General features: G+C 39.5%; 1 protein-coding gene across 1 annotated transcript; it reads left to right on the forward strand.

The window, feature by feature from the left end:
- Positions 1–20,819: 20,819 nt before the first annotated feature.
- Positions 20,820–53,652, forward strand: MMP2 (matrix metallopeptidase 2). The gene is made up of 13 exons (XM_032701442.1): positions 20,820–21,153; positions 24,631–24,857; positions 26,232–26,380; positions 28,485–28,613; positions 30,219–30,392; positions 36,050–36,223; positions 38,037–38,210; positions 39,286–39,441; positions 41,200–41,353; positions 46,455–46,591; positions 48,375–48,534; positions 51,820–51,929; positions 52,639–53,652. Exons 1-13 carry the CDS (start codon positions 21,010–21,012, stop codon positions 52,740–52,742), a joined length of 1,992 nt encoding a protein of 663 aa, XP_032557333.1. The 5' UTR covers positions 20,820–21,009; the 3' UTR covers positions 52,743–53,652.
- The last annotated feature ends 10,353 nt before the right edge of the window (positions 53,653–64,005 follow it).

The raw sequence follows: 64,005 nt of genomic DNA on the forward strand, positions 1-64,005 counted from the left end.
GTTGGATGTGGATGCAGTACAACAACGCCCTCCCACCGTGTGCCTGAGGAAGCCACACAGACTGGAAATCTCAGAGGACCCTCTGTAAAGGCCAAACTTGTAAGCCAGCCTAAAGGGGCCTAGTTAGTGCAGAATGCTTTCATGCTCCAGTACAGTACAGGATACCTATCCTGTCAGGTCTGCTTCCAATTTACTGATTGGTACAACAGCAAATGCTCTTGGTCTGAAAAGACTTGTGTGGTGGGTTTCTGCTAAGTCTGAGAAACTGAATCCCTCTCCAAAGTGGTGTCACTCCCAATTACATTCTCTGTGACACACATAAAAAAAGTTCCGAAGTTCATGCCAAGAGGCATTTCCTGTTTCTCAACCCTAGTATTCATAATCCTTCTTGGACCAAAAGTTAAGATTAGTGGGTACCTTTAGCTTAAGAACATAAGAAAGGCCATAAGAGTTCAAAGAAAATGTCCCATCTAGCACTATTAGGGCTGTCCCTGGGGTCAAGAGTACATGTCAAGGGAAGAACATAAGAGACAATAAGCTCATAGCATGATTTTTCCTTGTATTAACTTTACCACCTTCTAAGAGTCAGTGGCTCCAGAGCTGGAGGATGCCTTTAGACCACTTTGACAGCAATGGATTTATCTCTGAACCTGGTAAGATTAGTATGAACTCGATAAGGTTAGTACTAGGATTAGGATCAGATCTGGCATTATTCAACATGACTGTATGTATATTAATTGACATTAACGTTTCCTACTTCATCTTTGGGTGTGAACATCAACTGCAAAGGTTGTATTTCACTGCTTAATTCAAGTGAACGATATATATTTATCCAGGTCACCTTGACATTGTTATTTTGAGGTAGTTCATAATCTTTCTTGCTCACAAGAGTTCACAGACCTGTGGCATAAGAGTTTTCATCACCAAATGTGCTCTTAATGAGCAACTCAAGCACCTGAGAAAACAGACCCTCCTTGGCAGTTATAAAGAGCCATCATTCTCAGACCTTCATCTGGTGGTTCAGTGATGAGGCATTTAGCACACTCACCATACACAGCCAGAGGAAGCACAGAGTTCAGGACAGCCCTAGCAGTGTGATGTACTCCCTTCACTTCTGTATGGACTCCCACAAGTACTTCTGCTGTCAGTTTAAGTGGAGCAAAGGTCTTGTTTGTCTGGATTAATTTTAAGCTTGGAACAAGGAGAAGAAATTGCAATTTCCTTCTTTCACCCTATTTCACTGTCACAATCCCATGGACATTTACTGGGTCTCACACTTGGCATGGTTCCTTTCTCCTGGCTCTTCAGCAAGGCGACTTCTCCAAAGAAAGCCTGGCACAGGTACCTCCAGAGTGGAAGCATTGATGCTATTCAGTTACACACAGTTCCAGGTGATGTGCTCTGCTCAGTGCCTGAAGGTCACTCACTGGCTGTAACAAACTTTGATAGATATTAGTATCCCTTCAGACAAATTTGATGCCTTCATTATCACTTGTTGCCTGCAGAGAGTGAACTGTCTGGCATGGGTTGACACAGAAGACCCAAAATAGATTATAATGCTAAATCTGTAAAATGTCACTTTTTCTGCCATTTTTAGATGATCTTTGAGTAAATACAAGCCTGGAAAATATATATTAACTGTAACTTCAGCAAATCCTGTTGTAAGATAAGAGAAATAACCTTTTTTACTTGCCAACAAACTTCAGCCATGTGCTGGAAATATTTAGATGAATTTAACATTCTTGAATTATTTGGGCCCCTTATTCTTAGAAATATTTATACTCAGTATGAATCCAAGACAGTATCTCCATCTAAAAATAGCATTCTGATTTGTAGCTTTGCAAACATGAGTTGAGAAGTCAGAGCATTACAAACTAAATACAGCAAGTGTGTGTAATTATCCTCATTAAAATACTTTGAGTGGAAAATTTTCATTACCCTGGGATATAAGAGAAAGCAGGACAGGCACCCCCTGGATCCTGGTTGCAAGCTTCTTTTATAAAAACCATGTAATCCTGCATTTCTAGTAATTTGCTCAGACTTTCAGGGACTTCCCTCCAGCCCTGAAGCTACAGCCTGTCCATGCAGAGCTGAGGCAGATCCATGGCCACTTCCTGAGTAAATCCCTGTAAAATTACTCCGTGGATTTCTGAAGGCAGGTGGTCTGGACTTCCAAGTGTCAGAGTTGGAATTTGAAAAATGTTATGGAAAGGCTCTAAGCAGGACATTTAGAGTTCTGGTCTTCCAAGATTTCCTTGTTTAAAAAGCAATCTGCTTGACTACAAGCTGAGTATTTGGTGTTGCCACTCAATGGATTCTGCCTACAAGTGGGATCCACAAGTTGAAGAATAAATGAAAACATCACCATCCCATAATTGCCAAGCTGTTTGATATTCTGCAGATGCCTTCATGAGAATGGACATTTTACTTTTACTCTCCTGCTTTCGTTTTAAAAGCATAAATCCTCAGCACACATTTTCTCTCCTGCACATTTAGGTTTTCTCCTTTTCCCCTCCAAACAACTTCATGTTGTTTCCCAAAGAACCCAGTATGTTTCTGCCCTACTGAATGAGGGGGACCACAATCCTTTTCTCTTCTCCTCTGAGTGAAATCACAGCAGGAAGAACTCCTCTGGTGATGTTTATTCAGCTGTGAAACCCTCTTCTAAGGGAAGTAGCAGAATTGCTAACACCTGAGTCATTTTAGCACCATACCCAAAATACTGCAGAATCCATGTTCTCTGCTAGCAGAGTAGTGCTTATCCTATTTTGTCAAAAATCTCCAAACTCCTCCTTTCTTGTCTGAAGAATGTAAAATAAAATACAAATCAATAAAAAAAAGTTGTGCATCATTCTTCTTGCAAGGTAGTAAATGCTTTGTTAAGCTTCTGATTCTTGTTCTTTCCCAATCCGTGTTCTATGGAAACATGCTCAGTTTGTCTTTCTTGTTGCTGAGGTGACTGTGCAGGAGATGGACACTCTGGAGAACACACATTTATGGAATGACTTAGAATAATTAAGTGACTCAAATTTAACAGGTTTAATCCCCCAACACACTTTCTCTCTAGGTACTTAGTTATAAACCTAATCTTCTTGGTAAACTACTCTCTCTTCCATTTTCAGGATGTCAGATTAGTTTTTAATATATTTACTCATTTCATTGGCACATATATTTATCCACAGGAAAAAAGGCATATGCAGGAGAAGCAATATAACAGTAGAAACAATCACAGTCCAGTACACGTTAACTACAGCACTTCTGCTGTATCAAAACCCTTTCCCCTGGAGCAGAAGCAGAGATAAAAGATGGCAGATAAGGAATCAAATTCAGATGGCTCCATAATGCCCCTTGCCTAACATTTCATCATGGTCTCACCATTCTCCACATGTGCAGGACAGCAATCCAGAGGAGGGTGCACTTACTGACAGGTCAACCTGTAAAAGAAGTGTTACTGCTCATGCTACTGGATTGCTGGCACTCCAGTGGAATACATTGCAATGACCTACATATTAAATCTTTTTAATTCATTTCACGTTGTTTTGAATGCAGAAAGTTTAGATGATCTCTAATTTTTTTCAATTTGAATCTTCAGAGTGAGAAACATCACCCCGTTCTGCACTTGCTCAACCAATTCAGGCTTCAAATGGTTAACCATCCTCCACAAAAAAAAAAAAAAAAAAAAAGAAAAGCCTTTTTCCTTCTGGGCTTCCTCACTACAGCTGAAACTGAAAACAGAAGGGCCAGAACACCACAATAAAGGCTGCTCTTACCGTATTTTTGAACTGACTAGAAGAGACAGGAAGATCAAGAAACCCTGCGAGAGATAATAAAAGACAAGCACTTGAAAACTGGATTGTGATGTGGCCACCAGAAATACCACTCTGAGAAGCAAAAATACTTGAAAAGTACATCCCTAGAGGATAGACTGCCAAGCCCTGGCTCAGCAGCTCTGCTCTTTTTTTTTTTTTTAAATAGATTATGCAAGAATCTTCTGTGAGCACATGGAAGGAAAAACCAGCAGTGGCTTTTGTCAAGTATCAAGCTATCATGAAAATCTAGGAATTACCATATTAGATTAGGCTATGCCTGCTATCAAATTCCTCTTAGCAGTCATTAGCCCCAGATGCTCCAGAGGAGGCTGAGACAGTTCTAGTATATTATATTCCCCAGGAGACCTTCCCCCCTCACCCCTGTTTCTCATAGTCAGTGTTTGGACAAAGCACTGGAGCACCAGGGCAGGACTCCTCTCTCTGTGCTCCACAGAGTTCCGAGGAAATGCATGTAACTTGGCCCTGAACTGGTAGGTCTCTGGATCTTTTCAGAGTAGTTCAGAGTTAGCTGCAGTCCAAAGGACATTTCATTCGTAAATGTTTTCAATAAAGCAATGGAAGCCACCCACATCCTGCTGGGACACTATGGATTTGTGTTTCTGAGCTCTTGAACCACTTCAGCAAAAAACTGATGCACACCAGAATCCTTTTAAATGTCATATCAGGCAGTAAGTGATATTTGGCATGGTGAACTAGTTAATTTCTTAATAAAAAGGAGTTATCCAACTAAATTTTTTTTTCTATAAACACACACAACAGTAGCCCCAGCTCAAATGTTTATGCAAGATGAGTACACAGACCAGTTTTTTCCCTACTACCTTTTGAGAGGCATCAGGGCAGCCTCAGGCAGGCCTCTGTCTCCTTGGGAACATCACTGGGGAGCTGTACCACTTCAGACTTCTTCAAAATAGGAAAGCATTTCAAAACCAACCACACACTTTAATTACTGGCAATTAGAAATTCCTGGGTTTGTGTGTTTACAGCTGAAAAATGTTAATGTGTGCCAGTTGTGTCAGAAAGTTTGATTAAGCTCTTTAAACTGAACTTGAAAAACTTAAAACACTCCAAAGACTCTGATCAGAGTATCTTGAGGGGCTTACCAAAGCGACATGTTGAAGGCAGAACTGCTTTAACAGTCTCCTCACTGTTCCCAGTGGACCACAGCTTGCTTTGCAAAGACACACACCCAACATAGTTGGCAGGAGAGATTTCTATCTGGCAGTTTTACAAAGACTAAGCAGCATCTTAATCATATCTAAGGTCACTATCTGAATGCCAAACTGGAGTTACAACTGAGGTTCCAGTGACTGTACCTGATGCGAGTGGGGTTTCATAGGAGCAGCTCTGAAGTCAGATAAAGGTGAGGCTATATGGGTCAGCTGCTTTTTCAGTACACAGTAGAGCTGTGTTAGTAGTTTTCTTAGAAAATTAAAGACTGCAAGAAAAAGCATCAATAAGAAAGTGATGTTAGACTAAGTTCATAAGGAAAATACAAAGAGAACAAAAGGTACTTTTTCCTGGTCTAACAGAGATGATATTTCCATAGACACGTAAGGCTGATGATGAATTCTTGCTACAGAGTTCTCCATCTGTCATAAAATATGAGCAATAAAATAAAGTCAAAGAATTGAAAAGACAAATGACAAGCCTCTGTGCATCATTAATGAATGATGAGGGTAGAAAAGCAGAAGATAACCCTCCATGCATATAATAATGATGTCTTTGACTGGTGGTGCTTCTCTATGCCTGCACGTTTAATAAGATGTGTTAGAATTAAAAATTTAAAAATCAAGTCCATGTGCTCCATAAAATATGAGGAAAGAAGCAACTCTAGCTTAAGTAAAGATCTTAGCATTGTACATCCTATTAAAGAAGGAGATGTGTTGATTTATGCAAATACTCATAAATGAAGCATGATGGTATTCTAATTCTGATAACAAACCAAGTCATACAGTCAGTAATCTCAGGTCCCATTAAAGGAAGAATTTTGATACTTAGCAAAGAGTTGAAAGTCCACAGGAAATCATCTGTTATTATATCAAGTGACCTTTCATCAACTGCTTCATACCTGAAGCTGCTACAGACACCAGGCTGACTAGCAGAGTTCTCTATTTTTTCCTGAATAACATGGATTAGTGAGAAGACACTTAAGAGTTCATGTTTTGCTGATAACACTGTCCACTGCAAAGGAAGTGAACACACTAATGAGCAAACCTACATGCTGCAGCCCTTCCAGTACCACTAGGTACTCCCTAGTGGGGAAATGAAAGCCTGGGATGTGGCTAAATCCTGAGATGGGAGGCCCGACTCACATTAACAACCATTTAGCAAGTGGTTTTGACTCAAATCATCAACAACCCAGAAGTTAAACCACAACAGCTTTGATTTCATTATTTCAGCTGGTTCAGACCAAATCTGCAGAAATAACTAATTATGCAGAAACAACTAATTAATATCTGAATTATTTTGTACTATGAACCTCATCAACAATAAAGAAATAGTTAATTTTTACAAAGTGCTAGTCGTAGAGTCCTCTTGAACCAGAAGTAGAGGCAGCATGACCATGCTGGTACTCAGAAATGCCATTGCAGGAAGTTTTATACGAGTGAGCTGTGCCCCTGGAGCGTGTGCTGGAGGGGCAGAAAGAGGAGCTTGTGTGTGCAGCCAGATGGTGGGATGAAGCTGAAGTCCTAGAGGAGAAACACATCATAAAACAGGCAACAGAGTAAGACCATGTCACACCTTTTAAAAAGAAAGACCCACAATCCATCATGATATCTCAATACTTTGACACATTTTTTTTCTACAAGCGCCATTAACAACGGTCTTTGCTCCCCCTCCAACTTTGTTTCAAATTAAGAATAAGGAAAATGTGCTTTAATGAACCATTAGTGTCTCTCAATATCTTCCAGGCTACATCTACTCCATTTATGAGGCAAAGGATTTTCTTTTCTCCCTCTTTCATTTTTTCCCCATGCTTCCATCTCTGCAAATGCAACCTGGACTGAGAAGTCTGATGGTAAGGGCTCAAATATCATCACCAGTAATAAAAATCTGGCAACTGAAATTTACCTGAGAGTTGTTGATGTTCCAGACAGCAGAAACCAGCTCACTTTCCCACAATTATAGTGTCTCTTAGTTGCTGGCAATAGCAAAAGCTCGATTCCATTAAGTGAGCAGATATGTCAGACATATGGGGAGCAGGTCTAGGGGGCAAGTGCCATTGTTTTAGAGTCATTTCCCTCCCTGTAATGGCATTTAAGAAAAAGTTATTTGCAGCATGTAAACTAGAAGACGTGCATGTGGGCATTGTGTGAGAGACAGATGAACTAAGAAAAGCATCTGGCTTCTATACAACAGAAATGTTAAACCTTAAAGCAATTAAAGGTCTTTAAAGTAAGAAACTCTGTCCTGTTCCCTAGGGAAGCATATGGCCAACGTTCCAAGGTCTATGAGAGGAAGAATCCACCATCAAAACTTCCAGGAGTAAAGCACAAGCTATTTGTTTTACTGCACTTGAAAAGTTCTTGGTCAAAACACGTAAGTTGTGAAGAACTCATAATGTTAAGTTTCTTAGGCAATTTTCCCTAGGATCTAGAAATTCCAGTTTGCTACATAATGAGAACAGAATTATTTTTAGCATTACATTTGACACAAAAAGGACTGTAAATGACCCATTTCCATGACTCACAACTGAGTGAGAGGAGAGGGAGTGACTTTAGCCCACAGGGGCTGGGAGAGAGAGAAGTATCACAGGGTTGTATGAGAAAAGGTTCTGCCCATGCTTCAGGAGAGCACATTACACATCTTCTAAATACACATTGCTGCATAGCTCTCCCAGTGAGAAGCAAGGAACAAACTCCACATCTAGTATGATATGCCAGTAAGAGCGAAATGACTTTTCCACACAGCCTTGCCTTTTCCCACTTTGATTATAGCAGTGTCCTAACACTGGGCAAGGTGACTTGGCCAGCCCAAACTTTTTGTTTGGTGGAAGTGAAAAGCAGAATGAATGTAGTAAACTTTAAATCCAAGGATTGGTGACATGGGAGAGTAAAAGGCAAACTTCTTATAAAAGGATCTTGGAGAATGGCAAATAAGAGCTGTACTGAAATCATATTTTTAAATTATTTTTATCCAGTTGAATGACAGAGCTTGTCACTTCTATGTAGTATAAATGACTGAATAGTTGGTATGAGCAATAATACCATGGCAGACTGAGGCAAGCCAAGATTTGATTCTTAGCTCTGCTACCAATTCATGCAGATAAATCATTCAAAGTCTTTGTGCTTTGACTTTCCCATCTGAGAAAAGAGATATTCAGCTTAGTTCACAGAGGTGTTGAAATGTTGATCATTTTTATGCACAGAGCAATGTGAACTCATTGGGTGAAAGGTGCTTTGGAAGTATTAAATATTCTTCTTGCTGTTATGCCTGCTTTCCTCTTCATACTGTGTAGGAGTAGTGCTATTCTTTGACTGAACTTCAGCCTATTAGAATTTGACAATATAGAATTCACATTCTCTGCAATGAAAAATGCATTTAATTTTCTTCAAGCAAATACATTCCAATCCAGCATTTAAGCGTAAGACTAATTTCTTTTGTTTCACATGACTATTGAGTAAAAACAAGTGCTCAGGTGCTCTGTCAAATTGAGGACATAAGAGTTTTTGCAAGAATAAGCAGCAATTGGCAGTTGAAGTCTTTAATTTGAAAAAAAGTTCTCTTCCAAATCTTGGAGAAACTATCAATACTTTGGTTGCTATTCCACCCAAATTTATGAGGTGTAGCATCTATACACACAGGTTAAAAAAACCCAAATAAGAAAAAAAAAATAATTTCCCATCATAGTTTTAATTGTTCCTCTAGAACTGCAATATTCCCCGTTACACCTTGTTCTAACTCTGGAGGGGAAAGGAACACTAATTATAGGTCTAGAAAATTTGAGGGAAGAGGAAGATTCTTGCCTTCATCATCCTCACAGGGACTGGGTTTGTTTTTGCGGATTTATCATGTGTGGTACCTTTCCTATAACTACAAGAATCTAAAATACCAACAATGTCTCTGACCATTTCTTCTGTCTTCCTGTTTTTCACTTCAATAGTAGTTATATTCCTTACACAATCAAAACATTGATCCAGGGTAAAAGGAGAGGTGAGCTATAACTCATGAATTCCTCTAGAGAACATGCAGTGTATCCATGCATATCTCATTGATTCCAATCTGTATATTCACATTAATAACAAATGACTGCTCTGAATCAGTTCTCATGCCTATCTGCAATAAACCAGAAAGTAATATAAACAGAGCTCACCTACACTGGTTTTCTTGAGATGTTGTATTAGGTCACAATCTCACTGTGACAATCAGTTTGTAATCTGCAACATTACAGATTATTAAGATTTCATCTGACTTCAGAAGCAGAAGATTATCTTCCCTTTTGCATACAGTATTGGGGAGATCCTTGGAATGATCTCATCAGCTTTATTGAGAAGACAGACTTGATGAACTTCAGTGAAATGAAAATGGAAGTTTCTGTTCATATGAGCTAACATACCTATGAAAGAGCCTGGCATATAGCAAGATTGAATTAATGAGCAACATACTGGCAAACAGTTCTTGAAATGGCAAATTCTGAGAGGCAAATCTAGGCAGAAAACTGGAAGAGCTAATGTGTAAAAATCTCCAATGGGCATGCAATGCAAAACCTAATAAAGCTGGGACACCCAAAGGGTCCTCCTTCCCTCAAACTTAGGTATTATTAAGGTAAGCAAAAGTTAAATTCTGTCATCAGGAAAGGTATTTGATCAGTTCTTGCAGAAATAGGGTTAAGATTGACTTAAAATTGGCAGCAGCAAATGCTGAGTGTCACTATGCTCAGAAAGGGATGCTGCAGAGATAGGACTTGGACCAAGAGTGTGGAAAAGCTTCTTGTCTTAATTTATGAGCTCTCAGTATACCAAAATAAATGGTAAATCACTTATTTCACTCCCCAAAGAAGCCTAAATGTCCTACCTCCCCCTTGGGAACTCAGAAAGTTGTTTTTTTTAAGCTTACAGATTTCTGCTCAGTGAATTACCTGAGGGATTTGTAGACTGCAGGTACAAGCACCAGAGAAGTGAACAAAGGCTCACTAAAGCAGCATCCAGAACGAAATCACTGTTCTGGGTAAAGTATCATGTCTCATCTCAGGTGACACGTGGACTGCCATTCCCAAAGCTACTCAGGAGATCAAACAGAAAAAAATAATCAGCTACAACTGTTGAGGTTGCAAAGACACTTAATATGAACAGCTGAAAGCAAGACAACTCAATACATTTTAAAGTATATCCCTTCCTGGAATAGGAAGATGGCTCCATCACAGATTGTAATGCTAAAAAGGAAAAAAAAAAGGGGGGGGGGAAAGGAGAAAACTTTGCACCATAGAAAATGGCATGTTTTCAGAAATGCCTATTAATTCATCACCATACACAGAAGTTCCCACTGCTTATTTTACTATCAACAGTAAACAGTTTATTGATTTGCTTATGATCATTATTTCCAATCCAAACCTATTACATTACAGCAGACTGGGGAGCTGAGGGAAGGCTAGGAAATACAGAAATGAAACCAAAGTAAATCTTCGTTTAAATTTCAGAGTAAAACCTTAAGCACTTTATTCTTTGAAACCAAGAGAAAACTACATGATACAGACTTTGTGTGCAGCAGTAGCCATATTACTTAATATCATCTTGAAATCAGGAATAAAACCCAGCATGAACTTGTGCAAATGCCCCTAGAATCAGTCTTCCTGACAGGAAAATGTAGCCACGCTGTACAGTCAATCAAGCTGTCTCTGGAAGCAGTTTAGCCATTTATTTGACCTGTATTAATAATGGTCAAGTATGAAAGAAATTAACAGCTCATAAAAAGCATAGGAAGAGCAATAAAAATGTTGAAAGACAAAAAGCTGGAATTTAATCCCTTTACAGAAACATTCCCTGTGCCCATTAAAATGCTGCCTTTATCCAGCCCTTCCCATTAAGAGCCAGCAGAGCCCTCTGAAGGACAGGCAGGGGGTGCTGCTCCTTCAGCTTTCCACACTAATGGAGGTTTCCCTTTGAACTCGATACCTCCCACTGAAGCACTGCGGGGCCGGCAGGCTTTCCTCACTTCTCCCCCTTGGGATTCCCATGGTCCCCTTCGATTTTTCCTCCTTTTTGGCATCTTTGAGGCTGTGATTCTGTTCCCGAGATCTCCGTGATGAAGCGATGCCTGGTACGACTCGTTAAAGGAAAGAAGCTGCCCTTGATACCTAATTATACCAGTAAGGAAGTCACGAGCTGGTTTCCTGAACAGCCTCCTCAAACAGCTCCTGCCCCCCGTGCAGAGCCACAAAGTGTCTGAGCAGCCTCGGTGTAGACCCTGAGCTAACTTCTGCACACTGGAGCTTGAGAATAAGCCAAAGCTTCTCTAGTGTGATGCCATGAAGTACTGCTCAACGAGTGGACAGCCTGCAACTAGATGGCATTTGCTTTGGTTCAGCATTCTGAAAGCCCAACCTCAGCTGCCCTAGCAAGGCTGGGCCTGCAGAAACAGCCCAGTGCTATTAAGACTCATATACAAATATATCTGCCAGCCAAACAGTCTTAAATAATCAAACGTGAGTAACAATTTGCTTCAGCAAATTGACTATAAAAACAAAAGAAGAAAACTCTAGATAAAAATCTTCCATGACTGTGCTCAGGAATTCCATTTTAACGGTTAAAAAATTGTAGTTTTAGCACTCGGTTGAAGTACTACTTGAAAAGTTAGTAATATAAAACTGATGAACTTTTAGCAACATTACTAAGAGCAACCACTGAAGAAATCAAGTAATGCCTCCTTTCTAGGGAAGCTATTTCATATTTATAAGATATATTTCTATTTTTATAACTAAGACGTTATTGCCACTGTAAAGGTAAAGATGGTAACCACAGATGGCTGAATGATGTTCAGTATTTACCAAAGACATTTTTCAGAAACTGCTGAAAAAAATTGTGAATTGTATTTTCTTGCTATTAAAACATTTCTATAGCTACTAAATAAGACATTTCTGAATTTTTGCCAGCTTGCAATCACTAATTTATTCAAATGCAATTTTTTCCATTATTCATCTCCCTCTCAAGGCAATTTTTTTGAAAGACCTTGATGTGACTTATTGACCAATTTCCCTTAGCTATATTACATTGTAAATTTTGTTTAATTTATTAGCTTTTGTAAGTGGAGCAAGTAGTTATTCTTGTTGGTTAGTTTTGTTTGTTTGTTTGTTTATGATGGTAAGATCATAGATCAGCCTCCACACATATAACAGGGAAATTTGGCAACCCCAAACAATCAACTAATCCCACAGAAAGGAAGACCCATCCCTTAGCAAACCAGATGAGATGTTAAAACTTAAAATACAATCCACAGCTGTAAAATCAAAGCCACAAATATCCTCTAAATCTTTACCCTTAGTAGGTAGAATAACCAGCAAGACCATGAAGTCCATTCCATGAATTTCATGGAAGTCACTGCATTAGTGGGATAGCAGTATAAGTCCCCTAGATAAAAAACGTATTTTATAAGAAATTTAGGTGAATCAAGACATACAGTAAGATCAAATAAACTGAAATAAAATCAACTGTCATAAGAAAACTATGCTCTCTGGTACAACAGATTTAATCTACAGCAATAAATTCTTCTACATGATTGCTTAAGTCCAGTCATCCTAATACAGGCCAGAAGGACATGCACTTGATCAATGCACCAGGCTGAACTCTTCAAGATTCCATGAACTTCTCCTACATTGTCCAGGTGAAAGCACTGCTTCAGTTTCCCTTTATGTGAAATAAGAATTCTCTTACTGCCTTGACAAGAGTCCTGGAGGGAATACCTGAACCATACACAGTATCTTTCCACATCAGCTCTACAAATATTAAATGAGTATATAACCATCATACAAAAGCATGTCCTTTTTTTTCCCTACCAATACAGACATTCAAAATACATGAGGATTTTAAAGGAGGAAATGGGAGTAGGAGGGGGAATCAAATGACTGCAGGCCCCTTGACCTTACCATTACAGGGACCTCTCTGTTTCAGGGGAAAAAAAAAACAAAAAACACACCATTCTGTTCTCTGAGTCTGCTGTGATGAAATGGAATTTGCATTCAGCATCCATCACCAGTGGTCAGAGGGAATCACTGTCTTCATCAAAGATTGTGCACTTTAAATCCTTTGCTAATTCAACTGCTATATATTTGATTTTAATTAAAGTTCTGCCATGAATTATAAAAGACCATATCTTCAAAGTCATTAATTAAGGCCCCTCGGTGTCTGAATAGTAACACCACAATGACAAGTGAGATGTACCGTGCCTATCAACAAGCGGCTGCCCGGCAGCAGCAGCAAAGCAAGCAGAACTATTATTCTGACAAGTTCAGGATTGCACTTGCTGCTTGTTAGAGCAAAGAGATCTCCCATGAATACAAACAGAACAGTGGTGGGGAACAGCCAGTCTTTGGCGTGGCACTGTTTGTAAGTAACGTGCCTCTTCCCAGAGTTCGAGAAATGGGTCGCTCGGTGCAGTATTCCTTGGGGTTTGTCTCTGAAATTTGAAAGGCACAAGTGCCATAGCTCTGTGCTGTGGGGCTTAGGAGCTGATCATGCCATCACATCAGTTTAGCTCTTGCTCTTACCATGTGGGTAGTAGTGGCCACCTTACTAGCTCAGGGCTAGATCCCATCATCTTTACTCCCATGTTACACTGCAAGTTGCCTCATAGAGGTCAACACTGACAATATATGACACGAGGGCCACACCAATGGGGATGGCAGGATCTGTCCCCAGATACTAATGATCATGCTGACTTTACCAAGCTTAACCAGATACAGCAGCATCGAGATTTCATTCTTCTGCCAAGCCAGCAGTGTGTGCCATTTCCTTTATAGACAAATTAGTTCTGCATCTCGTATATACAAAGTCCAGTTATTTTTCAGATAGATAAGCCATTGACCAGACATCCCTCCCTTCCCTACAAGTAGCACCACTTGGGGTTTTTTTAGACACCTTACAAATGCAGTACAAAAGAACATAAGACAGCTCAGTGGGTTTCAGACATTGCAACCAGCTGGGCAAATCCCCTGGTAAGTGGAATTTGCAATTTGCCATGGAATAGGATGCTTGAAAATACGAGGAAGAGCAAGTATGTGAAAAGGGAGAAATAGAGGAAACATCATATCAGATACAAATAGTCATTAAGTTCTTCTTTGAAACAATATAAACTGATACATTTCTTTAAGTTTTAAGCCGGGTGCTTGGGTTTGCATCAGAAATAACTCAGGTTTTCTATGCCCTTTACAGATACATGGTCCTCAGAGAATATTGATAGCTCAAAACTGAAAGGTCCTTACACAAAATCAGCTCAAATCACTTTCCAAAATAAAGGTTTCCTCTTACTCCTCTGCAGCTTTTTCTCCCCTCAGTGCTGAGGAGCATCTTGAACTCAGTTTTCTCTCCCCAAACCACTGGTGTGTGGGCAGCCCGTGCCCCTGGAGCCAACAAATAAGGCCCTTGAGGAAGTCAGAGCCATCTTGAATTTTTCTTTCCTCAAGCAGATTGTCTTGACCAATAGACCATGCTGATTTCCTTTAAATTCAACAGGCCATAAGCTAGAAGGGAGTTCTTCAGACTCATTTTGAAAAACATTCTCAATACACACTTTCACAGTATTCTAAACTTGTTGTCCAGTTTGTGACCTCTATTTTTAATTTATTGATCTTGTATAGAAACTATTTCTCTATTCTCACAGTTCCACCATAAGGAGTTGCCCATTTTGGATTATCTCCCCATTCCCATCCCTTGGAGTATTAAACTATGTCATTTTTACTGAAAGCATTAGATTTGATATTTTACTGGCATAATTTTCTCTGAAGACACATTCCAATTAGTAACCTTAACAGTTAGCAGGTCAGGCATATCTTGCATACTATAATAAGTCTCTAAATGGACATACCAGAAATATCCATTTTTTTATTATATCTAGTGTTTGTCTGAAATTCAGAGATGACAAGCAGGCCATGAACAACTTCAAACAAAAATGTTTGAAATTATTTCTAACAAAATTCACAAAGGTGTTATAATTTCTGAACTAACTCTCTAGCAGAATGCTCACAAGAAATGAGCAATCAGAACACAACAAATTCAATTTACAGGAACTCATCAGATGTCACTTTATCCTTCCAGGTCCTTGAAATCAAAATAGTTAAAAGCAGGTCAGAAAGAGACTGGGAAAATGTGTAGGGAGAAGAGATAAATTTATAAAAGGAGTTTGATTTTTAAACCTTCTCTAGACCACCTGGCAGCATTAAGAAGGCTCAAAGTTTGTCCTGGTGGCACATGCAGACTTGCCCTGGGGTTTTGCCCTAAGTAGTTCAGTGTATTTCCGCTGAACTAATTTGCCCAACAGAAGCTTTGCAATGCCAATTAACACCAGCTGAAGACACAAGCAGGAATTTCTGGTTCAGGCAGAAGCATAATGAACAAATGCAATGGAAAATGCTTTGTTGAGAGTAACAGATTTGCTTAAAATTCATTTCTAATTTAGTAGCAAGCTAACAGATTAAATCCATGTGTCAACGGAACTTCACATCCTCAGGACTTAACTTCCCAAAACAGAAGGGTTGAGAGAAACAAAAGCTAAAATATAATTGCTACCTTAAATTCCGAAAATCACATCTGGTACCAACTATTGACCCTTTGTCAACAACACTGTCCTGCTCTAACCCCCTTGTGCACACACACACTAATTTCCAACAGTTTAGAGACTCCCTCATGTGGTGGTCAGATATGGTGAATTAGATCACTGGAGTCTGAGCCAGATGCTGAGCAGGCAGAGAGCACATCCACACAACACAGGATGGGGATGTTTAATGCTTACGTTCTGTTGGGATCAACCCTTCAACATACAGGGCTTAGATGAGCTCACTTGCCTGTAATATAAATGAGTTCTCACTGAAGTTATTAATCCTTTTAAACTCCTGTGGGGACTCCTCTGACTAACCACTGCTTCCTGGAGACAACTTTACTAAAACAGATAAACTGCTAATATCATGCCTTCCTCCGTTCCTACAGGGACACACATCTCCATCAATCAACTGCAGGAGACAGCCACTATTTCTGCTGTAGGCACTGAAGAGCACTTGGAGCTCAGTGAATTGCCAGTGCCAAACAGAAAGAAAGTAGTCCCTTAGTATATCAATACTGTTACTTGAAGAGATGGTCCATCTTCAGCAGAGGTATCACTAAGCAAGCAATGAGTAGATAAATGATTCCTATGCACCTCAGTTTCGGTGGGGCCTCAGTCTGGCACCATGCTGGTTGCCTTTCCACTGCAGTGCCCTACAAGTCAGACATGTGGCAAAAGGCATCAAAATTCCTCCTTTAGCATAGTCCAGCCCTATGCTTTCTTCTGTAAGCTCTTTGGTTTCCTTGTACTTTGAAACTTCTCTTCCTCAGACAGGAAGAAAGAAGGCTCTGGAATGATGATCCAGGAGGAATTACAGAATGGGATCTCTGCAAAGAGAATGAGTCACAAGCCAACCCTGGAAAACCATGAAGGAGCCAAAGGCCTGGATAAACTGGACCTTGGGTTAGTTGCATTGGCACCTTTCCTGAAGCTCAGGCAAACTTTTCCGTCATCTGAGCTTCAGGTTTTCCAGTTCCTTAGAAGTTCTAATTGAAACACTCCAGAAGCACCACATTGGCTCTGACAATTTTAATTGGTCATTTCTTTTTTCAACAAATCCTGCTACAATCAATGGAAGTCCATCTACATTAATCAAACTTCTGTTTTGCTTCCTGAACTAGAAGCTATAAACTGGCAGCACATAACCTAGAAGTGAGAAATACCAGAAGAGGTTATATTACATGTACCACAACAGTTTACTTGCGGACACACATCCCACTGCACGCAGTTCCAGCCAGCTGAGTTGGTAATCAGAGGATCAGCTGCTTCCTTAAGATCTTAATTGTCCTGATGATTATTTATTTCTTCAGCCTAGCAACAGGTTTCAAAGTAAAACATGAAACCCCACTAGGAATAAATCCATCATCATCCCACGGCCTGTGCTCACTGACGCTCTGCCTAACATACTCCTCTGGAACCACCAGGAAATCATCAGCTTTTGATAAAATTTTGGAATTAGACAGTAGGAATTGCTACAGTGCACTTCTGGAGGGATGACTACTCTGTCAGCAAGTTACCAAGGACACCATCTGACGTCTAATCCTGAAACTGCTGAGTGCTCCCGAATAATTTCAAAAATAATTTTCCGAAACAGAAAAATCCTTTGATAAAAACAGCATGTTAGTGCACGCTCATGTGTCTCTTATCACAGTCAGATCTTCTGAGATATGTAACTTACAGCTCAAAAGATATCATGATTCCCTTTTTACTGTTATTACTGAAGTATGTCCTCAAAAGAGGCATTTGTCATCTCAGACTGTGTGGTTTCTGCCATACAGTAACTATTAATGCATGAAAGTAGGCACTTAAAAAGTAAATCTGGCATCTTACTCATAAAGTAGATGGTTTAAAATTTTCTATATGGAGTGGTTCTAACCTGAAACAAACACAGAACTAGAGAGAAGCTTTTTATGACTCAGAAGAGATGAACCAATGTATAAATCAAATAAATATTGAATATAGAAACTCTATGCAACATGGAAATAATTTTTTCCCACAAATACGTCAAGGCTGTAGAAGGAGTTATAACTGTGTTCCTTCTCCTGTAGCTGATCCAGAGGTAGTGTCTGTGTATGTAGACAAAATATCTTATAGAGTATTAAGGTAAGAGAAAGGAGATATAGGTTACTTTTCAGCTCTTCCATAACATTGGTAAATGACCTTATGTTGTCCCGAGGGGGGCTTTTTCTTCTTTCCCTTTGTTTTGTATTGCTTCTTTCCTTAATTTTTAACTTACAAGGAATCCATACGGAAGTCACTAATTAACGTCAGAGGCAACCTCTTCAGAGTATGGACTGTTGAGGAATGTTTATGCACTAAACACTAACAGCACTTAAACTGTCAATCTGTCAATGTCAAAACGCATCCGTTCGAATGCTTCAGAGTCTGTGTCCTTGATTTTAAGCTTATCTAGTTGGAGAAGAGAAAACACATCATACTATGTTTTTTTCAAATTCAGCAAGAGTGGTAGATGATGGAGTAATTCAGGCTGGAACAGATCTCAGGAAGTCATTCAGCCCAACCTCTGGCTCAAAGCAGAGGACAGCCAGCAGCACAATGTCCCTGCTTCCAGGATTTAGCACCGCTGCACTCCTAGCCTGTAAATGCAGCACCTCTGTAGCATACTAGGAACAGGATGATCCCATAGAGCTTGAGGAGATAAGAAACATTTCACTCCAAATTCATTTGCAGTAAAATAGGACTTCTACTCTCACAAATAACTGTTACTACCATTTATTTTGCTTTGCCTATGTGAAAGAAGGCAGCTCAGCCAGGATCTCATAAGCTGCTGCTGATCTCAGGTGTTAATGGAATCGAGTGCCTTTCACTGCCTGCTCAGAAACTCAATCTGTTGGTTCACCCAGTACCTGTAAATCCAGTATTCCATTATGTATTATGTTTCCTAATTGAATATAAGTTGCTTAATTGTTCCCTCACTGAAGTACTATCAACAAAGCAATTTACCAGCAAAATGCAAACAAAAGTGAGAAACAATGCATCACTGTGTGATTTCTATTGCTTTGACAATTCCTTTTAGGAAGTGCATTTAGAAGGTGACCTCAACCTGCTCTCACTGTGAGCAAAGACAATAAACAAAACACAGTGAGATTTTCAAACCTCACAGACCTCACAGTCCATTCAAAAGTTTCCTCATCCATTTCTGATCCAATGTTCATTAGGACACACTGAGAACAGAGCATTCATTAGTTTTCAATGAGGCTTATGTGTGCAACAGGAATGTGCCAGGACACATTTGGCTTTAAATGACTTCACCACAGTACTGTTCTAAATGAAAGCTACTAAGCTATCATAAATTACACTAAAATTCCTATGAAAATGGCATAGTTCTTATGCTTTATGATTCGTGGCAGCCCTTGACCTAACACAGAGCACAGAGATAACTGTAGAATCTTGCAACATGATACATAATATTTTTACTTGCTTAATTAAGGAGAGCTAAGAACAACTTGGCACATCTAGTGAAGGCTTTCTTAGCCTTTGTTCTCTTACAGTGTCACATGGCCAGATACAAATACGAGCTGTCATCACAAACAAAGCAGAAGAGTCATTCTCCACAAATATGTACTGGGCTCTGGAAAAACTGGATCATATTTTCGGAACTGCTGTTTATTAAGGCAACTCTTTTAATGACCATGGAGTTTTGCTGGTGGGGAAAAGCTGAAAAAGAAGGTGTAATTTCGAAGCTGAACCATTAGGGGAAAGTTGTTCACTGTAAGTCAAGCCACACTGGCTACACTCCTGGAAGGATGAGTGGATATAAAGACAAAGCTACTTGCTTACAAAGAAAGCTCCATTCATGCACGAAGTTCCCGTAGCTCCCTTTTCTCTCTTGAGTGTTAAGTGTCATTTCCCATGGCTGATTCACCCCACAGCCGTGCATACAGCTGCTGTGTTGGGTAGTCAGTGGAACTGTATGGGCAACAAAAGCTCCTGCAAATGCTTTCTCCCTGAGCTCCTCAGCCCACCCTTTGAAACCCTCACCTTTATGTAAGACTATTCAGTTCATGGATGATGGGGTGCAGTTAGCAAAATAGCTTGACATTAGCATAAATCAAAGAATTGCCAATATTTACTATTTACAATCAAATATTACCAGTAAACACAAAATACCAGACAAGTATCTCCTTTTCATTAACAGTCCTATGTTAATAGGAGTCATATCTGGAAAACTTTCACTTAACATTCAGTTAAGTTGTGACAACCTTTATGGTGACATAAAACCCAGAGGAACTGTCATGGCTGGACTCATGTTCACTAGAAACTGTAGACACTTGGCTGGCCAGAACACAGTTTGCATTCATGTAGAATTGCCTGAATCTTGAAAATTACCTCCCATCTTGACAAATCATGAGCCAAACCCCTAGAATAGGGGTATTCAGCTAAAAAAATATTCCACTTGTAATAACATCTCAAAGCTGGCAATATTATGAATGACAAAATAAATAGACTGTCCATGACAATGGCCATATTTACACGAAAATTTCAGACTAAGGCAGCTGCACCAGCAGATCTAACTTCCTTTATAAGCAAACCCTGAATTTTGTACAGTTCCCCTGACATCAGTTACTGAAGGTAATTTCTACTTCTGAATCTGCCTAATTATCTCTTACCCCGTAGATTAAGGTGATACACTGTGCCTGTTGGTGGCAGAGCCTCCAGCTGGTTCTAAACCCAACAAGCCACAAGAATCTTGTTCAGAGCTCTGCACGTTTTGCACAGAGCAGGGGGCAGCGAGGCTCTCACCAAGTGTGGGTGAGCCCTGTGTACACAGCCTGAGTAGCCTCAGCAGGAGTGGGACAAGGAGCTTCACTCGGCTGCACTGGCCTGTGCAGGGTCTGCCCAAAACCCATAATCAAAATGTTTGCTGTAAGGCACTGCACATGACTAAAGCATATCACTATGTCTGTGACATAAAAATAGGCTAAAAATAAAAAAAAAAAAAAAAATTCTTAGCCAGGAAAATAATGTTTAGTAATTTCTTTCTCCTTTTTTTTTTTATATATATTTAAAATATAAATGGGACTCCGCGTTCAAGAGTAAGCCAGATTTTTTTTTTTTCCTGCACTCTGGCATAAGCAAACACTTTTAGGTATGCAAATGAGGAGAAAATGTGGCCTCTTTCAGCAATAATAAGTATCTGCCTGTTGCTACCTTAAAATCACAGCAATCACATCTGGTAACTGCCCTTTTCTCATGTTTCCACTAGTTTTCAGACTTCCTCTTGTGGTAGCTTGAGACTGCGCATCTGGATGTTTTAAACATACAAAGGAATTGCTAGAGCAAGCAAAAGGGAAAACGGTGCCGAGACTTAAGATGTGCAGATAAGCAACTGGTGCACCGTGCAGCTAAAGTAACAGAGAGACGGTGGGGAAAAGCTTTTTCCAAAGAGGAGAGCACAAGTTTAGGCAGAATGAAGACTCACATTGGCTGTGGCTTCGTTTTTCAAGTACTATTCATCCAAATATATCTTTTTAACAAAACTATAGCTGCACCATCACCAATCATTAAGTTTCCTGGAGACAGCACTCCCAAAACAGACAAAGAACTAGCAGTGGTAAGTGTTGGTTTCATCTTTGCTTCAGATTTATATTGTTGTTTCATAAGCAGATGTTTCTTTCTTGTTTCAGCTGAGGCTAAGGAATGACTGTAGCATTCTCTCCCTGGAGTCTCTGGAACTGCTAGCTAGCTAGCAAAGGTATCAGCTTTCAAAAGTTACAACTGGAGCCAAGTAATGTTTCCTCTCTTAAAATTTTTAAAGCCAGTAAAGAAAGTGATTTGTTTTGGTTTGTTTTTTTTTTCCTTAAGTCTGAACATACAAAATATTTTCATTAAATCATCGCGATAATGGTCAAAAGATTGGAATAGTAAGAGGGGAGAAGGGAAAATAAGAGACATCTAATTTTCTAACTTAAATCAAATAGAAGTGAAGGCTGTTGAGACTCCCTTAATGCATGTAGCACAGCTTTCAGAAGTGTATTTTCCAGAGTGTTTACCGTGTGTTGCATAAACACAGCTTTAAAGGACATTACAATTGAAAGCAGGCTTGAATTTCAGAAGCCATTGTGACTAGTTTTGACTTTGAAAAAAATCTCATCAAGGGTTTAAAGAAATATTTTTTTCCCAATTCCTATCTGGAACAGAAAAAGGAGTCTGGATTTCTGTGATATTAGCAAATTATAGCTATAACTCTACAGCATTTTATTCTAACCTTATTTTAGCCCTGTGGACCTTCATAAAAATGACATTAAGGAGAAGTCCATTTAAAGGGAGATTGAGATGGATTATCCTTATTTTAGCATGTAAATTATAGACATTTCTCTTCTTCAGCAGTAAATCCATTTTAAGGAAGATTGAGATAAATTATTCTTATTTTAGGGCATAGAGATTTGAAACTTGGTCACTTTTCTCTAGGAGTTTGTGTGCATCTTGGGAAATCTTGCCAGGTTAAAGAAGGTCTGGGGGAGGGTAGAGAGAGAATTTCCAGATGGCAGCTGTGTTGGAGAGTTTAGGAAAAACAAACTGACCCAAAAAGGGCACTCCTCAGTCTTTAACAAAACAAATTCACCCAAGGTTCTGCCTTAGCAGCACAGCAGCCAGGGGATGGGGGGGGGTGGAAGGGGCCAGTGCATTTGGGAGAGGAGAGTGGGGTCCCACATGTCTAAGTAATTTAACCACTCTTAGCTAATCTCTTTTCTTAGACACAGCCAGGCTTTTATTCAATAACAGCAATCCGCATCTCCCGTCATCTGTTTCTTTCCAACAACCTATTTATTATGTGTACTCAGAGGAAAATTACAAGCTGGTTTAAGTCTGCAGTTCTTCTTTGTCTTTCTTGGAGTATTCTTGGGTAATGCTAACTGACTGCCTTTCCTAACACCCTCCATCAGAACAGCCCCAACACTCAGCATCAGAACACAAATTGCTATGCTGCAGCTGGACCCTGTTTCATTAATGGGCTGGATCAAAATTCCAGATCACCACAGCTCCCTGCTGACTCTGGGGAAACTGCATTTCACAGCCTAGGCCAAGATGTGGTTTACACAGACATTACATTTTCTTCAAAATTCTGTTCTAATAGAACAGCTGGTCATGTTCATTTCTCATCTTCAGTAAAATTTCCATTTTAGAAAACATTGAAAGGGGTTAGCTTTTTATTTAGAATCCTAGCAAGTAAAATTCTTCACCATGACTCGTTTTATATTTGGTCATACATCTCTCTCCCAAACCTAAACTAGCAAGAGCAGAGGCCTGATTCTTGACTAAACTTCAGTTCTGATGTACAGTCTGTATGATATCATGGTACCTCATTGGGAGATACAAGCAGAAGCATAAGAAAATCTATCAAACTACGCCAAAGTGAAAACTGGGATAAGAACAGAGCCTCCAAACTGGTTTGTTTGATTATGTTCGTAATGCATTTCACGTAATCCCCACCAGGCCCCATTAACGATGTGTAGACAGCAGCTAAGTGGAAGCAAAGGTGAAACCACTCTATGCCCTTTACTTGCCAGTGCCACAGTCTCTGCTGGAGAAATACCACATCAGAAGTTACAGAAATCACAAAAACTAGGCCCACTCTGTGCTTAATCACGGTGGATGGAGAACCTTCTGAAGGAAGTGGTGTAACATTTTGATTAAATCCTTTTCTGAGTAAGCCCTGAACCATTTCCTAAGCAGGGCAGATGAGGTTCCCCTGGACTTTGTGAGGAGGGTGGCAAAATTCAGGGTTGACCAACTACAGTCATCAAATATCCTTCGCTTTATTTTGCTGATGTTGTGGTCTTATCCCCAGTCTCCTGGGTGAACTTCAGCAATTAATTAGACACATAAAGCAATGTTTCCCTTGGGAATACTCTCTGGCTCAAGAGCTTAAGTGTTCAGTCATTTTGTCAGGCTTCTTGTAATCCTCAGTTTGAATAAGTTCTCCCTGATACTTCTGATATATTTTTGGCAGCTTTACCTTATTTAGTTGTTTTCCTACCTGTAGTTAATATTTTTGATACAATACCTGAAGGATGTTCCTTCCTCTGCTACAGACCATTTTTACCAGAAAGATCACCAACCTGCAATCTTCTTGTCTAACAGCACCATGGGCAAGGACGTCTCTCAGCTCTGTGCTCAGCTGCCATTTGGGTGGCCTGCACAGCAGTTTGGGAACACCTGCCCTTTGACTTGGCTGCAGCTTTTCTTTGACAGCTAGGCATCAAATATCATCAAATATCACAAACCCATACTTGAGAGAAAGGGAGGAGAATTTAGTGGATATCATTTTAGGGAAGAGAAGAAAATAATGGGATTTATCCCGTCTTTTTGGCCTCTTATGACCACTATTTTTTTAATGAGAGATAATTTTGTGGACTGCCACCACGATTGTATCAGAAACATCAGTCTGGCCATAATGTGCTGGAGCATTCAGTGGAGTTTTATGTACTCAGATCTTGACTGCCTGCAGTGTCCAAGCAACTGAGATGTTACCAAAGACCTTCTTCCTCAGGTCTTAGCGCTGTTTGACTCAAAGGCAAACACACATAACATTCAAACAGCTCTGTGCAGTCTGAATAAAAAATGGGGTTTTTTCTTTGAAAATAATGCAGTCTCATTTGTGAGATTATTTTGATACCTTGACAAGTTTCTCAATAATCCAGATTCTTCCAAGAAAACATTACAGAGAATCTAAAACTGTAAACAGGTTTAAACATCATAAAGAAACAAACAAACAAAAAAAAAAGACAAACCCATTTTACTCTGTAGTTCTACATTAAAGTTCTATGCTCTACTTAGTAAAAGCAATTCATTAAGTAAAGGTGATAGCTAATAATGGAAATGATTCCTTAATTAGCAATGTTGCGTGATCAAGGATGTTTTGTGTCAATTAAGGAGATTCTGCTGGTGCCTCAGTTACTAATTTTGAAAAGAAAACTTGCAAATTACAGATGGAAAGCTAACACCAAATTACAGAATTTATTTGTGATGTTTAACTGTTTCTTTTATGAATGTTGAAGTCTTTGTTCTCTGCTTTTTTTTTTCCAAGCAATACCTGAATAAATACTATGGGTGCCCAAAAGACAATTGCAATTTGTTTGTCCTGAAAGATACTCTGAAGAAAATGCAGAAATTTTTTGGGCTGCCTGAAACAGGAGACTTGGATCAGAATACTATTGAGACAATGAAGAAACCCCGCTGTGGTAACCCTGATGTAGCCAATTACAACTTCTTTCCAAGAAAGCCAAAATGGGAAAAGAATCATATAACATACAGGTACTGACTGGTGATGGTGGGTTCTACTCACAATAACCATAGTGCTCTCAAGAACCAATCAGGCAAGCCACTGAGCACTGGAGTAGGTGCTTAGAGGGCTAAACAGGATTCCTTGAATGAGAATCCCCTTGTGTTTGGATAACTACCAGATGCTTTAACAAATACCTCTGTCAGTAATATTTCAGGAATAATCATCTCAAGATCAACTCCATGGTTCTGGTTGAAACTAAAGAGATTTGGGGTTTACTCTTTGCCCTGCAGCAAGCATCCTGAGGGAGCTGGAGCAGGAGCATCTCACAGTACTTATTGACTGCAGAGGCCAAACTCATCTGCATTCAGCACTCCTAAAAATGGAGATCGTCAAATAAGTTTTAAAATCAATCATATTTCAAGTATATACAGACATGAGTTAAAGCAAATCTCCTGCAATAAGTTTGGCACATTTCAATTTCTTCATCTTCAGCTAGAGAGTGAGGGACCAATACAGCTTTAATTACAGTCAATAGCAAAAAAATCATTACCTTGAGGTGGTCCAAGAAGAAACTTTTAGCACCAATGAGAACAAGCAGCAGATTTGTCTGAGCTGCTTGACTTTGCTGCTCCCTCACAAGTTTTGGCTCAAAGCATCCCTCAGGCTGTGACTAACCCAACAAACACTGAAAAAACCCATGGTAGCCCTTGCAGCTCTCACTTACTTATGTGCTTCCTCTGATCCTTCCTCATCCTCCTTAGGCACAAAGTAGTTTCCCTCACTGTGCACAGCCCCAGCAGAAATCAGTTGGAAACTGGTCTTTATATAGAGGACAGTGGGCTATGAAATAAGGTACAAAAAGTCCAATCAAAACATATGAAGAAGAAAGCAACGCACTTCAGAGTTTGCCCCTTTCTCACGTCAGGCCTATGTCTCTATCTTATGTGCTTTTTCCTCCTATTTGCCACGTAACCTACACACTAGTGAAGGATTAGCATTCAACAGGATGAAACAACACACAGCAACAAAGAGGAGGGAGAAAGGCTGCTTTTCTGAGCAAAATCATGCACACTTGAAACTTTCAGAATGTTATTGAGCTCCTTTTCTGATCTCAGTGCTGATGCAAAACCCAGAATATTTTGTGTAAGGCTCACTGCCAAGCAGGCTTTACAGCCTCTGGATATATAATTTTCTTCTTGCTGCTACATAAATTCCAAAATAAAATAAATAACAAGAGCCACACCTAAACACATCTCTAATCCAAAGGAAGGTGTTTAGATCTCATGTGTTAACATCAGCAGTGTTACCTCTGAACTGGTTCACCTCTAAATCTACTCAGCATGTAAACAACTAACACAGGGAGTAGGTGTGTGAGTTAATTAACTCTTGCTTTTACCTCTAAGGATTATAGGCTATACCCCGGATTTGGATCCTGAGACAGTAGATGATGCCTTTGCTCGAGCCTTTCAAGTCTGGAGTGATGTCACACCGCTGAGATTTAGCCGAATAAACGATGGAGAAGCAGACATTATGATTAATTTTGGCCGATGGGGTATATTTTTCTATTTTTACATATGTTTTTGGTTTTGTTCCTTTCATTAATCCCCAGTATTGGAATGATCCACCCTCAATAAGTAGCACCCATGAGCCTTTCTGGCAAATCTTGTCCTTGTTTGCACTTGGCTTATACAAAGCTAAGATCTAATTTCACAAGGATTTTTTTTCCTTACTTATACATGAGAGAGAGAGAGAGAAGTATTTCTACAATATCCTTCTACTATATTTATCTTTCCAAAAGAGAATTGCTAGGGGCAAAATTTTATTTTTAAATTTACAAATCAGAAATGGAACTGAGAAATATTGGTACAGATCTTCAGATGATGTGAGCTGGCTTCCCGCCACGGAAGAGAATGGAATGCCATCACACCATTTATTTATAGCTCTGTACGTTGTTTTCCATTGATAGTGGTGAAGGCTGTAACATACTGGAGCTTAAAAATCGATTTCAATTTTGGCTCCAAAGCTGGTTTCCATTCTTTAGCATAGCAGAATGAAGGCTTCCAATGTGTTTCTTTGGTCTTGAGGAATTTAAAAACATGGATCATAAACTGAATTATGGTTTGAGTCCAGCTGATTATAGGTGACTTGATTCATTTTCATTGTACATGGCTTCTCAATTAATTTTGGTTTCCTCTGAAAGAATGTTTATAGCTTTTCCTTGTAAACACAGGGAATTTTGACTTCTTCTGGACAGTCACAGAATTTTTAATACTAATGAAGATACTTGTACAGCCAATCACTTGGGAGGTAGATTTTGGAAGTGAAGTGAACAGTTCAAAGAATAACTGAGCTCTTTGTAAAAGCCTTCATTTCAAGCTGGTTTTCTTTGCTTTAGCTACTGATGAGTTGACCTCAAAAGCTTCAGAGATTCTGTACACTCAGATTTTCAGATCCTCATCCAGGCCAGCTCGGTTCACCAAAAAAAAAAAAAAAGAAGTCTTATAAAAGCATAAGTGTTTCTGCTGGTTTTAGAACTTGCTGATTATAGTCAGCTCAGAAACTGTGGGCAAAGAGCTCCTTGCACATTCAGTCATTCTTATCACTTTACTGAATGTCACATCCACAGGAGCTGAGACATCCCCAAGTTTGTTTCGTTTTTAACCTTTCTCTTAAGCAAAGAATCTGCTTTGAAATAAATGGGAGTAAAGCATCTAATGTATGTTAAAATCTTCTCCTTGACAACTGACACTACTGTCCTGCAATGAATGAACTGAACTAGTATTGAGGGTGATACCAGCCTGAAATCAGTGTAACAGAGTAGAGAATCAGGCCTGTGTATTTAGGGCTTCTGTTAAATGGCAAGACATCAGACCAAAAGGCCAGAAATGATGCAACTAGAGATGCTGGCAGCCAGCTTTGATGCACAGGTCAGTGTGGTGGGAAGGCTATGAATACCAGGGCTATGCCCGTGCCAGCCTGCCTTACCCACATGTGGTGGACTTCCAAGAAAAGCCTACAGTGTAATAACAGGAGAGCTACTTAACCTGCTGCTGCCCTGGGAGCTGCCTGAGCCTCGGGGTGGTTGATGTGGAGGAGGAATAGGCTCCACTCAGAGCAGCAAGATCAAGTTTTCCCGAGGCTCACTGCTGAGACACTCAGCTTTGCTTTCCTGCCTGAAGTAGTGAGAATCCTGCATAAAGAAAAGAGTAGCCTGCAAAATGAAATCTGACTTTACTTTCCAATTTCTGTGTTGGAGGCTGATATAAATTACCTGAAAGTATCCCTCATCTACAACATTTATTTTACAGCTCCCTCTCAGTCTCCATTGAGAAGTAGCAGTGTATGCAGTCATACATCTAATGCACAATACTTCACTGTTCTTCACAATCTTTGATTCCTTTCCACAATACTTATGAGATATAAAATAACATGCTGTGACAACTGCAGTACTGACACTTAATGTTCTTTGTAAGAACTGGCTGCTTCTCTTCTGGTTCAGTCTTGCCAGCACAACCCAAACCAATAAACTCCCTCACCAGAGTATTCTGCTGCTGTCTTGAATAGGGAAGTGCACATGATAATCATCATTCATGTAGAGAGTCTGACAGAGCTGAGGTCATTAGAAACTGCTCTATTTTGTCTGCTTCCTCCTGCAGAACATGGTGATGGCTATCCCTTTGATGGCAAAGACGGTCTCCTGGCTCATGCCTTTGCACCAGGGCCAGGAATTGGAGGAGATTCCCATTTTGATGATGATGAACTGTGGACTCTTGGAGAGGGACAAGGTACCAGACTTTTTAATGTTTCAGAACATATAGCCTGCTGGCTGCTGTATTTTAATGCTGTTTCAGGGCACTGCACTAAATGTTTTCATTGACTGTCAGTAAATATTAGGAGGTGAAAACTCATTTCTATGATTTTTATGATTTAGATTGTTCTCTACAACAATTTTATGTAATTCCTTAATAAATGTCACAAAGGATTTCCCTTTCTGTTCCTCTACTGCTGCCTCATGAAAAACTGAACTAACAATAGGCCTGATGCTGCATAACCTTCACAAATTGTGGTAAAAGTACAAAGCCATGACTACGTTTTTGAACGCTTCAGTTCTCAGGCATTCAAACTACACCACCTCTTAGTTCATTTGTAAGAGGCAGACTAGTCAATGTTTTTCTGCTGACATACCCTTTTAATATTATTTAAGCTGTGGCTCCAGTTGTTAAAAGTAGAGCCATCCACCTGAGCAAGTTTTTATATACTCACAGTATCTTAAAAACAACTGGAATATAGATTACTCATGCTGATGACAAAAACAAAATTTACATCAAACAGTGGATTAAGAACACCTCCAAGAATCTTTAACAGGCAGTTCTCACACCTTTTAGAAGAAACAACTGCAGTTCAGACAATATCATCTGAACTAGACAAACAAGGCTAAGTATTAGTAGTTTGGAACCTCTTTTTTTGCTTGAACTTTTCCACAACCACATACTACTTATAATTCTTGTACTGTAAAATAATTTGGAACACTTAGAATAAGAACGAAAAGTCATGTTTGTCTTTCATTTCACGTTCTAGTTTTCACATTTGTCCTCCCATGAAAAAAAAAAATTGAACTTTAATACCAAAATAGTCATCTTCCTTCTGTTGGGCTGTGTTTTGCATCTAGTAGAGTCTAGTAACTGTACTGCCTGGACTGGATCCCTGCCCCAGAGACAGAAGGAAACTGTTTCCACAGAAGTGAAAATACTACACAAGCAACCAGTTAGTTACTGCCACTAAAAGAAATGCTATGGATAAGTGAATTATCTATATTAATATACATATATATACATATATATATATATAACAGCACCAATACTGTAGCCATAAGACCACATGTGATAAACTGTAATAAATCCCAGGATCTGGGTGTGCCTACATTTCCACCCTGTCCCCCTGTGCCCAACAGATCTCATTCAAGTCACACTGGAAATAACCAAGTGGTTTATGAGGCACAAGGCATGTTCAGCTCATGTTCAGCTGCTGCCTGGAACCTTTGGAACTATACTGAACATTTCAGACCATATTACCAATAAAATTAAATTACTAAATGTATTAACAGCATGTTTATAACTTTGCCTTGCCATGGTAACAACATATATATTTTTCTAGGCTGATTCTAGCACTTCACTGTGAGTAATATCCTTGTAATTCTTTTAAAATTGCCAGTTGTTATTTCAGCTCTGATCATCATGCCAATAGAGAGACCAGCAGCATATTGAATTTCAAAGTGGAAATTCAGACTGCATTTCTATATCAGTATCTTCCAGGAAAAGAAGATGTCCAGAAACTGTATTTTTTATATCAGTTGGTGGCTAATTTCACCACTGCATTTGTTCTCTTTGTAGTGGTTAGAGTGAAGTATGGAAATGCAGATGGTGAATACTGCAAATTTCCCTTCTGGTTCAATGGCAAGGAATACAACAGCTGCACAGATGCAGGACGCAATGATGGATTCCTCTGGTGTTCCACAACCAAAGACTTCGATGCAGATGGCAAATATGGCTTTTGCCCCCATGAATGTGAGTAAATCAATGTTTCTACTGTTTTTTTCCTGATAGACTTCTCCCTTCTCCTTGTACCTTTCCTGCTTCCTTTCTGGCAGATTTAGATTTACAGCTCCTCGTTATCTCTAAGCAGATAAAACCCATTACACTCTCCCTTGGTTTAGAAGAGTTTGTAACTGATGAAGAACCAGGCCAAGGTCTTTCTCTAAACACACAAATATATTAAATGTGTGCCTGAAGCAATGTCAGCCCCATATATACAAAGACACTCCAGGCTGAATTTTACAGTCAAGGAAAGAACTTTGAGAGTAAGGATTGGGCCAAACTTGGAGATGGAGGACACTAAATGACAGAAATGTCTCCCTAAATTGCAGCCATTCCACAAACAATTGAAATTGCATCTTCTGCAAGAGCAGTAGCTCAGAAAAATGAGTTATTAAGAATGAAATCCATTAAGTCAAACCTCCATAGCTTTGCTTACTAATTTTACCAACTGGTGGCCCAGGTTGTATAGGAGCCCTTGCAGAGCAACATGACACTATTATTGTCACAAATCACCCTTTAAATGATCTCATACTGCTTTTCAAAATGAAAATTACCAACTTTAAAGCTAACACCTGTGCTAGTACAAATTTATTTATATGTTGGTACATTGCAAAATTGCTAGCCAGGAGAGCACTTGCATTTTTAGAATTTAGAGTTTTATTTGTAATGCATGTCTTAGGACTCCTCCTCATGAAGCAGGGACAACAGCCCAGTTTAGATATGGGAATTAATGTCTTTCAGAAACCATAACACTGTATCGGTATCCGTACAAAACTGTTAGAGGGTCTAGGAAAGCTATGACTGTACTTAATTTCTAACTTTTTGGAATGTGAACAGAATCCTCTGTTTCACAAGCAAATGATTTCACATTTGGAAACACTCATTTAAAGATTGGACAAAGTGTATAATGCCTTCGTGTCGCCAACACTTTTTAGAAGTATACACAAGTTTATTATTATCTTTCAAATGAAATTATGAAAACGTGTTTCCTGTTAAACAACAGGAGTACATTTTTCTGTGCTTGAAAATCTTGATGAGTCTTTACATCTTGAGGATACAACATTTTAGAGACTTTATTAGTATGAGTATGAATTTCATCTCCTGTACATCACACAGCAGGAAACCTTTAGAGAAGCAATTAGGTATAATTGGCTGTAGCCTACTGAGCAAGTTTATCAGCAGTGAGAAGAGTAGAGGAGGTAAGCTGCTTTTAGCCACTTGTTCCACTTCCTCTTTGCCAGTTCCTGGCACATATATTAACAGACATTCCCAGAACTGCAGTTTCCCACATTCATTTATTTCCCTTTGTACTGCTATTAGTTTTGGGTAGATATTAGCAGGGAGTGCTTCATCTTTCACCTTACATATATCAAGCAATGGATCCACAGGGTCATTAAAACTCCTGCCTACTACTGCTGGGTCATAACAAATAATAAGAGTTATGAAAGAGAACAAATCAGAAAGCAGTGGTGCTTTTTTCAGACTCATGATTTTTTTAATCCTACTCGAAACACTAGTACTAAGTTTACCTATAATATTATGGCTACATGCAATATTATGGTTACATGCAATTCGTACAAGGAAGGAGAATTGAAATTGCTGGAAGAAAATTAGTGATGCTTAAGATGCAAAGCTAACAAAACATCTTCAGGGGTTTGTGAACCCAAGAAGGCACAAGCACAGCCCAGCATGTCCCAGAAGCCTCACAAAGTGCTATAGCACATATATGTATGTTAATGTGTTCGTGTCTGCTAAGAACACATGAGGTATGTGTAGCTAGAAAAAGTTCAGGTGCTCTGTCTTCCAAACTTCTCCAGTGTCCTGTTGCAGCCAAGCACTAAGTGGACTCCTGCTTGACAGACTTTGGGGCTTTTTCAAGCTTGTTTGCAAGACCCTACAGTTTCCAATATAAAATTACAGATTTTCTGCATCAGGATCCTAGTGGTTTCCAAAGATAATCTGCTATAGAACATGTCAGTCTTCTAGCCCTAATGTGGTAAAAAATTATTCTTGAATTTCTAAACCCCTAACTGCCTATTATAGATCACGTCTAGAGCCAGGATCTACCATGATGGCAGCTATTTATACAGCCACAGAGGATGAACAAGCAGGAGTGTCAACTTTTAACAGACTTCAGTTAATTAAAAAAAAAAGTTATCATTTAGTTGCATGACTTTCAGAAGTAGCTTCTGTAGCCTAAGATTTCCTTCAGCAGACTGTATGTATGCACATGCACTTACCTGCACAATCTTTTTGTCCTGAAACTTTGCTACCTCCCTCATTTCCCACTTTCCCCAAATCTTATATCCCTCAGATTAACACTTTAAGCCAGAAAAGAGATAAATTTGGCTTATTTCTTTAAAATGCTCCAAATACTCAGATATAGTCAGAGCAAAGCCCACATTATAGGTAACTGGACAAATGGAGATCCATGTATCCCAAATTATACCTTTGTAAAATCCTAAAGTCATACAAGGTTGAATAAATAAATAGTGAAGCACTGTCAGGAAGAGTTGGTTCTTAAAGTGAAGTTCCTGGATATGCTTGTGTCAAGGTTTCTGAAACAGAACAGAAGGAACAGCCTTTTGTTTCTGATGTAATTGTTTTGCAAGATCCATGAGCAGTTATTCACAGATGGTTCTTATTAAATCCAGAGTGGCATTGTTCACTCATTATTCCAAGTTACCATTTGCTAAACCACAGCAAATAAATGCAGATAGAGGAGGATTTACATCAGAGTCTGTGTTGGGGGCAGCATTCCTAGTTGTTGGTCTTTGTTTCTGTCATGTTTAACTCACTGAAGTGAGTTTCAATTCTCATTATTGCCATGGTGCATACATGGAAACATTTTTAAAGCTATGATACTGCATCAGGCTTTTCTAAAGTAAATCCCAGATCAGTACCTTAATTTTGTAAACTGATTCAAATATCCTTTGTCAAAAAAGAAGAAAGTAGAGCAGAAAGTTACTACACTAATCCTGTGCAGATGTGCCAAACCTCCCCTTTGCCATATGGCATCAAGGGATCTTGAATCTCTCTCTTTACTCAACTCCACTGACACTAAAAGCAGTTTAGGCTCCTGACTTTGATTCTCCAATATATAACACTGCTGAAATCTGTCCTCTGCCTGTACCTCCCTCACATCAGCCACAGTTCTCACAGGCTGCTGCCCGCCTGCTCTCCCAGGCAGAACCCTCGTGAAGCTGCACTACCTCCACCTTGGATCTGTGCCACAGGGGTTTTAGCAGCCTTCCAGACTGAGGTTTCCTGACATCACAACTGGGGGATTTTTCTAGGAAGAGCTAACAGTGAAGCTCACAGATTAGTAATGCCCAGTCTGAATCTGCTCTTGCCTCAATGTATCTTCATCAAGTTTTAAATTGCTGAGCTTGCCATGAGGCAGAACAAGAGTCAGGCCCTTTAAGATCCCCTTACACATAAATTAAGCTTTTGTTTGGGGGAAACTGACCCAGTCTCTAACTTTAACTTTCATTTACATTGTAGCAATTTTATAGTTAAGGTAGGAGGGCAGAGGGATTGAAAACTTAATAAACCGTTGTTGTTACCATCACATGATGTTGCCTCAAGCAAAATGAAAGGCTGCATTTTGACTGTGACTCAGAAAGGCTGCATGCAAAGCAGTAAGAGACCGACTTTCCATATGGTTTTTGCAACTCAGCCACATGTAAACCGACATAAAAAAAGGCTATTAAAATGCAGAGTTTGCCAGAACCAGAGCTGGAAGCAGCTCATGTGGTAAATGAGTCATCTAAACAACTCAGTTTAATTTTCCCCTCCAATTCTATAATTTCTTTATTAAAAAAAAAAAAAAGTCTTTCTCTCATCACAATAACCACAGTCCTAATCAATGCACCTTTCTGAACTTAGTACAACATCTGAAACAAAACCAGGTATTTGCCGCTTGCCCTTTGGGGGAGGCACAGTTCCCTTGGCCTAGAGACAGGACCTCTGTGCAGCTGTTTCTATGCCCAGGATGCAGAAGGATAGAAGCACTCTCTCAGGCAGATCAGAAGTTCAGTGACCAGGACTTCAGAAGTTCAGTGATACATGAGCCAGGACTGCAAAACTCCAAGCCCACTCATTAGTGGGTCTGGAACTTACTTCTGTAACTTGCTGGTTCATGCCCCTGATGCTGTGGCCAGTTACTAGTTTAAGTGGAAAAGGCAAAATGAACCATCTGTGTCACAATACCCCATTGTTAGAACACTTCCCAGTCACCCTTAGGGCACAGAAAGTCTGGTGGTTTTAGTTACTGCTACTCTGAGAAGTGAAGCACACCCATAAGTAACATCACTTCCCACTGATGTGTCTGACTAAGCAAAGGTAAACCCTCTCAAATCCTACACAAAGACACTGGGGCTGTAATGGCTGGTTAGTCATCAAAAACAACAGCAAAGTTAGAACTGACCTGTATGCCTTCCCACATACATATTTGCAGCTTTAACTGGGTGAGAGAGAGGGATAAAAGTGCCCTTGGGCACCTCAAAAAAGTCCAAATCATACATGTTTTACACTGGGAATTCAAACATTCTTAAATCTCAAGGGGAATTAGCACACGGTTGCATGAAGGAGTTTTTGTCTCTGTTCAGTGCAAGTCCTACAGCAGTTTGTTGCCTTCACAGTTTCTCCTCACCAGCACATGGCACTCACTGTCCTGCCACTGAGGATTCCCACAGATAGAGCAGCCAGGAGAAGACACTGGCAGATTCACAAGGTGTCAGATGCTCCAAACCACCTGCATTTCCATGGAATTCAATTTGGACATACATTTTTTTAATATCAGCATGTGAGATTTTATCTATCTTCCTCTAGATATTCCAAAAAGTTTACTAAAATCCTAAAAGAGATCCCAGAACCCTTGAGTCGATTTAGTCTGTACTCCTTCATCCACAAGAGAGATTTCTGGTTCTCAGAGCTGAGCCACAGGGCTGTGTTTGTGCATATGGACAGACAATACAAGACTAATACACAGCCTTCAGGAACACTGACCAAGCAAAAGACAGGAGAAGTCTCCAGCATTCAGCTTTATTGGAGCAGCCTATTTGTCCTCTCTTGCTCATCTATTGAGTGCCTGAACCCAGCTGTGGGGATTCTCAGAAATGGGATGCAAACCTAGAAGAAGAGCCTACAGGTTATTATCCAACTTCACTGTATGCCAGCATTTTAGAGAAACTCTGGCCAAAGTCTGCCATTCTAGCTAACATCTTAGACACAAGGTAAATGAGTCAGCAGAGGATTAAGGACCATTTTCTCAGAATCCTCTTTCTAAATGTTGTTTTAAGAAGGAGTATCAATTTTGTGTTATGAGGCAGGCTATAAAGGATATACACAAAATCACATTCAAACAGCTTGGTAGAATTTTCTTCATTCCCAGCTCACTTATAGAGATCAATCAGTCATTCTTTTCTCTACACTTGTGTAACATCCCTGATCTATCTTGCACTTCAATGTTGGTGCAAAACAAAGGTTCTACGTGTGAGCTGCACCCCACATGATGGCTGTCTAATCTCTGTCTGGACCTTCACACATTACCATGGGCACACTGTGATTCCTTGTCGATGCTGAGCCTTGTGTGTTGACGTTTTCCTCTCTTGTTCTCCCTACAGCACTTTTTACGATGGGTGGCAATGGTGATGGGCAGCCATGCAAATTTCCCTTCAAATTTCAAGGCCAATCCTATGACCAGTGCACGACAGAAGGCAGGACAGATGGATATCGATGGTGTGGAACCACGGAAGACTATGATAGGGATAAGAAGTACGGGTTCTGTCCGGAGACCGGTAGGAGGAATGTTGCTTGCATAACACAGTCTAATTTGTCATTGTTTTAAGTAACAAGTCTCATTTTACACACCTTCACCAGAGCACACAAAAGTTGACGAGTTAGACACAATTTCAACAGAGGTGGCCAAGGAAGTCACTGGAACAGGAGGAATCTGTGTAAACAACATTGCATGTCGTAGCACACCAGGTTTATCAGGGATACACAAATGTCACTGAACTCGCTACATGGCTATCACTGCGGGATAATTACAAGCAGATTACAATTTGTTAATGGCCCTGGAAGAGAAGTCTCATGTGACAGAAGAAAGCATGAATAATATTTTAGTTTAATACATTTACACTTGAAAAAAGAAATCCTGTTCAGTATGTTAAGCTTGTGTTAATAGATCTTTTCAGCAATTCAGAAGAACTAAGTGAAATGATTTAGCCACGAAAATAGATTTCAGCTTTCTTCACAATTTTTTGTACTTTTTAACTTGAGGTTTACCACATAAAGGAGCAAAAAATAGTTTATAGCCTTGTAATGCTTGGCAGGTGTTCAATTTTAGGATACAGATTAGAGCCACAAGCACTGAGACTAAGTTAGCTATGGCAGTTCTAAAGTCTCTGGCTTTTAACAGAGCCAAGGGGAAGCTACAGTCACCCTGTAGCTCCCTGAAGATACATTCCAACCTATATGCATCCTGCTTTTTGATTTTTTGCAGTCTTTTGAAAATGGTCTATGAACTGGTATTTGGCTTCCTGTTACTTTTGATAACCAGGCATAGCACTTCAATTTTACATATCAGACGTTTAAAATAATAATGAAAGAAAGGATCACATTCATTATAACTTGCTGCACAGTTAGAAAGAGAAAATTCTAAAGGATTATTCAACAGACAAAAGAACCAGTATATCTGGAATCAATGTATTCAAAGTCCTAGATAACATAGTCTCTATCACTGGAACCAAGAAATACACTTAGTTTAAGCTTTTTTTTTTTCAGCATAAAAGGCTACTGCTTGAGGTACTTGTGATTTTTTTTAATTTATGGCTTACTAATAAGAAATAATGAATGATAAATAAATACTATTAAATAATTAGGGACACAACCAGCTCTGTCTTTGTATTGCTCTCATGAACCTTCCCAGAAGATGGACTGTAATTTGAAAGGAAATGTAATTGCCAGGTAGTTCTATAAATGAATTTAAATAGTTTTATATTCTTTTCATATCCTCTTTATGATACCTACTTTAAACTATTATTTACATATAGTTACACCCTCTCACCTCTAGAAAAACTTGTTAAAAAAAAAAGTTATTCACATTTAATATATCCTTTTCTTTAGAAAATGTTTTAAAATCATATGGGTTTAAAATGCACCCTGCTGTCAGGGTATAAAAAGCTTCAGTGGGACACCCACTAGCCAGGTGAGTACTCAACAGTTCTTTAACCTTTCTGACACTAATCCTACCTTCCATCTATTTGAGACAGTTTTAAAATATCCCCAGGAAAGACCACCAAAAGATACCTGCCAGGCAATCACCTTCCACAAAACACTGTTAACTGCTGCTGTCTCAGAGCTGCGAACATGAGTCTGGGGCTCGCTCTTACCCCCAGCCAAAACTATTGGCTAGTTCATTGCAATGGCAAAGCTTAGACTCTTTTATTCTCTGTCAGACAATTTTTAAATATTACTTTTAATCTCGCTCTTCATATTCTTCAAAGGACTGCAGTTTTTCCGCTCACTTTCTGGTTTTAGTGTGTAGCATAGGAGACGACGCGAACGGGATCCCCCCTTCTCACTGTGTTTTCCCTTCATTTTCCACAGCCATGTCAACAGTCGGTGGAAATTCAGAGGGAGCTCCTTGTGTATTCCCCTTCATCTTCCTTGGGAATAAATATGATTCCTGTACGAGTGCAGGGCGCAACGATGGCAAGCTGTGGTGTGCGTCCACCAGCAGCTACGACGACGACCGCAAGTGGGGCTTTTGTCCAGATCAAGGTAACACAGTTTGTCAGAGCAACAAACAGCAACTGAACAGTGACCACAGTGGTGGCACCACACCTTCTCCCCAGCCCAAAATCCAAGACAAATCCCTGCGTTTAAATGTGAGACTACAGCTAAAGAGCCAGTCCCAGAGCTCATCCGCGTGAAATAAACGGATTTTCTAAGGTTATAATGATGAAGTATCTTTCCAAAATCTAAATCAACCAAATAAACAAATAAATTGATGTTTTTCTCCCCAACATTTTTTCCCTTCCAAAGCTAAAAGCCACAAGTACTATGCTATTTCACTATTTCATTGGCATGCAGTACACTGATATTGGCCAAAATAGGAACAAGTGCTAAATGTAAAAAAACCCAATACATTTGTGACTGATATCACCAAGGATGAAAAACATGTTTAAAAAGTGAGACAGTATAAAGCTCATATGGTGAATAAGGGTATTTAAAATTATTTTGGTTAATATTTGTCCTTATTTCTAACATGGGCAAAGTTAAGTGTAGCAAAAGGATTTTTCACATTTACAAATAAATGTAAGATTCAGGTTTTTCTTTTAGGAAGAAAAAAAATGCCAAATTTCAGGTACTGTTTGGGCATAATTAATAAAAGATCATTTTTTGATTTTTAACCTAACAATATTTGGTACCCCAGTACTGATTCAGACTTACACATCTGTTTATCACTTTCAAGCCATTTCAGGGTGAAAAGGAAGATTTGATATTTAGATCACAAGTTTAATTTTTTGATGCTTAAAAAAGATGTTTGATGTTATTTGCTACACTTCCTTTTTTTCACAGAAGTATTAAGACTGCGGTCAGAGTCACTTGCATGGGAGAAAGCAGCAAACATCATCTACAAAAGAGGTTTTAGAATCTCTCCAATGAAATGTCATTACTGGCAATATGTGTGACATTCACCATTGCAGGCTGTAAAAGCTAATTATTATGTTTACTATTGAGATATTTTTTTGATGGGTAACGAGGAAAGTAAAATTGTAACACTGTGAACAACCTGTGTGGTACAATTCCATTTACATGAAAACAGCTAACACTATCTTACTGTGTTATTCAGGATACAGCCTCTTCTTGGTTGCTGCCCATGAATTTGGCCATGCCATGGGATTAGAGCACTCTGAGGATCCAGGAGCTCTTATGGCCCCTATCTACACCTACACCAAGAACTTTCGACTTTCCCAGGATGATATTAAAGGGATCCAGGAACTATATGGTAAAGTCCTCCCTCATCAGCAGAACTCATCAGAAAAGCATGCAGCACAGGTTGAAATTTGGGACTCAGAACTTGCACTAAATTGCAAACTGCACAAACCCATCGATGCCAGAAACACCCTCTGTTCCTTTCTCCCTGCTTTTTTCATATTAATAGCTGGGCTTCTACTTCAATCAAATATCATAATTTAAGGATGGGGGCTCACAAAATTTACTGAATGAGAAGGAGCTCCAAAATGCCCTAATAACCAAACCTGTATATGAAAATTTCTAGTACCTTTACTGGGTCAATGAAATGCCATGTTTGTCCCTAGCGTGAAACACTTGATGTGGTTGGGGTTGGATGTTACTTTCCACAACATGAGGAGCTTCCCAAATAGCAACTCCTGGTAGGAGGGGAAGGACATTGTTTTCTGTGTCCCAGCTTGGAAACAGCTCATGTTGTCTTCCTGCAACAATTCAAGCTGTACCATCACAATAATGTGCAGAAAGTGTGTGGGAGCTGAAACTTCAATGTAAATGTATTTGGCAAGCTCCTGGAGAAAAAGTGGATTCAAGTATTTTTACATTGCTACATCTTTAAAATTTGTTATTTTCTCCACCAATAGTGTTAGTAAAATGCATAAGTATTATTATGATTAAAATTCCTTGCATGTATGTATTTTCCACCTTGCAGAGGGACAAGTATACTACAGTCAATTAAGCAGTCATTTCTATATACTATTTCTCTTTCTGTGTTTTTCATTTTTCTACTGGGAGATCTCCCTAAATGGAACTATATTCTACAGTATTCAACACTTTGGAAATTTTAATAAGAGTATTCCAAAATGATTATCACATGACATAAAAATCTGATTTCAATCTTCATTTTTCCTTGTTCTTAGCTGCTTTAATTACGAATGGGAATTGAGACATGGGCAAGGTTAAGTGAGTTTTCCAAGCTCATGCCATGTATCTTTGATAAGAGTTCAGAATTTAACCCAGTTGTCTCAAGGCATAATTCAAGACCTGAGACAAAACTACCTTTCTTTCTTCTTTACAACTGATATAACCCTATACAAACTGCTTTCTATATAAACCAATAATTTAAAAAAAAAAATTGTTTTCTCCCCTTGTTAGTATTATCACTAATCATCTACACTCCATTTTTTTTTAAACAGTAAGCCAACCTGATGTCTAAGAGTCATATGGCAATATAGCAGAAGCCAAATAATAAAACAAAATAAACCAGATGGAAAAGTTCATGTTCCGAAAAACACATTCTGATTATTGGTAAGGGCAGAAAGATCACGCTAATGGCTCAAAATTCATATTTGTAACTAGGGAAATATTGGCACTTCCTTAAAAGAGAAAAATCCTCTTTGACTACTTTCTCAGCAGAGTTGCTGATAATTCTGAGTAGAAGGACTTTGAAATGCATTTCTCTTCCTTTTAGAAGCCAGCAAAACAAAAATTGTAACGTTAACTTCTGAACCCAGTATAATCACTTCTGAATATCTCTCAGGTTAAACAGGCAGCTCAGCACAGACACACACAGGCACAATGTCTCCAACGAGGCCACACAGCAGATTAATGCAGGACTGGAAGTCAAGGCTTCCTCAGCTCTACTCAACCACTCTCCGTCTTAAAAGATTTTATTATAAGTTTTTCTCCTTCAAGCACTGCCTCCAAATGATCCCCCCTCTAGAAATCATGGTAGCTTGTGTTCTTGATGCAGCACTATCTCAGTGTAACAGAATATCTCTGTTCACCACCACAGAAGTGTCACCTGATGTTGAACCCGGGCCAGGGCCAGGACCAGGACCAGGCCCACGTCCAACCCTTGGACCTGTCACTCCAGAGCTCTGCAAGCACGACATTGTATTTGATGGAGTCGCACAAATTAGAGGAGAAATATTTTTCTTCAAAGACAGGTAAGTGAGATAAATTGCTTACCAATGGGGTCTCAAGTGAAGGACTCCGTAAGACATTCATCAAAATCTAGAAATTCGTTATCAGATACAATATCTGCCCTTTGTTTTGTGTGTTCAGAGATGGCAAAGTGTCCTAACCACCTCCTAAGGGAAGCAGATGGTAAATTCTGGTTTTATGGGTAAATTATTCCACCTTCTTTGCCACAAGGGTACACTGCTGGCTCAGGGTCAACTTGGTTTTGACCAGGACCTCTAGGTCCATTTTCACAAAGCTGATTTCCAGCCTGTTGGCCCCAGTGTGTACTGGGGTTGCTCCTCCCCAGGTGCAGGACCTCGAACTCTCTGCTGCTGATCTGCATGAGGTTCCTGTCACTTCATAGGTGAGATAATTATGTCATAAGTTCACCTTTTCTTAGAGATACTCTCAAACTTATTTGAGAGTCTGGAATTTCCAACTTCAGTCATTATTTTAGGCAGTTTTTTGGCACTTTTATTTTCTGGTTTCCGCCCTACACTGGGACTGTGCACATCAAAATGCTATGACAACTGGGCTGGTGATAGTTCTAGTTAAAATCAGGACAAGGAAATGCCACAAACCTCAAAAAAACCAAAAAAAAACCCAAACAAAAGTAAACCACATAAAAAAAAAAAGACCCATTCTCTCATTTTCTGCCCAATTTTACAAATTGGAGAGCAAAAATTAACACTGGTGTCAGCTCTACTGGCCTGTGAAGTCACATGAGGGTTGCTCAAAACAGTGAAGTAGTTGTGAGACATGCAAACTTCAAAATGGATTGTAATTCAGCAGTGGGAATCCCATCATTTTAAGGGGAGTAGAGCTCTGGAGGCATTATTTCTGATTTCATTTCATACAGTTTGTACTCTGGACAGATGTTTCATATCTGATTACAGAAAAATTTCCAATCTCAACTTCTAAAAATACTCCTAAAAAAAAGTAGTTCACCCAAAGCTAGTGGCAATATTCTCAAATGACTCTTTTACAATGGAGACATTGTTTTAGCAAATCCTGGGGTTTAGCATAACTTTCATTATGATAGGCTGGTCCAAAAAGGATCTGTTCCTTTCCCGTGTTCATAAAGAAAAAATCACGGAAATCCATGAGCAAAGTCTTGTTCTTGATTTGTTTTTAATTCAGATTGAGTCCAAAATCATTAAATAACAGTGTTACACGACTCATGGCTGCTGTAATAACACATCCAGGACACTGGTGATTGAGACAGGCTCTGTGTGTGCAAAGCCTCCAAGACTGAAGATAACAAAGACATTTTTGATGCAAAAGCAGAGACATTCCTGATAAAATGTGGTGGCTGCACAGCTGCAGCTCCCGCTGCCTTTGCCAGGGCCTGTATTACCCAGCTGCTCAGCAATGAAGAGCATCTCCTAAGGAGTATGGGACTTGGCAGCACCATGGTGAGAGACACTAAAGCTCCTTTTTCCCTGCCATAAATCAATGCCCAATTTGAAATCATTTATGCTCAGTTACCCCGAACACTCTCCCAACACCACTGAAGATTTGAGCCCACATACATTCACTGAGCTTGCCTAAATCAAACACTGCCTCCTGTCATATGAAAATATAAAGAGCATCTGAAGTCGAGGGAAGTATTGCAACTCACCTGTTCATTGCTCCTTGCCAGATGTCAGTGGAAATTTAAAAGGAAGCAAGAACCAGCAAACAAGTCTGCCTCACAAAACAGCAATTTAATACTTGTTTCTATTCCCTGGTGATATACCTGAGTCATCTATTCCAGATTAAAATTTTCAGCTAGAAGATATGAAAAATTCATTATTGTGTTGCATGGTTTAGCTCTATTCACCAGAATTTTGTAACAAAAAGTCATGGTCAATTGGGTAATTTTACAGGCTATGGTATACAGTAATTCCTTCAGTGCATTTGCTTCTAGACCCAATCTATGTGATATCCAGAATAAGGGTGAATTGGGCTTGAAGTTTGGCTTAATCTTTTTCACAGGCTTTGTATTTTAGTAATGCAGAAATGGGATTTAAAGCTTTTGACTGGAAGAACATAATATTTCCATCTGTACGACAGCTGCTTGGGGCAAAAAGGGTTCATTCAATCTGGCTATAGAGACACCTCTGATACCTTTCAAACTCTTCTTCTTGGCCATGCCAGCAGCAGGCTAAGATTCCAGTGATCCCTATTGGCAATGAACAGCCCTTTCTTGGCCACAAAATGCCCCCAGAGTACCAAGATATCAGCCCCACAGAAAGCTGCACTGGGCCCTTCTTCCAGCAAGAGCCCCACGACCCCAGCCCGACAAGTCTGTCAAAACTGGTGCCCATGTTTGCTAACACAGCCATCCAAGAGCATCAGAGTATTCATCTCAGCTCAGTGCCTTCAAAGCAAGTCATTCTCACAGCAGTAAAACCCCTTTCAAGTTCCACAGTATTCCCAGCATTCCCATCCCATTCTCCTCCTCACTCGTGGGTCTTGGTTTTCTGCCAGACTTCCACCTTGCTTCTGCTTTTGCAAACTGGTAGTCACACAGAGGAACAATGTAAAATCTATTCCTAAATCAGCAAAGTGATCCAGTATTCTAAATAATCCCAACAAAATAGAAGTATTTTGCATTTAGATACAGTTGGTTTAAGAAGTATGCAAATACCAACCCAATCTGTTCAAACTGGCTCAGACTTTATCTAACATGCAGCAAAAGCAGACAATTATTGAATTGTTTTGCTCTGGAATGGCTTTGCCTATCAGTCTTGCAGCTTTCCAAGTATCAGGCAAACAGCATTATGACTCACTTTTGGAATTCAAGAAACAAATGTCTGTCATGTGTCGTGTGACTTTTATGATTCATGAAAATAAGCACAGAATCCAACTGTCACATGGTACAGGCAAAGAGAGCAAATAGCAAAAAGGTATGATAAATTTTTTCAAAAAAAGTGTTTCTCCTCCCTCCTCAAACCAAGGAAATAAAATTATTGCATTACTGAAGGTGCTGTTGGCCATAGAGAAGAGCTGAGCTTTTCCACTGGGCACAAAATGCTGGAGAACAGCATTTACACAGATGGTTTTGTTCTGAGACTGAAAAAAAATCAAATTTCTGAAGTTTACCAACACATTAAAGATGATGTACTGATTTGGGCCCTTTAGATAACTGCATGCAATAATAATAATAATGGCAAATATTGGTTATGTAAAAATATGATGTAAAATATCTAATGTGACAAAATTAATAAATCTGCCTATAAATGTAGTATTAAAATTTAATATAGAGGAGTTAAAACATTTTATCATGTTCAAAGTGAAACGAGAAAGCCAAATTTATTTTATAATTTATTTTACCATTTCCTCAATGAATAGAAATAAAAATATACCTCCTACTTCATTCAAAAACAAAATAAAATTCAGCTTTGATGAAGTTTCTCATTCCACAAGAAAACCTCAATATTTTAACAAGACCCTGGAAATGTGTGGTTTATTAAAAACCTGGTGTTCAAGTCTCCGTTGGCTCTGAAAAGTTTGGAATTCATGCAGATAGCAATTATTAGAGCTGATTCAGCCATAAATCAGGGCCAAATTTGACTTAGAATTCTGTAACTTGGATTTTTAAAGGAGTTACTTTCATGAATGCAATGTTAGAAGTATTTTCTATATGAATTTCCATTCCATATTGTATGGGATCTGCTTTTCTGTCTAAAAGGAGATTCATGACACAAATGGTTTTACCTTTTACAGCATTTCATATATGTTTAGACACTGTCAAGGGAAAGAGAAATTAGCAATATGCCTTATTCTTTGCCTCTTTTTTGTAAATGAAAATTATAATGAATCATGCTCAGAGATATTTTTGCACACGTTAAAAATACATCTCTGTATGCAAAATGGGAGTACATTAACATATTACTATCTTAATTATTAGTACCATACCTCAGGTTAAATTAATACATAATTTTAATTAAGAGAAAAAAAACAATGCACTTGCCAGTTGTACTGTTCCTCATATCAAACACTATAATTCAGCATACAGCAACTGATCACACTTGCAAATGCATTTCAAAATATTTTATTTGTTCTAGCTAGCTAATGTTTGCAGTCAAACTTCTGTTGATAAAAATACAGCAATTTATTAAATGAATTTAGGACTGCTCCTCCGAGTTTCAGGTAAAACTAAAATTCAATTTCAGATCTTGGGTTTCTCAAAGGTATAATTACTCTAGGCAGGAATGGGCAATGACAATTTATACTCTGCAAAAAACAAGATGCCAGCAGCACCTTGAGCTTCAGAATCATATTGCTGGTAAAAGCTGTTTGACCTCAGAATTTAACAGCTTGGTGCATTCCACCAGCCTGCTGATTTTTCATTTTATGACCATGTCAAAACTTTTGTTCTGTTGGGGAAAAAAGGTGTTCGTTCTATGGAGGAGGAAATAGCAGTGCCATTTTTAATACCAAAAGTCTTCAGCACAAAGCTCTGCCATCTAGAGATAATTAGAGCTTTTTAGAGCTTAAATCAAATGATGATCCTACTTATACATAAAATAGCCAATAAATTACCCTTTGCATTTCTCTAATGAGCACTTTTAGTGCCAGCAGTTTCTTTTACAGCCAAACTCACTTCCCAGCAGTATGATATACTGCTATTAGATTTGAACTTTTAGTCACTACAATAGTAATTGCAAGAGCAATTCATGGAATACAAAACTCTGCTTTTGTCAAACATTCATCCATCTGCTCCAAACACAGCAGCAGGAGAGCTCCAACAGTTTAAATGCCGTGTTAAATGAGTTTATTTGTATACTCAAAGCACAGGATAAATGTTGCTCTGATGCAAAAAGCAACAGGAAGCCCAAGGCAATCAGTGCAGCAATTTCCCCTGCAGTCCAGCATGCAGCTTATGGTGCAGCCCTTGAAGCAACATACTCCTAAATAAATGTGTTGACCTTTCAGTCACTGTAGGAAAAGAGTCACAACTGTGTGTTGCTGTTAACGTGTGTGTGCACATGTGTGTCTACACACAGGCTTATGTGGCCTCTGCCAGAAGTGATGAGAAACAGATGTGCTGGTGAATTAGTTCATTGTGAATCTCATACAACTTTCTGTTCTGCTCAGATTCATGTGGAGGACTGTAAACCCCCGAGGAAAACCCACAGGTCCTCTTCTTGTTGCTACATTCTGGCCTGATTTGCCAGAGAAAATTGATGCTGTCTACGAGGCCCCTCAGGATGAGAAGGCTGTATTTTTTTCAGGTACTGGTTTTAAGTTTCAAAACGTAAGTAGCCATTTGCATAATGTTGCATTGGAGCTCAGTTTCCTCGGAGCTGTAACTGGGCCCGGGAACAGCCTGTCTAAGAGCCATTAGAGCCATCAGGTATGGGTGACAGATCTCCATATTCTCATGCTGAGGATTCAGGACAAAAGGTTGAATCTGAAAGACTCTGAACAACATTCAGCCCCCAGTACAACAGAAGGGGAGCTATAAGCACCTAGAAGAGACATTCAACAGTAAGCAAGACTAAACAAGAGTCATTATTTAAAAGGAAAAGCAACAACAACAGTGGGAGCTCGGTTTCTGTCAGTCACTGCTCTGTTCTACCTTTCCTTCCATTTTAAGCTATTGTCTCTGCATATGTTGCCTGAGAAGATTACAAATTTTTTTTTTTTTCTCCTCATGCATTTCCTTGTCTCCTCCTCTTTTGCCAAAAACTGACTTTCACTCTGGCTTCCAAGCATCTTCCTTGGTGGCTCATCAGGCAGAGGATACAGGTGGCCGTGTGAGTTGCCTCCATGGGAGAGAAGGAGAACAGGAAGCATAGCTCTGTGGCATGTCACACATGGTTCAGCTGGAGTGGCCAAATGAGCAGAGCTGTGAGCCTGTTTTCAACACGAAAAACTGAGCCAGCAAAAAATGGGCTCCAGCATCCACTAAAAACATGACTAAACATCTCCAATCATGTAAAAACCATATGGCCGAAGCTGCTGTACATTTTCAGTACAGGAGGGAAAAAAGTAATGATAATCTATTCCACATGTCTCAGAGGCCATTTGCTTTAGCTTACAGGGAGGAGAAAAAAAAATATCTTAAAAATGTTTTATTTCAGGCAAGCCAAAACACTTTAAATATTGCGTATACTGTGTTTAACCTTATTCCATCTCTTTCTTTATAAGTTCCAGGCAAACATAACTAAACTGCTTTTTTTTAAAATAAATAAGAACTAGCAAAAAACAAAGATTGGTTTGAAAATAATACAACTATCTTAAAATACTTATTAGTGAGACCTACCCTTTGCTCCTGAATGGTGAAATAATAACTACTGAGGATCTCAAATGCTACTCTTTACACTTTTCTCATATTAATACTTCACTTATTTATTTCCCACTAGCACAGAGTCAAAGAAATGTCCTTTCATGAATTATTCTTTCTGTGGTTTTCAGTGAATCCAGTGAGGGTATTTACTAAGTAAACTGTAATTCCATGTAAAGAACACAGAACACTACTACATCTTCCACTAGTACATATTTGGAGAGACATTAGAAATTGTTGCATGACAAAGGACAACAGCAACTCTGAGCAAAAACTTCCTGACAATCACTCAATCAAACTGCTCAAACAAAACAAAGAGAGGGTAAACATGAGCTGCTGCATCTGAAACTCAGATGCCCCTGCCTGGTTTCAGACCATCTTCATCATACAAAAAGTTACCAGTATAAACTATTTATTTTAGCATAACTCCAATGTACCAAGAAAGTGTCTGCTTTGAAGATGAGTCAGCTAAGAAGGGAGGAAGCAAGAGCACACTGAGGTGATGTCTTTTCTGAGAGGCAAGTAACACTTCAGTAGCAGAACCAGTTGTAATCATAGTACACCTGCATTGTGACCTAGTGCTTCACAGATTAGAAAGACTAATTAGAAAGACTAATAATACAGCAAGTGCAATTAAAAGTCACATAGCAAAGTAAAAAAAGAAGAAATACACCTCTGTTACTGACTAATAAACAGTGTTTGTTTGCTTTGTTTTCTCCCCTGCTTAGGAAACGAGTACTGGGTTTATTCAGCCAGCAACTTGGACAGGGGTTATCCAAAGAAACTCACCAGCCTGGGACTGCCCCCTGATGTGCAACGAGTCGATGCAGCTTTTAACTGGGGCAGAAACAAGAGGACATACATCTTTGCTGGAGACAGATACTGGAAGTAAGATGCAGTGAGTGGTGGTAGGATGCTGTTGGCAGAGTTTTGTCTCTAGGGCTGAATGCATGCTGAGGGCCAGGAGGCAGGGACCAAATACAGGGGTTCATCTTCTGAGAATACAAAATGAGGGCTGCCAGAACAGAGCTGACAGCAGGAAAGGGTTTCAATACAGCAGCAGCGAACTGTTTGAGAAAACAGCTCGCAATGGAAAAGGGTATCTGGGAGTGTCTGTCAGGCTGCTCACCACTACCAACCCATCCCTCTGCCCCCAGGTACCAGCAACTGCCCCATGCTGGTCTCAGGCTCTTAAGGGGGGCAAGCTGTCCTTCCTGTCAGCTCACAAATGCTGGGAGAAGACTCTAAAAGGAATTTCCTAAAAATGCACTGATCTCCAATCACTTGGATCCAAAGACTGACCAGATTGCATTTGAAATTCTTTCAGTAAGCCAGCAGGCTTGGAGACACTGTATTGAAAAGAAACAGCAGTGTGACTAGCAAAGCATGCTGGGGCTGATTGTAAATCCTTTCAGCAGCTGATCCACCAGTCACTCACACCTTTGCTCTACTAATATATTTGGCACAGGGGGAATCTGAACAAACCACAAGTGTATCTGTTAGTACTCTGAGAAAAATCTTAGCTTAAATTCATCTTGACAGTCTCTAAATCTTTTTTGTGTTTCCTGTGAAACTCAGGTGACCTGCTACCACACTCTTATCTTTTCTTAGATTAAGAATGTCCTTAAAATGTCTCAGGGTTATTACCGTGGTAGAAAAATATCCTATGTTACACCTGGAGAGTCTACTAATTGTATAATTGTATTTAATAGAATCTCATTAGCATAATTGGCAGAGAGATCTGGCACAAAAGATCACCTTAAAAAGCAGAGGCACTTTGGTGCTCTGAGGAGCTTTGAGAGTTACCTCCATGCTGACTATCAAAATGGCATGAGAACAAAACAGAGGCACTAAACCTGCGGTCACTGTGAGAAGCCTGTTCCAGGAACAGGACTTCACTTCAGGAATGCAGACATTACACAACAAGCTGAAAGTGGACCCATTCATTAACTGACAACTGAGAAGCAAGTTAAACATCAGAAACAACCACCAGAAACCTAAGAGATTCTCCAAGCTATAAGAGTTCCTTCTGAGAGATGCTCTATCTAAAATATCAGAGGAGGTCTCAGTATAATTGAGTCCATTTTATGTGAACAATAATTTCATGTTATGATCAAACTGAATGACTGTCTTCATTATATCCTAATGGCTGTGGATTCCTGTAAGTAAATAAAATACCCTTTCACAATTGCCACTTGATCATAACTTTCAATTACTTTGAGGACAGTAATCTTCTCCATTATCTAAAGAAAAAAAACAACTTAAAAGCTAAAGAATGATATTAATTTTTTATTGTTGTATCGTAGAGATCATTTAAGCATTTACAAGTAGTACTAATACAGCCATTTGCAACACTTCAGGCTCCTGCTAAAACCTATAGACTATGAATTAGCAAAGCTGCTGGTCTCCTCTGTGCAAGCTATTGTTTTGATTAACTGTACTGCAAGGCCTCCAAGTAATTCATCACTCTAATCACAGGCAGTATTTCTATCTTGGTACCTTATCCGTTGCAGTCGCTGCAGAATGCGTAATTTATTGTTAAGGAATCAAAATAAGCTTAAGTGATTTCTATCTTTGTAAAGAAGAAAGCAAGCAGTTGACAAATATTTCAGGGAAAAAATGCATCTCTGTTTAACAGACACTATAACCCTTAAGTATGTGGCTGTTACATTTTATACAAGGACTCTGTCACATAGAATCAAAATAGTTACATACCACAGCCCTTCCTGTGCCATTATCACACTTACTTTAAATGGATTTTTTGGAAGCCTTCTCCCTCTCTCATTCCAGCCACAAGCTATTTTAGTGTTATTATAACAAGACTGCTAAGCATAGCAAAGTTTTGTGAGGTGGGGGGGTGGGAAGAGGAGCTGGCTCAGATTCCACAGATGAAGTTTTAAAACTACCCAGCAAGGTACTAGATTTTCTTTAAACATCCAAGGAATAAAATAGCGAGGAATGTAAACTAATAACTTAAATTGATCTTGGCCATCTACTGCTCACTTGTACTGGTGTAACTTTGGATATAATCCAAGTAGTTCCATACAGCAATGAGGGAAAGGTAACTTGAGATACCCACAGCCATGGATAAATAGAAATAGGGAACATAAGTGCTTCCCTCCCTGCAGTACTAGTCAAAGATGATCTGTCTGAAGTCCACTGCTCCTGAAGAGGTGTTGCTGGGGTGACTGAGGCCTCACATGCACTGGAAGCTTGGTCCAAACTACATCCCACACCACAGCTCCTCAGGACAACTCCACTCTTGCTTCGCACTGACCCACCTAAGAATAAGAAACATGCGGAAACCAGGCAACAGCCCTGCTCCTTCCACCCTCCCTGTCAATGAGCTTGCATGCCTGGGACATTTATTCCCTACATATGAATGGGAAAATCCTGGATTACTTTTTAGGGGGAGTGTAAAACTGGCTTTGCCCAAAGCTATCTGTGCATTCTGCAGTGGAAAGCACAGGGACTACAGGAAACAACTGATCATCTGTGGATGTGGGTACAGACAGACCCCCTCACATGGCAAGTTACATCTCACTGCCCTGGACTGACGAGGATTTACATCAGTTGAGGGTTTTTTCCTTTAAAACATGCATTGAAAAAGCCATCGTGGATTTGAGGGTGTGTGTCCCCCTCAAGAAAAGCATATATTTTTAACTTGGTGTCTATGTTTTGATCATCACCGAGAGAGAGACTACGTGAAAATAACAGGGGATTTCAATGGAATGTTAAGGAAAGTAATTAGTAATTTAATAGCAATCTATCAATTGCATGGACTACAAGCATATTGCAAACAAAATTTTAAAAACAGTCATTTCACATTAAAATCTGCTATCTTTAGATGTTGACTGCTGTCTGAAAAATGTTACCTTTCCTAGCATTATGTTTGGAATTTTCAAATTACATTTCCAAAAAAAAATTTCCTTAAAAAGTTTCTTTTCAATTCAGCAAGAATTGCAGTTTCAAAGGAAAGATGTAACATTTCACAGGGTTTTAAAAAGGAGCCAGGAATAATTACAAAGAAAGAGAAACAATGTTACAATCTAAGATGTTATATTTCTGTTTGGTTGTTTTATAGAGCCATGTTTGCTGAGGACTCCCTGAAAAATTATGTTGCATTTTAACATTAAACACAGATTTGTAATGCAGAGACATAATTTCCCTCAGGTACAATGAAGAAAAGAAGAAAATGGAGCTTGCATCCCCTAAGTTCATTGCTGACTCATGGAATGGTGTTCCAGATAACCTCAATGCTGTCCTGGGTCTTGCTGACAGTGGTAAGCTGTGATTTGGATTTCAGTCACTAACGAGCTCTCTTATTTGTCCGCTGTGAAACTTATTGAAGCCCTTAATTTCTTGTGGTCCATGAGTAGGAGCCAAATTGAGCCTGATGCACAGGATGTCCTAACACCAGAAAGCACAACCAAGCCATTCTCTATGGCTTGGAAATTTCCCAATTCCTTGATAGCTCCATACCAGCACACAGTCACAGCACCATCTCAGCACCATCCTGCTCTAGCACAGTCAGAACTCAGTATGATAATCTCCCTGGTCACAGGCATGACTGGGTTTTGTTTTGTAATGTTTTTAACTTCCTATCAACTGCAGCTGAGAGCCTGGCCCTGGTTTTAAGGGGCCTTGTATTTTGCACGGATATGCATGAATGTCTGAAAGCACCACTGGTATCACGAGTCTCTGCTCAATCACATTTTCAACATTTATTTTGCCAACAAACATTTTCTCCAAGAAAATTCTGGCTCACAAAGTAGTAACTTGACTAAGGTTCCACTTAACAAGACCTCTCTTCTACAGGAGGGGAATTTTAATGTAGATTAAAAATATATCTTTTTTTAATCATACAAACACAACTACATGAAAATATTTTGATAAATAAGTCTTCCAGTTCATTGAGATTCATGAAATCATACAGACAAAAAAGCTTTGATCAAGATCCATCTGATCATGCCTTTTTATTTATCTTCACAGGATACACCTACTTTTTCAAAGATCAGTACTATCTACAAATGGAAGACAAGAGTTTGAAGATTGTTAAAATTGGCAAGATAAGTTCTGACTGGTTGGGTTGCTGAGCCCTATGAGATATTAATAACCAAATATTTACTTTTTTGTTATATGCCTTATCTGTAATTAGAAATAGATCTGAATGCTAATTACTGGACCAGTCTGGTACTGGCACCAAAACATGAAGTACCAGTACTGTACACATCAGATAATTTAAGAGTGTTTGCCTCCTCAGTATACAAAAGATGTTTACGTATATATTCTGGTACAATTTTTGTCATGCTAGTCACAGTAGTGCTACTAACAGAACAGCCACCGTTCTGTATTCCCTTGGTGCTTAAACAAAGCGTTGAAACCTCTGGAGACTGGATCACACCCCTCTGTTATACACATACCAGATAGGCCCAAATGAGATGTACCAGCAGTGCACTTTGATTTTTATTTTTTTTTAAGTACAACTCTGTTATAAATAGATGGTTTGTCTTGATGTTTTTCACCCTCTTGCGAGTTTGATCATTACTTCCATTTATTTACATAATAATACAGAAAGACTGTCAAAGGCACAGGTTGCCTCAGGATCTGCTTTGTGTTGATGCATGATGGAATCATGGCAAGAAACTGTGTTAAAGTATTGTTTTAAAGTACTTTTTATTTTAATACCTTAGTTAAATTTAGCAATTTGCTTCATGCACTTTGTTACTACTATATAACTTGTTTATATGGATGGAAACGACTCAGATTTTTGAAGACAATGTGTTATACATAGAAGTCAAGTATTATTGTTTAACTTGTTTTATTTTTCTGTTCTTCATAATGTTGGGGGTTTGGTCAATTAGATTTTTTTGCTTATGCATTGGGCAACAGAAAATGTTCTTTTCACAATCTGATGGAATGTTTCTCATTTAAAAAATAAACCAAGAAAGAATGTCCCACACATGAAGTGCCAACAATACAAATAAAATCAAATTACACTGTCAACACTTCTCATGGCCAGGCTTCCTTGTATCATTTGAAATTAGAAATGTAGCAGCATGTTAAAGCAAAATACCTGTCAAAGGAAAGAACGTTACCTCAGTATAAAACTGCTTCCTGGGTTTATCTAGAAACCTAGGCTGTTTTCTCTGTTAGTCCTAAGATGCAACTGCAGCAATTTTCATTAAAGAGCTGATATGGCCCCCTGTCTCCTCAGAGCCACTGCCCTCTCTGAACAGCTCAGATGCCTGTCTGTTATCCATGCTCTTCCTCCTTATCAGCAGGTTGCCTCAGCACAACCCAGGCAGGAAGAGACAACACAGACATGATAGTACATGTATCCTATAGGGATGTAAGCTTGAGAAAGAGAGATGTAAACCCTTAATCCTGCCCATGAGAGCAGACACCATCTGGCCAAGGATCTTATCCAGCTCCGTGCACATGAAACACTTCATGAGCCTCCATGAGCTGCATCATGCAGGTAGTCAGCCCAGGTCCTTCTCGACAGATCTCTCACACTGAGTCCATGATTCACAGAACTGCCTAGTAACCAACATCTAAGCCAATGATCCATTTGTTTATTCTCACGTCCTCTACAACTTCATGTTTACACTCAGTGCTTTCCTGTTCTAAGTAGAGGGTTTTTTTACTATGATACTCTGAAAAGATACAATTTCTAATGTGGCTGCACTCGCCAAATAATCTTTCCATTACATTCTATTCAGATGTAACTCTCCCTTTGGGAAGCTGTTGGTTACTACAGACAATCCTCACCTGGATGAACCAGGACTATTTTTACTTGTGCCAAAAGAAAAAATGGCTTGTCCCCTTCTCAGAATCCTCATTCTCTTCAGAAATCATTAATCACCTTCCCAATTAGTCCTACACCAGAGCCAACAAAATACGGCACAAAACAAAGCAGCTGTAATTGCAAAATGTTAGTGTTGCAGTTTTTACAAACACCTGGTAGCCTTCTCAGGATTGTAGGATCTATTGAGACATTTCAGGGACATATGGTCTGTCCTGACCATAAACATCTTCCTGCACCGATGTTGAAAATATTGTCTAGCTTTAATGACTGCCAGGCATTCTTTTTGAGTGTTGTAATAATCTAAGCTCTGTCTTAAGACCCCTCAGTAACCATCCCTTAAAGATTTTTATGTTCTTGTGACAATATTGCCCCAAAGTGCATGCTCTAGCATCTGTATTTAATATGCAAGGGTTTTGAAACATCGAAATACTAGAGGAACATTCACACTGGGCCTTTCAGCTCTGAACTTGCTAAATCACATTTCTACTGATGACTGAAACAGTTTCCTTTTCCTCTACAACTTACGCATGTTTTGCAACATTGGCAAATCTACCATCCTACGTTCTGTAATAACAACACCATAATCCTACAAAACTCTGCACATCTGGTGGGTTGAAGGAATTCTGTTCAGTCTCTCCTTTTGTTCTTGCTTATGTAAACCCATTCTCCAATGACTAAATCATTGGCACAAAACCAGAAATAAATTTTCTATCGTTAAACCAAAGTACAGTTCAGTTTCAGACTGGCAACTTTTAAAGATTAACACAGGTCATTTTTAAATACATCTGTTTTTGTTCATCAACTGTAACATTTGCCAGGTTATCACCTACATACGTCAGACAAGCTCGTAGGAGTATACTGACCCTTCTCATTAACCTTTCACATCTGACCTGTGAAACACTAAGTCACAAAATGCGTCCTGAAAAACACTTTGGGTCTCATTTCACTTACTGATAGCCACTTGTAAAACCTCCCTCCCTTTCCTGTTTGTAATAAGTTAACCATGAAAGTCCTTTCCCGAGCAGCACTGCAGCTCTGCCTGTACCTGTCCATGTCCCATGACTTGCTTCCCTGTTTAACTTTGGGTCTGTCCCAATACTGTGGACTTTTTTGATCTCTTTAGACTTATGGCTAAACCAGATTATCCTCTCCAGGCCTCTCTTTTCACCTCTCTTGGGCACTTTGAGACTGTGCCCTTGTCACTAAGGCCACAGCCCTTGCCTTCCCTGCCCTCATCATGCTTGTCCCAAGACATTTTTACAATGAGGCAAGGTTTTTACCTACCTTCTTTACACAAGAAGAAACAAAGGCCAGAAACATAACTATTTATCTCAAGGCCATATAAAACCCAGCACAAAACTTTATCAAACTTTTATGTAACTTGTTCTACTTCTAGAGTTTTGTTAAACTGAAGTCAGGTTCACTTAGGACTTTTCGGTGTCAGAGTAGAGTCGCTCACATGTCTGAGTCTGCACAGGGGCTTGTTGCAACAAGGAGAGGGCTCAGACACACTTTCTCCTTGAACTGAAAGAAATTTTCTACCAGTTATGAGCAGGACAGGCTGCAGGCACCCAGCAGGGCAGCTCCAGTCAATAGAGCAAAGGGCGGTGGTTTAGTAACCCCTCTGTCACAATACATAGAAAGCAGCCAAGGCTATAATGAAATGCCATAGCTTAAACACTTAATAGACAGAGCAGCCTGAACTGTGAATCATGCTTAACAGTTTGTGTCTCACTAACACTGTATTTGTTAAAAATACATTTTCTTCCTGCTACTCTGTCATGATTTTACTAAGGAGCAGTTACCCATAAATTTAAGCAATTGACTGTAACTGTGCTGTTTCTTAAATCAGGAGGAAGTAGGTCCTTTGGGCCCATTTTGGAGAAATTATTTCTATTTATGAAGTCAGACATGCATGTTTTTAGCAGCAAAGACTAGGTGAACGAACATTCTTCTGCTTTTGAAAGAGCTGAAGCCAGTAAATGAGCAGGCACTCGGCTCTGTGGGATCACTGCAAACACAGACATTCGTATGTGCAAGGGGAGACTGACTTTTTACGGACGGGTTATGTCAAACACTCAAAAGTATTAAGGTATTTCCAGGTTGGGAACTCTAGTAAGAACAAAACCAAAACCAGAACAACCCCCTCAAACAACAAAACCAACAACTCTGAGACTCTGTCAGAGAAATAAGCACAGTCAGGGCATAACTGAAGGCATCTCAAAATCTGCCAGTGAGGTTTCTGCACACCCAGCCTGTCAGAGGCACATCCTGCTGCTTGAAATACAACTCCTTCTGGCATTGCCTTTTAACACAGAATCACATCTTAGGGTAAATTGTCCAGTTCTGAGTTTTATACTTGCACACAGCCATGATTCCACACACAACTAGCCAGGAAGGTGGGAACATGGCTTCCCCCATCCCAACTGCAACAGCAAGTGTTTACCTGCAGAAAATATGGGCTCAGCTTTTCCAGGGATATGATATTCAGTGTGAACAAGAAAATTGAAAAACATTCATTCATTCTCATAGTTTAAAAGTATTTTTTAATAATATCTCTGATTAGTTTTTTTTCTTAATCAAGACAAATATTAAGAAACCCTGTTATTATCTCAGAACTTAATCTAAGGGAGAAAGACTTGGCCAGAGCCATAGCCTAGAGGGTAACAGAACCTGAAAAAATTCACACTTTATTAGTGGTAAAAACAATAAATCTGCATATCACGCTACCAAAAGAAGTGAAGGGCATTCGTTTTGCTTGTTTGTTTGTGATGAGGTTTTTCTGTCTCCACATCCAAAACTCCCTGCCTTTTTGTAAAATATCCTTCATTAGACATTTTATTTCTGGTGTTAATACAGCATATTTGGAAAAGAAACTTCCTGGCCTGGACCAAGTAGGGAGTGGATTAAGTGGACCAATGGTCTCTTCTAGTCTTGGCCTGCCTTCAGCTATGAAATTAAATTCTATAATTTTAAGTATACATAATAGCTTTTTAAATTATGTATTAATGTATGCCTGCAAGTGTACATGCAAATAAGTACACAAAGAAACAGCTCATGGCTATATTAGAATATCTAATATTAAGGATTTAATATAGATATTAAAAAGAATATTTGAGTTTCAAGGGACCTACAACAATCACCTAGTCCACCTGTCTGAATGCTAATTGACCTCAACACATCACACCAGTTTTTCCCTTCTCCATAAAATATGCCACAGTCTGAGCAAAGGACAACATAGTGAGATAAAAGTACAAGTATTCAATCTGTAGGGGTGTTCTTCCTTGGCAGCACTACTGGAGATAACAGTCAAGAATTTGGTTTATTGCTCAAACAATTTCTCCACAGTTGCAATAGTTGAATAAGAGGCCATTCAACAGGTCACAGCAGCTGCTGCCACCACTACCACGTTGGTCAGCCTGACCAAGGCTGGGAGAGCTGTATCCACAGTGCCTGCCTATACCATCACTGGATCATTTTGCAAATCCCCAAACTCCCAGTACATTTCTAAAGTTCAACTTCAGCCGGATTCACCATGCAGATGCTCAGACTCTACCAGACAAGGAACAAGCTAGTCTGAAAAAGGGACACAAAAATAAAAGGTCTCATGTCACTACAGGTCTGCATTCCCCTTGCTACCCCTGGTGCAGATGCTCTGCACAATGAGCCAGAGGGTGACAAAACAGAATCTGTTGAGCTTTCAGCTGTCTGTTGCTGCCCAGTGCTTTCCTCTGGGGCTTCACAGAATAACTTGCTCTGCTGTTAAGAATTTGCTAGCATTGCCAAAATAAACTAAAATTGTAAGAGGATAATTGTTCTAATTTAGATTACCCTGGAGCTTGGCAGTCCATCCCTGGAATTATTTGGAGGTGGTCTCCCCTTTCTAAAAGACAGGAATTCACAATATTAAGTTATAAGTCCTCCAAGTGGGCCTTTACCACTGCTTCAACCTTGGACTGTTTAAAAGCTTTGCTCTGCCTTCCCTATGCCTGTTACAGCATAATACAGCTGCCAAAAGGGTTGAAACTAGAAAGCAGCTTCACGTTCTGCATTCGGGTGCCAGGCAATGACGCAGACCCAGCACCTCCACTGCACAAAGTTTCTAATCACCACCAGCCAAGGAATTAGGAAATCCAACCATAGGTCTCCCATCTAGCATCACATCATTCCATTAGTTAAGCCCTGGAGACATTATTTCTTCTCTGCTTGCGCTTACAACAGGCAATTCTGGCCATGGCCTCTCCCCACTGCTCTCCCTTTCAACTCCCTCTGACTCAGGGGAACCCCCTGGCAGCAGAGTTCACAGCAGCAGACTGGTGAATAAGGCAAACCAAGTCAAAGCAATTTAACAAGAGGCAAGTCTTGCATGCAAAAGGAAGACAAGTGCTCTGCTTTCTCTCTGGTCAATGCTGAACCCAGCCCTCTAAGGAGGGGGAGCGATTTCTCACTAGTTGAATACTTGGCAAGGCTCATTAAATTCTTGCATTTTCATGGTTTTCCATTAAGAAAACGTTCCTTTCAAGGCCACTGACAATTCTGTCATTCAATGGCTCAAAAGTATGAAGTGGGAGGACCTACACTGGAAATCCTTTTTCTGTTGTTTCTGATCTTGTCAAAGAGGCTTCAAGAACCCTCATTTGTAGGGCTTTTTGAATAATGCCTTTCATCCATTCTTATATTTAGATGCCTTCCTATGTAGCACTGAACAGCACTGTCTTGGTCCTCAATTTCTTGTCTTTTATCACTGGTTACGTGTATACGATCTGTCTTGATTCTATGCCCAAATAGGTAAATTCCACTTCCTCTCACTTTCATGCAGTATTTTTCAATCTACAAACATCCTGAAGCTAAAAGGGAGTAAGTATCCAATCCAGAAGGTAGGGCACCTGCTTTCAGGTTTTGCTTTGGCTTTTTCTTCAGGCAAGTCCTTTGAGGAAGAGCAGAACATATCAAAGCACTTGCACCCTTTACAAATTTTGTCTTGGTTTCCCTCCACTTTTATCACCTCTTTACTCTTGTTCTTTCAGCTTTGTTTCTTACATAAAGAACTAGACACTTGGATCAAAACAAAGGAAATCAACAGAGAGGAGTTAGTCATCCTGTAAAGGATCAGGTCAAAACTACTCCAAGAAACAAGAACACTTCAAGTATTTTTTCTATATACACTCATCATTTTTGCGTGCAAATTCTGTACTATGGACAGAGCTACAGTGATGAGAGGGAACCACATAATGGGCAACCTGAAGGAAAAAAAAAAGTGTAATCAATTCTGTTGCTTGACCAAAAGCACCTGGAATACCAAGTGAGTGAGACCCCTGACTGATACTGAAACAGTTGTGTTTCCCAGTGGAGAGCTTTTCTCCTGTGATCTTCTTGGAAAGCTTAAGAATATAAGTTTCCCAGCATGCTTTACCCAAGTGTGACAAAAACCACTGGAGACACAGTGCTACAGAGACAGTACTCAATAAAACTATTTGCACCCACTAAGTGAGTTCAGAGAACTTATTTACACTGATGGACAGAACACGTGACTCCAGGATTTAAGCCTGGATTCAGTCAGGGGAAAATGCCATAACTAGATTCACAAATGTGAAGAGTACCTGAAAACGCAGGAAAGAGTACTGCTACAATTGAAAGCTGTGTGGACTCTAAAACCTCACAAGGCCTCTAGGTGTGAAAAATGAAAATTTTTTTTAATAATTCTAGTCCTTGACAAGTCCTGCTCCAGAAATTCTGGCCATGCAAAACTGAATGTGGTCTCTGAAAAATAAAAGTAACATCATAATAAATATTGCTAACATATACTCTCTGCTTCTACAGCACACTGGCAGCTTTAAGTATTTGTGAGAAAACTGTCTATTCAGAAGTTATTACACACAGATAGTCCTGAATTTATGGGTAATTCTTCTTTAATGAAGTTGAAGTGGCCTGGAATCAAGGGAACACATCCTTTCTCACATTTTTAGACTTTATAGGTAAACATCAAGCCCAATTCACCTTCCTCATCTCTCTTCAGAATATTTCATTCCTCCTCATTAGTATTTTAATAACTGCTGGCAAAGGCTATGCTCCATGGAACCTGAAGGGCTTAAAAACACACATTACAACATCCATTTAGTTGCTCATTTTTGAAATTAACTTCAGCCTTTTTTCATGTGTTGAACTGGCCCTGGTTTCTCTACTTAAAAAATTAAAGATAATGACTTTGTCTGCAAGTGTACCGTGAATCCTAACTATATTTTGCTATGTAAGTGCAAAGATCTCTCAAAACCATAAAAGAATCCAGACTCACAGTTACATATGCCTTCACCAGCATAAAACAGCCCCATAGGAGAACCCACCTTCCCACATTTCCTAATCAAAATTTTATGAGAAAATAGGCCCTCTTGAATTTCACACTCTTTGTGGAAATTCATTCAAGTTTTTCGAAAGTGAAAAATCACCCAAAATGGGCCAATGGGAAATGCACTGTTGTTTGCAGGTATATCTGGAATGTCTTGATTAGCAAACTATTCAGAATTTCTATTCCATTTGCTTGTTGAGGAGACACACGAGTAAAATTAACTGCTGCAGAGAAAGTTCCCAGAAACTGCTTTAATATTTTAATACCTGTATCTCCATATAAGATATGGTTCCTTGCTTGCCAATGATAAAATTCTGAAGAATTATACTTAAATAATGGAGTATGACCTGAATAACTATGTCATGAACTGAGACACCACACAGCACGCTGTGAACAGGCCAAAGGAGTCTGCAAAAATAGTGGTGGAAATAATACAATGAAAGTTCAGCCTTCCACAGTCCTACTTTCTCCTTAAGTTTAGAAGTAGGCTGTATCCTTGCTAGACCCCTGCATACAATCCCAAGGTAGGCAGCTTATTCAGAAGGGCGTTTATGAAATGTGGGTGTAAACTAGAAGTGTTCCTGAAGTTCAAGGAGAGAAAAGCCTCTGCAGAGCCAAGAATTGGCTTTACAATAATTGATGGGTTTAAAGCAAACCGAGGGAGAGTTATTGCAGTTGACACAGCATTGCTTTCTGGTTTGATTTCAGCTCCCGAGTCAGCAGACAGGCTGTCATAGGCAAACATTTGAGAAGAGGAGTTATTTTGGAATTCCTCCCCCTCGGTGCGTTTCCCCCAAAGCCGGACCGTGGAGCCGTGACCGGGCCGGCAGCGGCCCCTGCGGGCGGCAGGGACTCCTTGCACGGAGCTCCCGTGCCCAAACCCACCCGCGAAATCACGGCCCCGTGCACCAAAGGCAGCACAGAAAACAGCTGCATCCCTCCGAGTCCTCGATGCACAGTAAGAGACTGCCAAACAGGAGGCCTGAAGGATTTTGTTCTCTTAGTGCCAGTTATTTTGGGGTAATACCAAGCTATTCAAAAAGATAAAGGGTATTTAAACAGCAGAGGTAAAGCATATTTTGTTGGGAGTGTGAAAATTCATTTACAAAAGCATTTCCTTAAAGAGAGGGAGGACTATTGTATCACGTTCCACAACTCATATACACTGTGCTATATATACACACTCAGTACGGGAAGATTTTTCCCTGAGTTTGTCTGTCCCTCCCTCCTCTCCACGTCCCTCAGGCTCTGCATTTTAGTGACCAACCCCTCAAGCCAAAGGAGAAAAGTCATCCAAAGCCGCACAGTCTTCAGCCAGGACAGGGCGGGGAGGGATTGAGCCGAGTTCAAGGCGTTTCCTCATTGTAGGAGGTAAGTCCCCCACAGCAATCCCTGCCAGTCTGAAGAGCAAATACCATCTTTATAGCAGCACAGTGTGCTGCCAGGGAGTCTCTGCTCTGCCCAGGTCTCAGCACTATCTCAGCCACGTGCCATGGATATTCCAACTCATTATCTATGTTTTTTCCAGACATTGGTAAAGTCTTTGTTCTTTAAACTGATACCACCTGAATGTAATTTGAACAGGTCACCTCACTGCAATTCTCTGGTAAAATTCAACACATGAAACTGTTTATTTAATTGTAAAATTCCCTTTGCAAAGTAAGTTTTTCTGGAGGTTTTGCCATGTCAAGTTCTCAGCCCAGAGAATTGGAAATTAGGCAGGCCTTGACTCTATAAATTAAAGGTATGGCACAACACTGGCATCAGTGGAAATACAGCCTGGAATATCTTTATGTGCTTGAGAACACAGGAGATAGAGTGAGAAATCTTGCTAATTAGGAGTGATGATGCTGTACACTCCCACCCCTAACACACAACTGCAGAGAGCAACCAAGGAGGAAGGGCAGTGCAATCCAGTCTCACATTAACAATGAAACTACAGAGCTACCAGCCAGTAATTTCACAGGATTAACCAAAACACAAGTGAGAATGGCCATAGAAAAAGAGCAAGCAAAGTGGTAGAGTAAATGGATATCTGAGATAAGTGACCATGTGGTTCATCTTCAGAGATTAAGGCTCTGTTTCACCCTTGGGAAGCCAGCCCTGGCCCCATCTCCCCCTGTCATCCCATCTGATCATCACTCACCACTCACTGTCAAAACCTGAGAGCAGCAACACAAAGTTACACTTGGAGTAAAAAAATTATTCTTCTTCTTGACCAAACAGCTGTTACAGCTGCTACTGTAGTTAGGCAGATATAAAAACTTCAGGCATCATGGAAACATTAACAAAGTATTGACAGTATAAAATAAATATTCAGCAGCTCAAAACTCTACAATGAACAACCTGGTCATTAGAAGGGCAAAGCATAGGTCTTCCTTTTGCTATTATTTTCAAGGGGGAAGGGAAGGGATCATCAGAAAAAGAATAATCAGAAGCAAGGTAACAGATAAATTATTACTAGAGACAGAACTACTGAATTCCATTCCAGCACCTGGGTATGTTTCACATAACTATGGAGAGTTATCAGGATATAAAATCAATTCAAAACATAGACCATGCTCCTGGCAGGCTCTTTACTGCAGCAGATGTCTGTCAATAAACAGAAATTTAACTGTACCTCGATGGCATTTCATTATCTGGAGCTGAAGAATACTACTAAATACTTCACATTTATATAGATTAATCTATTCTCGCTTACTGTCTAATATCCATCACAATCTAATCTATATTGGCAAGACTTCTCCATTTCCCTGACAGGATGGGTGGGTACTATTAACATGAACAGGTTTTATCTGTGTCACAGTACTGGTGGCTATTCATAAACACACTTTCAGTTTATCAAAATGCAAGATTATATTACTACTATTGGGGAAAAAAACATTGACCTGGAATTAAACACAACATTGCATTATGGATAAAGGAGGAATATTCTTTTCTTCCTTCCTATTTGCACGGCACTTTAAAATAACTCAGTATTCATGCTGAGTTTGGGAGAGGGAGGGTTAAAGCGAAGGCCTCCTGCTCCCCTCTGCCCCCAGTGCTTTACAACAGTAGATACTCATTTCAACATAGATGTGGTACATAAAATTCTGACTGTGCATATGCTCAGTATTGCTTTTGCAGCTTTTACTCTTGAAGGAACATTGTGATAATTTAGCCTGATCTCCTTAAATGTCCCCTCAAATTTCAAACCACTGATTAC

The sequence above is a fragment of the Chiroxiphia lanceolata genome, chromosome 13 (assembly GCF_009829145.1).
Source record: "Chiroxiphia lanceolata isolate bChiLan1 chromosome 13, bChiLan1.pri, whole genome shotgun sequence".
Taxonomy (NCBI): Eukaryota; Metazoa; Chordata; class Aves; order Passeriformes; family Pipridae; genus Chiroxiphia; species Chiroxiphia lanceolata.

Bases quoted from the DNA above. Each gene is read 5' to 3' on its own strand.
- MMP2 (XM_032701442.1), top strand. From the start codon at position 21,010: ATGAAGACTCACATTGGCTGTGGCTTCGTTTTTCAAGTACTATTCATC. The intron at 24,858-26,231 runs GTACTGACTGGT...TTTACCTCTAAG, and splicing joins AAGAATCATATAACATACAG to GATTATAGGCTATACCCCGG. The intron at 48,535-51,819 runs GTAAGATGCAGT...AATTTCCCTCAG, and splicing joins GCTGGAGACAGATACTGGAA to GTACAATGAAGAAAAGAAGA.